Consider the following 72089-nt stretch of genomic DNA (forward strand, 5'->3'; position numbering starts at 1 on the left):
GCCCAAAGAAGAAGATTGGCTACAATTAATAAGAAATAAAAATAGAAGAAAAATATTGTATGGAAAGATTGCCAAAGTTATCTAATATTTGTATATAATTATTCAAGAATATATTACGAATTGTACCCTCCGTAGTGGGTTAAATCTATTGTTTCTTTCCATATATTCGTAGAGATATCTCATTGTTACCCTGTGCTAAGCTGGCAGATGCTCACGTGAGAGGACGTGGCAAAAAGGAGAAGGATGATTTTTAGGCCGTGGAAGAGTGATGGGGTAAATCGAAGTTGTTCCGCTTACGGGTAACATACTGATGGATTTCCCTACGGGAATGCATCTTATCAAACAGGTACTGCGGTTTACCTTCTGTCAGTATGCGGCATATGAAACAGAGATAGTGCAACTTCCTTCTGTTTGCCATGGTAAGAACCTGATTATTATTTAAGAATGGAAGAATATGATCGGATCTTTTGGCTTGAAAAATGTATCGGAAGCACGCATTTTGCAACATTTGTATTTTTTTACTGAGCTTTTGCGAGAGTTGCGGGCCGTAAACATTATCACAATAGTCGAACAATGGGTAGATTAACGCTTGGATGAGACTTAGTTTGCATTCCGCAGGGAGGAAGTCACGGAAACGATTCAGATTCCTAAGTGTTCCATAAGCTTTCTTACATTGCGTCTTTACATGTTCTGTCCAATCAAAAATTTCGTCAAAAATCAGACCAAGATTTTTAGCAGTGTTATTCCTGACAATGGACAAATTGTTTATTTTGAGCTCGATCTTAATATTTTTAATTAACGACCTTGAATAATTAGAACCAATGATCATGAAAGTGGATTTTTCTGGATTTATTTTAAGACCGTTAGATACACACCAGTTACTGACGATGTTCAAGTCAGAATTTAGAGACTGAAGCTTATGTTCCAACGAAGCGTAATGATCTGAGAAATATAACTGGGTATCGTCTGCGTAAAAATGTGGAGTGAAGAATCTTATGACTTGCTGCAAATCTGCAGTGTAAAGGGTGAAGAGGAGGGGGCCTAATATCGATCCTTGCGGCATGCCTGCTTTCAGCATTATAGGTTGAGACACGTGAGATGGTGAATTATGTAATACGACCCTTTGACGTCTGTTAAATAGATATGTTTGAAACCAGTTTAATGTTGAAGGAGAAAACTTGTAATATTTAAGTTTGGCTAATAATAAATCATGCTGCACAGTGTCAAAAGCCTTACTGAGATCCAGAAGTACTAAAATAGTGACTTGCTGTTTATCAATGACATAGAGAATATCATCCACAACTTTAGCAAGAGCAGTGGATGTGCTGTGTTTCTCACGAAATCCGGATTGCAGCGGGGGCATTAAATTATTCGTGTTAACGTTGTTTAACGTCTGCGAATGCACTATTTTCTCGAGTACTTTAGATAGCACAGGCAAAAGACTGATAGGCCTAAAGTCATTGAAAGAAGTGGCGATCTGCTTTTTCTGAAGTGGCAGGATTCGTGCTTCTTTCCACATTTCAGGAAAGACGCCACTTGAAAGAGAGGAGTTAATGACATGCGTTAGCGGAGATAAAACATAAGGCAAAGAAATTTTGAGCATTTTAGTGCTCATACCATCTACTCCAAAACTATTTGAACGTATGCTATAAATAGTTTTATGTACATCTTTTTCAGTTACCTCAGTAAAGCTAAAATATTGTTCAGCGGTGGAACAGGTTTTGTTCTCGAAATGCTTTATTTGCTGAGCCTTAAGTGGAGGAGGAATTTCAGATTCATTGCAAATTTTACCAAAATGGTCATTAACAGCATCTAAATCTTCAGTGGTACTTATGAGCGAGAATGTATTATCGTGAGACTTTTTGTTGTTAACAATACCCAATTGTTTCAACTCATTCCATGTTTCTCTCCGGTTTAAATTTTTCCCGTCAAATTTAAAGGTAAGGTAACATTTCTTTTCTTGTCTTATGACAGTTGTTGTAAAGTTCCAGAGTTCTTTATATTGTTGCCAGTCGCTTGGATTGTTTGAACGTTTGAACTTTCGTAGCGCGTTATCTCTGATTCGCATCAACAATTTTACATTACTGGTGATCCACGGTGCATTTTTCTTATTGTGTTTTACGATTTTTAGAGGTGCGTGCGTGTCAAAAACATTTTGTATATTTGAGGTCAAAAACTCCAATTTATAATTAACATCATCAAGTGAGTAAAGCTTTGACCAATCTACATCAGTTATATCTTTTACAAAAATTTCTTCGTTGAAGGTATTAAAATTTCTACAGTTCCGGTTTCTGCAACAAGAAATCAGCGTATGCAAATGCAGTGATCTGAATTACCGATTGGGACAGTGACGTCAGTTTTAAACAGTAATTATGTATTGTCGACGGCTATGATGTCAAGCAGCGTTTTACTTTTTTCGGTGATACGGGTTGGTTTATTAACTATTTGCGTGAGACCAAACGAATCAAAAATCGATCTTAAAAACCGTGTTTCTGGTTTACTCGGGGTGAGATAATCGCAGTTTACATCTCCTAACAGGAAGAGATTATCAACTAGTGGATATATTTCGGATATTAATTCTTCAAACAATGTAAGTTTTCTGTATGGGACATTGGGCGGTCTGTATATGGAACATACACCAAACTGTTTATTCATGTACTTCAGAATCAAAGTTAATGTTTAGATGCCGTCAGTATTTACTTTCGTCTCTATTGTTTGAACAGTTAAGTTAGATTTATGAAAAACTACAATTCCGCCACAGTTTTTCTTGGTTCTATTTTTTGTTAGCGTTTCATAACCCTGTATACTAATTAGAGATAGTGGTGTTCCGTCCTTTATCCAGCTTTCTGTAATGACAATCAAATCGAAGCCTCCCTCTTTTACAACAAGCCGCAGTTCGTCCATTTTCGGGACTAGCGATCTGACATTCGCGAGAGCGACACGGAAAAATGAGTCATTGCTTGGCCTTCCCCTTCCCAGCAGCTGGTCATTACCCGGGGGGTTAATGGGAACCATCCTCACATTTGAGCCCTTGCAAGGAATGCAGTGAAAATCTTTGGATGTTTTCAGGCTTACCAACTACTGAATACTTGCTATTAAAGAGAAAAGGCTTACCTTGTCTCATGGAACAAATGACAGGTCGGGCAGGTTGATATTTGGACACTGAGGTAACACGATTACACACATTTTCTTCATTACGTCACTCTTAATAAGACAAGGAAAAAAAAATATATATATATATATAAAGAAAGAATATGTTGAATATATATGCGAAAAAATGAAGCAAATAAAAAGAGCGCACACAATCACATACACTATTGTTGCTAAATCAGATTCAATAATAATAATACGGTATAGTGAAGAACTTAAAGTACGTGTTATTATGCGGCAACGGATTAGATAAGCACAATATTTAGTTCAGGTGAATGCAGTCCTTGTGTATTTGATCTTGGGTCACTTCGGGGAGGAGGGGAGACTACGACAACAGCTGTTCCAGATCTCTCATGCGGGTGACGGTACGTTTCCTGCCATTCTCCGTGCGTACGATGATACGCCCATCCTCTGTGTAGCAAGAGCGCCGGCCAAATCTGTCTTTAGCCACTCGCAGGATCTCTTGGCGAGTGGCCGTGAGGGACTCCGTGATGAAATAGGGACACCCGGCATCCCTTAGCATCGTTTCCGAAGACCAAACCAGGTGGCGTATTTTGTAAGTGGAGAATTTCTCAATATTACAACGTCTTCCCTCTCGTAAGGCGTCGGCCACGGAGCGATTCTGTTTATGTCCAGCCGATGACAGCGGGCAATTTCCTCGCTACGAACGTTCAGATTCAGTGTCTTGTTCAGCACATCCAGCACTTTATCCTCCATGTTTTCCTTTATGGTTTCTTGAACGCCGTGGATAAGTAGGCACTCCCTACGCGAGTACTGCTCCATGTCATCGAGCTTCTCTTCTTGGGCCTCCATTTTAGACAGCAGGGAGAGGAACTCTTCTCGTTGGTGTTTGAACTTTTCTTCCATTTTGGCCTCCAGCTTGGTAAGTTCAACCTGGAGCTTCAATATGGCTTCCGAGTTAGGAGAAGCACTGGTGATGTTACCTCTTATTTCGCTTTCAAGTGCATCCTTGAAAGAAGAAAGTTCGCTTCGCACTTCTTGTTCAAAGGTTTCGAGGCGATCGTTAAGTTCTTTCGCTGGAGCGCGTGGCATCTTCAGTTGGTACGCCTGAGCCAGGACTGATGAAGCGAAGATCTCTGAACACAAACTGCTGCTTTTTTTGAAACACATCTTTTTACAACGTATGTACAATGCTCTCACTGATGCACACACGTTCACTTCACTTATAAGCTTGTAGCCCAAAGTCCAGCAAACCCAATATCCAGCACAGAAAGAGTTTTATCCAGAGCCGATTCCAACACGTCTAACAACCTGTCGCCATCTTGTGTTTTATTTCTCATTGTTCACAGAAATAAAAAAACAATACATGTTTAATGAACATTGTTGCAGCTGAGATACAAAACAACATTTTTTCTCTCTTAAATCATAGTTGCCAATGCCCTCACATTTTATTTTCAATAAAATGTGTTTATTTTCAAGACATTCATCATGAAAGACGAATGTATTTGGAAAGCTGTATTTTTCTCTGTGCTGCATGGGAATAATAATTCAAATAATAATAATAATTATTATTATTATTAATAGTAGTAGTAGTAGTACTATTGTCACAGATCTTTGACTGTGATAAATTGGCCATTTTATTTTTATTCCACAGCATTTTTCATATTTCAAAAGCTCAAGGGGAGTTTGAACCCTGTAACCCCCCCCCTCCTTGCATATGCCACTGCTGTCAGCCATTTTGAAACAACTGCCTGTGCTCACGCTATCGTTACTTATCAATAATTAAGTTACACTACCTTAACGTGTTTAGTAAAGCCTATATTTTGCGATGATTCACTTCGTATTCACTAATGATTAACAAATGTAATTTTTTCTCTAGAAATTCATAACAACTGTAATGTAAATAAAACAATTGTAATATAATTTAGTACTATATTACTCCAGGTAACTATCAAACAGCCTAAAAAATTCCAACAAGGACATGGTAGATAACTACCAATCACCACATCAATTGTAGATGATTTGTACAGTCATCGACATTGAAAGTTAATGGAATTGTTATAACCCAGAAGTGTCTGTGACTGTACATAATAAAGAGTTCAAAACATGGCCCTTTCTCTACTCTACCTACTTGTAACACTCAGTATATCAAACTGAAGTACAGTTTGTTCACAACAAATTTCAAACCCAACTTCTCTATTTCTGGAAAATTTCTTATTGTTACAGAATGAAAAATTAAAAATGACCAAACTATTTGGACTGAAAAAGGAAGGTTTTGAAGTAAACAAAATCCAGTATATTCTGTAAGGTTCAAACCCTCATTGGATGAATAACCCTTGCTCTAGTGAACTGATCCATTGTTTACTTACTTTTAAGGCGAGGAGATACAATTATGCACCAATTGTGCATTTATTTCAGTATCGCCCCAATGGCACTGCTACTAAAACAAACCCTGGGTGTATCCAAGAGTATGAATTTCTCTCCATGTTGCAAGTGCAAATATTTTGTTATGTTGATTATTAAGCTGGACACGATGTTTGAAAAATATGATGAATAATAATTTTCGGAATCCCATGTATTCCTTATGGGGAATCAACTTCAACATCAAGTTACGGCTAATCAAATGGAAGTTTAGACTTTTCCGCTGGTGAAATTAATCTTCAAACTGCCCTCTTCCCGTTGACATCTCTTTCTATTCCATCGGAAGTTTTATATTCACAAGAGAATGAATCAAATCATACTCCCATATGATCAATGCTTTTTTTCCTTGCCTCCTGGCAGTGTTGCCAAACCTGATGGGCATAAAAGAACTAAATTTCACCTTAAATGGAGTTAAAACTGACTCTCATGGAGCTAGATTTACGATGGCTGGATAAAGTGCCTTCTAGGGTAATGTTAGTTGTCAAACGGGTGGGGCACTGCTATTATCGTTAACTCTAAATTGATGACAATTTATTCTTAGTTTTCAACATCTAGATCCGGCGGCATCGCCCATCTCAATAATCCACCGATGGTGGTATGAAATCGAAAGTAAAGAATTCCCTGATGACAATATTATGTCAATTTTACGTCTAACATTGCGCTATAAAGAAGTAGCTGGGGAGATAAGAGAGAGTGGGGCGACTCAGCCAATGTAACAATATCACATCACGTGCAAAATGTATAATTATGTCGAAAGGTGGTCTATGTGGATCGGAACCAGAGATGGCATCATAGTGGGACACGGGTGGTGGGCATCTCAGTTCACAGCCGAACGAGTGCACGAAAGATTGATTGATTGATTTAGTTTATTTTACTTCGCGTCTTGTGCCTCTTGGCTAATTTTTGAAGATGGTGTTGAGTGATGAAATTGATGAATGGACATTCGCAAACAACCAAGCCCGAGCAGGATTCGAACCCGGGACCCTTGGCGTCGCAGTGCCATATGCTAACCGGCTAGAGTGCACGAAAGAGCCAGATCTGGTTCTAAGAGAGCTAAGTTGGCACACTGCCATGGACGGAAGGGCTTGGGAAGACTCCCGTGGAAATTGTATTGCATGCCCTTAAGCATTCTCTATTATGAGAGTTGTTTTCTTTTTCTTTTTTTTTTTAAAAAAAAGAGTTAATTTCCTGACTTTTCCAGGTTTTTCTGGACTGGTAGACACCTTGTGGAGTCCAAAATATTTCTGAAGTAGCATTGTACAGAGTGCTTCACTTGTTCTCGGCTCCGAACTTTCATAAAAATCAGACTATTGGTCATAATGCAATGAAATTTGCTACTGACGTGCCTTGGTATATGAGAAGCATAGTGACATCACAGTGTGTGTTAAAAGTGGTCACCATTAACATCAATGCATGCCTGCACATGTCTCTCCATGTTACATAAGGTAGCCATCAGAAGTTGCGGCATCGATTTCCAGCCAAATGCTGTCTTGCAGTTCTATGATAGTTCATGGCTTGTTGCGATAGACCTTTTCCTTCAGCATGTTTCACAGGAAGAAATCTGGTGGGGTAAGGTCTGAGTACAGACTCATACTGTACTGTTTTGTTACTGTAATCACGAACCACTGACTGTAAGCTTGAACTTTCAACTGAACCCAAACAAGCAGGGTGAAGAACTCAGACTGAAAGCACACATTTGAACGATTGGCAGTTAACGTCAGAATCACCCATACGCACGCACATGCAAGGACTAGAGACAATGTGGCGCCATCTCCAATGATATTACTATGATTCTCATACACCAAGGTATGTCCATAGCAAGTTTAATTACATTACGACCAATAGTTTGATATTAATAAGCAAAAGTCAGGGGCCAGTGAAGCAGCCTGTAATTGACTAGGCAGACAAGTGGATTATTCAAGACCATTTGTGCACCACTAACTCATTTTACACATGTTTGTGATCAGTATCATTCTCCATCCACTTTCACCTTTTACAGCTACATTCAGTTGTTGGATGAACCTTATAGCTGCTTCAACTAGGCAATGCAACTAAAAATGCCTCACAGGGATCCTACTCATATCATTATCCAATGCTTCCTAAACTGATGCAAAATATTAGTAAAATATAATAAAACAATTAAAACATTTCATGTTTTTATTTAACTAATCCCATATGGGGTTATTGCAGTTTTGAGAATCGGAAATCAGCTTTAATGAAAATGGTTGGTTGCGGTGAGGACAAAGTTATTGCATTCAAAACAGAAGCATTGTAATTTTATTTTCCTGCAGGGCATGGCTTGGGCCAACTTCTATCAAGACCTGGGCATGCATATTCATGTGATGGAAGACGGGTTGGGCAAGGAAGTGTTGTTTCTTCGAAGTGCTGATTCGTGTCACATGGCTGAGCGATAGGACACGGTCGCCCTTCTCCAATATCGAAAACATCGCAAGGTTCCAAGGGGTACACCGGGCACGGAGAACTTTGTTTCAAGGGCACACCATCGTAGGCTGGACAGTTGGGAACTTCCTCGTAGTTAGGGCAAGGCGAAACTTCCTGAGCTTTGTATCCAGGGCAGGATGAATACTCCATGGCTTTGTTTATTGGAGGGGAAACCTCTTCTTTGAAATCATACACGGGGCAGGGACGTACTGGTTGGATTTCGATGGAGGGATTAGGAGGTCCTCGGAAGGCTGGGCATTTTTTGGATTGAGCCTGTCGGGTGTAATATGTCGGACAGGTGGCGGTATTTTCATTTCCCAGATATTTCTTTGCATTTTTGGTTTCCTTTCCGTATGTCTTTCCAAACTGCTTCTGCTGACCTGGAACATGTCCCGCATAACGTGGAACCATCCCCTGCTCCTTCAGGTATCTCTCTCCAAAGTTAGGATAGTACGTTGGAGGTCCACCATGTCCTTTCTTGCCACCTTCACAGTCACACAGTTTTTGTTCTTTTTGTGAGTTACTATTGAAGTTTGTTTTTGTGTAATCTGAAACAAAGGAAAAGTTTCACTTTATTTTCACAGTACATTTAGAATACAGCAAAATGAGGCAGTGCAATATTTCAGCAACTTTCTAATACAGAGGGTTCTTTCCAAACTCTGCAAGCACAATCAGAATGTTATTGCCTATCCACATTTTTGGTCACAAGGTCAATAATCTAATAACACACATTAACACATGTCTAGCTGCAATGATGCTCACCCAAATTTAGCTCTTTTGCGATAGCTAAATCATTTACCCAATGTACACCCCCTATATGCCTTCATGGCGTGGTGCTAAGCACAGGGGAGCACTTTTACTTTACCAAATAAGGCTACTCTGATTCTTCATGCAAGAAACAAAATTATGCATAGCTAAGAAATAAATTGTTCTGCACCGTGGCCGTGCAGTTTAAGGCACCATGCTTTTGGCTACGGGACGTGTGCAGGTCAAGGAAATTGGGAAGCTATGAATGAGTAGCATAACCTGGTAATGGAAACCTACAACAACGACTGGAGGTTCGTTGTGCTGACCACATGTCACCCCATAACTGGATGATGTCCCGCCTTCGCAGGTGGAGGTGGGAGTGAGGCCCCCTGGCCCTCACGGGCTGTTGTGTCACAGGGTCAGAAAGAAATTAACTCTGTGTTCAACAAGACAGAAAATATCCACTTGGGATGAATTCCAAAGGTTAGAAGCAAGCAAACCCATGGAGTGCTATCACCCATACTCCAATAAAGTCAAAGCCCAAAGCATCAATCCAGTCAGACAAAGAACCATTCAACATACTCTAGAAACATCTGTAATGGCTGTTTTGTCACATTTTTTTAATGTCACATGAATAGCAGTGAACAGCATGAGAAACATATGGTGGATAGATGGAAATGCATGACATCTTTAAAATAAATCCCTTTCTAATTCTTATGTGCATTTACTTGTATTGTAGTAAAGTAAATGATCTGTCTGCTCAACGAGCAAAGATCTTGCTCAGCAAGCATCGCTCAGATACTCGACATGCCCCTTATCAAAGTGGCTGCAACAAACGCAATTGATTTATTACCATTGTAATTTTCCCTTTTACAATTACATTGTAAGGGATGAAAACTATTTTCAAAACTGCTACTTTAAATTCAAGGAAAGTTTTTGTGGAATTCATAATTATTGCAGGATACAGCTATAAAAGTTATAATAATGAATTTTTGAGTCTTTGGAATCCTGAATAAGGGTATTCGAACCAAATGTCTTTGCACTGTCTAGGGACTTCGGAAAGTATGTGAGGAGGGGTGGCAACATGTCTGAGCAGCAGAAAAGCATTCTCCATGTTTATAGCTCTTGCTGCAATTAAAGGCTATCAAATGCAGCATGATCACTCTTAAAGACAGAGTTTTCTCCATCGTAAGACAATAATAAACCAGGGGTAAATCATTGCATTATGCCATGAATGCACATAGGAGGGTGTGAAAGCAAATGATGTGATCAGCCCTACACACTGGCTGTCTATATCCCTCATGGTTGTTCCCCAGGTAGCAACTGTTTACAGACTGGATGCAGGGACATAATCGGAAAAATTTCTCAGCTGAGTCTTTCATGTGTGTGAGTGTGAGTTTTTGTTTCAAGACCTCTTTATGCACAGAAAGGCTAATCGAGATTGGACCTACAGTTTAAAGTGTGATCTGAACCACTATGTGCCTCCACCAGGTATAAAAGCTGAGACCCCTTGATTACAAGGAGATGACGCTACCACTGGGGAGACCCTCTGAATTTTTCATATGGTAGTTGCATGACCTAACGATTGGGCATCATTACCATCATTGGAATTTGTTTCCAGAGATTGAAAACGACCCTTCATACACATGAGACTAGCAAATACATCAATTTCACTATTTGTTTCATCTTAGAACTCTTAATTTTCTCTTTACTGATAAATATTCAATTGTGTTCGAAGTTCGAGACCTGTCTGGGTATGGGTGTTTCTATGTGACTGTCACTGCATCCATTTCATCTATCATCACTCATCCTCATTGTCACAATTAACCAAAAGTGGCAAAAAAACGAAGTTAAATGACAAAAATACTAAAGACTAACATTATTTTTATTAATTTATAAAAAAAACATTATATATGTATAAACTCTTACAGACAGCTAGAACAGCAGTAATCCCAGCACTGTAAAAGCTGAAAATGAGGATGGCTGGGATAACACTGGTCCCAGTACCGAATCGCAGCAATGAATACATTATTTATGGAAAACCAGAGATGATATTTCACGGTTTTTCTTCTTCTTCTATACCTACGAAGGTATGACATGCTCAAATTCCAATGCAACACAAGTATTGAAATTTTGTCAAAAGTTGATATAGTTTTTCTTTGTTAAGATTTTTAAAGAGTGGGCTTTTCAAATACAAGGAAATGATTTTAAAAATTCGTAGAATGAGAACTATTCATCAGCGTTGAACCATGTTTTATTTTGGATGGAATGGCTGAGGCTTTCACAGGAAGTATAATGTTGATGTTCCACCTTTATACATGTGCAATTAGAATAATAAGACAAAAAACGGGATTGTGTATTTTACAAATCCCTGTGGCCCCCACAAATAGAAAAGATCCAAAATGCTGCATTGCTATGTATAGTTGAAAATTATCCCACAGTTTCATAGAAAGGTATGCACTTCATTTCAGTGTTTTAACTCAAATACGAAATATGGAAGAAACACAATTGAAAATTGACCATTATGCTCAAAAGAAAATTACGTGACAAATATTTGCTTGTAATAAATGCATACGTGACGATGAAAATTTCAGTTATTTTTTTAAGAATACCATAATTTGATCATTACTATTGAAATGTACAGAAAAGTAACTGTACAAGTAACTATTATTTTCATTACTTGTTGTCTGAAAAAGTAGCCGAGTTATAGTATACATTTCATAAAGTACCTAGGTACAGTTACTGTTACTAAAAAAAAATAACTCTTTACTTCCAAACACCGGTTCCAACCACAAAAGTACTTTCTCTAAAACTTCACGCGCCGGTGGCCATTTCATTGCATAACTTCCATGCATAAATTAAATCAAGGAGCATTGACATAGTCATGCAGTGTGTGTGTGGCAGCTGCTGGACAATCATGAAATGTTTCATAAATAAATGGCTATTCAATATAGTCTGTGCTATTTTGGTTGATAATTGACGGAACACATGATGAAAATATGCTCCTCACAAAAAGTTTGGAATATTGTTACGTTAGACAATAGGTGACAGACACAGCCTTGGAATGAAACAACACATGGTATCTGTCTGGTGGACGTTCTCGTCTTTTCTCCAATATATGCCTCCGTGCCTATCAGCTATTGTGGCTCAGAAATATTTTCGTTTTTAAAACTATTAAAATAAATACATATTTTTTTTTGTATAAAGATAAATTTATTACCAAAAGAAAGCTTAAACATTAAATTTTTATTTGTGGAAAAGAGTATTGGACAAATGGTGACTGTTCATGTTTTCACATTCAATTATTCTTGAACTAAAGTTTGCGATCACTCACCGAAGCATTGCACGAGGAATAGCATTGATTTCATCTGTAATTCTTTGCTTCAATTCTCTCAAATTTTGTGGCATTGGGGTGTATACCTTACTCTTAAGGTAACCCCATAAGAAAAAAATCTGCTGGTGTCAAATCAGGACTTCTTGGAGGCCAGTTAATGTTCCCTCTGCGACTGATGACCCTTTCTGGGAATAACTGATGAAGAGCATTCAGTGATTCATTGGGGACGTGAGAAGTGGCACCATCTTGCTGGAAAAACGTGTTTCTGTTGTAGCCACCTGGTTCTGAATTGCAGAAGTTAAAAAAGTCCTAATCATTTGGCAGTAGTGCCAGGTTATAATGATAACAGTACAAACGACGCACAACAACATAAGAATCATTATTTTTATAAAATGCACGAACAGAAAAAGCACGTTGCTTCCCCGTAAAGCGCTCCATGGCAACTAAATATTAACAAGGTTGCCAAGCGTTTGCAATCTACCTCATTTCTCCGTAATGTACGAATTGCCCCAGAGGGCAGATTCAAAAATGAAAATATTTCTGAGACACCTCTTATAACAATATTCCATGTATTGATATATATTTCTTGAGCAATCGCAAAGTCAGGGTTTCTCTCCATAATTTCGTCAATACATATTCTCTGATTTTTCCAAGTTTTCCAGACCATTCTGTCATATTTTTATTTACTCTAACATGGTTTAATTATAATTTCAGATTGTTTTTCTAATTTATGGCTATTACTTTGTAAACTCCACGGTGCAACAGCCCTTGAAGGACCAAGGGCTGCCAAAGAGACACATGGTAAGCATATTGAGTCCCTCTGCCACTGTTAACCGTTACTATTACAGTATTTCTTCAAATATAAGGTGCACATTTTTTTCAGGTTTTGGATGTTGAAAATTTAAGTGCACCTTCATGGCATTTTGGATTCGAGTATATATGCATAAATATAGCACAGTATTAGTGCAATAGTGTGTAATGTGCTCTTATTGTTCAAATAGAAAATGTAAATGCTAATGGCAATGGCAGTATTGTGAACGGTAAATGTAATAGTAATGTAAATGGAACAGTATGGTATTGTTATAATGTACATCTGTGCACCTTAAATTGGAACATTTTTTTTTCCTACCAATATCTGAAATAATATTTAAAGTGTGCCTTACACTATTACACTCAATGGCATCTTACTGAAAAATTATGTAAAAACTGTGCAAGAGAAAATTCCATCATAAAATTCTAAATGACACTGAAACATGGTGATAAATTGTGCATGAAACAACTCTGGCATCCAAGAAAAAATTATGGAGACATTACACAATTCTAAAAGAGCAAATAAAAAATGTGTGCGACATACCTATTTGATGAGAATTGGCTCGTTTATTAACTGAATCTTCATATGCAGCCTGTGGACCAAGAGACTGGAATTATACAAAAATATAAGAGTAGTAACATTCTTAATATCTTCTTTTATACATTTAAATTCTTAACACTAACAAAGCAAAGAATTGAATAAATAGTACTTACAAGATGGTTCAATATTATGCACTTATAATTAAAATTCTGTCAACGAAACAACAATGAAAGCGGTTTAGTTGCTTACCTTACATACTCTTACAACAATTTCAATTTTTATTACTCCTAGAAGTCAGCTGAGACAGATGTGTTTTGATCCAATGTTTAATAGTTATTAATATATTTCTAGAAATGCAGAATGCAGTCAGATTGTGAGCGGAACAGCTTGGGGAAAACTTCCCATATCAAGTTCATTAACATGTGCCAGTTACACAGAAAAATGAATGTCAACAATACACCAATGCATTCATGTAATATGTATTACAGTCTACTTTGGTTAGTTTACAACTATGAGCATGAATGATGGCCTGATTAAATGGATGATGGGACAAACACATCCATTTAACTCAGGGTTTAAAAATGGGGGGTCGCTTCAAAGCACTTTACGCTGACCACTGCTCCATAGAGGTCAGTAATGATGAGCTATTAACAAATTCTTACTTCAATTAAGAAAGGATATACTCATACTGCCCTTCTTTACTTTCCTAATATTTTTAGTGCACGCTTAGGAGAGTATTTCATGTCGTATTGAGGTTGCGTTCAACATTGAGGTGCACCTCTGTCACTCGATTTTTGTAGGCACATTGGCATAATCGGAGTGAAATCCATTGACAAATTGTCGAGGTGTATAGTGACAATGTGAATGCAATCAATCTTGCCAACCGCAATGTGAGAATTAAAGAATTGCAAGTGAACTGAACATATTGTACAATAGTATGTCTATGCTGATTCATGATCAGTTGGGTTATCGAAAGATGTGATCTCACGGTCTCCATGCTTGTTAACCAATGAGCACAAAAATCAAGTCAATTGAAATTGGACAAAATTTTTACATACAAGGAATCGGAAAACTAGTCACACAATTCAAAAAGTGCTCAGAATACCTTGGTGACTATGCTGAAAAAAGTTAAATGTTCATACGTTTTTGTCCAATGTTTTTTTTTTTGTTTGTTTTACAGGGGGTAACTTACTTTTTGATTTACCCTCGTACAAGGACTTGAACAGGACCATTTTGAGGAAGGGCGAGGCAGCCTACCAAATTAATTGTATGCAATAAAGTTACTCTGTTATGTAACATTTTATTCTATTCACATAAAACATTTTTTTCAACTAATTAAGTTTTTAGAACATACTGCTGGAACGTGAAACATTCTTTTGCTTTAATTCTGATAATAATTAAACAGTAATTTCAGGCTCTCTTTCTATTACAAAGTGGTTGTGCAAGCTGCATGCATGCATATATTGATCAGGGTTGAACTGATATTCAGTGCATCACGTGCAGTTCACATATGGGTGTTCACAATAAAATTTTTATACTCAATGGAGATTTGCTCCTCTCCGTTGTAACTTCATCTTCAATTGAAAAAAAATAAGAATAACAGTTCAACTCATTTTCAACAATTTCCCCCAAAAATCACGCCATATTTGAAGTAATACAAGATTATTTTTTCAATTAACACCCTTTTAATTGCACTAGCCATTACTAATTGTAAATTACGTAAACTAATTAGTATAACATGCAATCTCAGGTATGTATAACGTAAGACTACCATACTTTGCAATCTACTTTCTATTACACTGACCATACGTTAACCAACGACATTCATTCAGCATTGAAAGCATGTGCATTGTTAGCAGGACAGAGGGGAGGACGGGAGATAGTTGGGTATTATACAGAATGTCCCCACCCACAAAAACTCTGTTGCGATGCTTATGATTGAAGTGTCAGTCAATGTAACATTGCTCATATTCCTTCTTCCCTTGTGTTTCGTATTTTTCCTCCTAGCATAATTTTGCCATGGTACAGAGAGATTGATTTTTGACCATGTAACACAAGGGTTCCCAAACTTCTTTGCTTCACAGCACCCTTAATGTTTCAAGATTTTTCCATGGCACCCAGAATGTAGCCCCCCTCTAATACTTGCAATGCTCAGTTACTTGTAAGATTGCATGCCTTAAGTTAAAAATTAAACACGTATTTCAAATTCAGAAACAATTCATATGTAAAAATGTATTAAATAAGCACATATTTGAAACATGCATAGCATTGACTAACAATTCAGTGAAAATATTGGAACATTTCGCAGCGCCCCTGTAAGTCAACCAGTGCCCCTGTAAGTCAATCACGGTGCCCCACGATGCTGCAGCACACACTTTGGGAACCACTGATGTAAAGCGTATAGTAACATCTGTTCATTGTCGTCATTAACATGTTTACCCATCCTTGCCTTGTAATCGAGGGGTCCCTGGACAACACCCGGTGGAGGCACATAGTGATTCAGATCCCACTTAAAACTTGATTGGTTTGATTTGGTGTTTTTAAGTCCACTTTATGCACAGTAAGGCTAATCGGGACTGGACCTACAGTTTAAAGTGGGATCCGAACCACTTGTGCCTCCACCAGGTATCGAACCCGGGACCCCTTGATTACAAGGCAATGACGCTACCACTGCGCCATGGGGGAGGCCCTCCCACTTAAAACTGTAGGTCCAGTCCCGATTAGTCTTACTGTGCATAAAGAGGACTTAAAACAACAAATCAATCAATCAAACATATTTACCATCCTTGATCTTATGCTTTGCATGAAACGAATCGTTCCAGAAGCAGTTTTTTGGAAGCGAGTCGCTTGCATATGTGCAAATGGTAACAAACACCCAGGATGTGTCCTTGAAACCATCCATGCATTCGAGTGAATTGATCAATTACAAGAACTGTCCGATGAAAAAAAGAATAACAATTCTCTTTTAGATATATTTATATATTTTTTAAATGTATCTATTGCAAACAAGACTACTTACCGATTTGCCTGAATAACTGGCTAAAGAAATTGAATGTTTAGTGTGTGTTCTTTAGCCACTTATTCGGGCAAATCAGTAAGTAGTCTTGTTTGCAATAGATACATTTGCACACGAACTCACTCCTGAAGGATGACCGGCCGGCTGAAGCCTATAATTGAGCTCTAGATATTACACAGAAAATAAAATTCTCACTGTGGGTCAAGTAATTGAATGCTACACACTGACGCACAATGCACTTAATAACAACAACAAGAGAAATAATTAAAATAAAATTCTACATTATGCAACTATGTAGTGCAGACCGTCTCGAGTCCCCTTAGACATGCCTTGTATAGTATATGCTGCACTCTGGTGCCAAATGCAAGAAGTATTGCTGCTTGCATCAGGGCTCACACCACCGTGTTCGCACAGCGCAGTGAACATTTTCGGGGTATAGTGGCCAACAGCCCCTTAGTTGCCAGTTTGATGCAACATGTACAGCCATTGTGTTCAACACAATCTGTGGAACACCGTGGGAGTCAGTGTTACCAACTATTTAAAAAAAAGTTATCAGACTCGAAAGACGTCGTGTCAGAGTAAATTGTGTGTATATACTCGAACATCAAAGAAGGATTTTTTCAAATAAATATATGTGTGTGCATTTAATATGTACGTAATTTAAAACATATACATGAGTGTTCATGTGCTCATGTGAACATTATCAGGCGACGTGCCTGCTGATATTGATGCTAATACTCTTACTGATTCTCAATGATACCATTAACAAGACTTCAACATTGTAAAAATCTTTAACGCTATTCAGGATATTTGTAACTGTTAATATGAAAGCATTCCTTTGGAAATACACAGAATACATCAATCAAAATATTAAAATAGCTGTTATACCACAAAATCCATCTTTTTCACATAATACTGGTGCAAAATAAATGTCAATTACAAATTTTGCATAACTTCCAGGATATTGAAACTACAAAATGTTGAATGGCATTCTAAAGACTCCACAAGATGTTCTGACTATGGAAAAAGTATTAGCCAGTGTCAAGGACATAAATAGAAATTGATCAGTACCAATACATTGGTGTGTCACTTAACCAATCACAGAGAGATCATCATTTTATCATTATAATATTTTCATTTTACCATTCATAGGTTATACAGAGCCAAAACTGTTATGCTACAATATGATAAAAGCACATGCTGCTGCAAGAAACACGAATCATTAATCCTGTAGCTTCCTGATATTTCATGATGAACTTGGAACTGTGGTAGCTCAGTTGGTAGAGCATGTGGCTACCATGCAGAAGACCTGTGTTTGAATCCCAGCACAAGTGATCTGGACAGGAATTTTTCCAGTCATTTCCCTGTTTCTACCTGGCTCTGAGTCCCACCCAGTCTGATAAATGGGTACCTGGGGGGAACCTTGGAGGGTAAAGGTGGCCGGGCATGATGCTGATCACATCATCCCAATTACGGCCGAGATCAACAATATGTGGACCTCTATACCTATACATCACCTCATATACCTTTATGGCATGACTTCACCTTTACCTTACCTGGAACCAAGGTGGATTGGTTTCAATCCCAATATAGATCAGGTGATTTTCTTCAAATAAATAATTTATAGACTTATGTATAATACATAAGGATTTTGTAGATATCAGAATAACTTTTGGTGAAAGTACATTAATCTCGTAACCATTTAATGGTATTTGTTAGGCTCAAAGAAAGGAAAACAAAGGAAACTAAATATATGTACTGATGGGGTGAAGCTCATATGAAAGGAAATGTAGTGTGTAAACTGTAAACACACTTAAATCCACTTCATTTAAAATTCAATAATTTTTATAGGTAAAAATATCAAATACTTTTTGTAGAAAAATATACAAAATACTATTCATGTTAAACCATAACTAGTGCCATTATAATTAAACTGTACATAAACATGGCAGCTAATATTTTGCAAACTATCATTTAAAAAAATTGCCAAAATTCAGCTACAAACACTTTAAAAAATATTTTAAGTTACAATAATAGAGCACATCCAGAATGTTTTATTTTCACCGAAGGAGAAGTCACTGGAATTGCATATCATAGGTTCTTTAACACATTCAACAAACATTTCCGTAGTAGATTAATATATATGTAGTATCAGAAGCAGAAGAAAGTATATTTGCATATAATTTCTTATTTGCTTTAATCAAACTGTTCAAATATTTTACAGAGCCATTTACTAGAAAAAGCCTTTCCATATAAAAAAAAACTTATCTATATCTATGGTGCCAATAAACATACCAGCAATTTTAAGAGTGTTTTTTAAAAATTAAAAAATCGATTTAAATAAAAATCATGATTTTTGTCCACCCTGCCTGGAACCGAAAGAGGTCAAAGATCAAAGGACATGCACACACAGAGAGAGAGATAAAGAGAGAGATGGAAGGAGGGAAAGAGAGGGAGAGGAATGGAAAGAGAAAGCAGAGAGATGGGGAGGGAAGGGGTAATGAAACCATACCAAACTGCAATTATGTTAGTTACAATGAAAAATATTCACAACCTATTTCTGTTACAGAAATTGAACTGGTATGCATGCAATAGAACTTGATGAAATCTCTAGATAAATTAGAAGGATGAAGTATATACGGACTACTTTATTCTGATTATTAACGTGCCACTTTTAAATATAAATGGAATGGAGCATTTGTACTTTACTCAATGTTTAAACAGTACCATTATGTATAAGCTTCCTATTGATATTTCTTGACTGTATTTGTCCTCATAAACTATTGTTCTTTGTGGGAAATGGCAGCGAGGCAGAGGTAGATATTCTGTTTCATGAATGACTAATTGTCAGGAATTATAGACCTAAATAAAACCAAATTGAAAAACAACATTAGCATCATCTGCTCATGTAACTTATGAAGATCATTTAAAAAACTACATAATATGAATTTGATATTATTTTGTTAAGTTAGTAACTAAAAAGACCAAAGTGAAAGATCTTAAATAGAAAAATCATGTTCCACTGAAATGTAAAAAAAATCAATCAAGTGTGCTATGTGATAATTGTTTAACTTTGACTTACTATAAAAGCTGAGAGAATAAAGTAATGCGGGGAAGATGAAACTGAAATCAAATTCTCCAATTTTGGATAGAGGTGTAGTGTTACATGATACCAAATTAACTAATGATTACAAGGTTGTTAAAAATTATATCTCAAAACAGCACAACAAAAAGGTACTCAAATAATAGCTGCAATATTAAAGAACGTAGTGTAGTACATGTTAAACATAAATAAATTCTTCAATTCATCATACTAGTGTTGACATCATATGCATGCTCCAGCCTCATCAAAATATATAAATCCAAGTTTAAAAGGCGATAAAAGAACACTATTGAGATTAGTAAACAGCATCTGGTATCCAATACCTGAATAAAACATGACCACATAAGTAACACATGGGCTCATTTTCATAACAATGCAGAACTTCTGATGTTGTTACAAGACACACACAAAAAAGTTGTGTGTACTTAGTGGTTGTAGAATGGGAGATGGGGGGGGGGGCATTGTCCCCCCCTATCAAGACAGGTGAGATAAGATATACTTGTCCTCCCCCACCCCCTCCATATCAATCATAGAAACTGGGCTTTTGTTTCTTGATTTTGGAGAAACGTACAATTCAGAATCAAATGCATCTTCACACAGTCTTGAGAAAACTTTCAACAACACAAACAATAACCAATTGCCGAAGCATGCTACAAGGATGCTCACCAAATGAAAAGAAGAGTATGGGGAGAGGGAGCATCATATAATCCTTTCCTGGAAAGAAGGTCAATATCCTTTTGGTCAAATAATTACAGGCTGCAGGGACAGATATATTGGAAGTGAAATCTGCTGCATTTTATGTGATGTTGTACACTATGAGTACAGCGCATAGAATAACGTAGTGTGGAAATCGGCATGCTTCTGCGCTCTCAGGCTGGTTCCACTCGAAAATGATCCGCTAGAGGCGCTGGTGTTGACACCGGTGCTTGGTGTTCGACTGCTTATAATGGAAGTAAATGGAGTTTTCGCTGCAACGTCTGATTCTTTTACATGAAGCATTTCCATGAATATGATAATTTCTATGATATTTGGTACAGTGGTCGCGAAGATATTAACGAACATTCTAGACAGTCGACCACGTCCTGTTAGCGTCATACTTTCGTCAATAATACGGGAGAAAAAATATGCGTGGAATGTTCTTGGCAACTAAATTTTTGTGTATGAATTACGTTCTTTATTATCATCATCATCATCATCATTTCTTTTAATGATATACACACTGAAGCATTTGTATTTTGGATATTTACTGTCTCTTTTCTTCCGCTTTAAACTAATCGCGGCGATGATGATAATGATGATTGCATGAAACGACAAGGGGAACCCCACAAAACTTTCTTAGTGCCATCGACATGAGTGTAAGGCAACTTTCAAACCAATGGGACAAGCGACACAGGATGTTCACACTGTCACACTAGTGACACTCACTTCCAGACTGTAAAATAGCATTCATTGCACATGAGGGTCCAAACAGCAAACGACACGTTCATATGGCGTATTCGCGTGCTACTTGTTACTTCGGTCGAAAAGCTCATTAAAGGAAGGGTGCTGAGACCGAAGCGACGCGCTACAGGGGGAGTTCCCAACTAAGTGACAAGTGACATGGTGCCTTCAGTCTATTAGCAAGCGTTGCTTGCAAACAACAGATAGGCGACACGATAAACCGCACAATACAACAACAGATCTAGGCGACACGATAAGCCACACGTGTCACTTTGTCGCTTGTGCGTCGCTCAAACTGGGCCATTTCCTCAATAGCTTGCAACATGTTGCCGTGGTTTGTTGTTCGCGCATGCATTGAGTGTCTTGCTTTAGTGAGATTGCGCACCAAAGCGACAAGCGGCACGCGACACTTATCGCTTCAGGATTTCACCAACCGAACGCTGGCCTGTGCTTCCCGTCATGCCGCTACGATGTGAAATGTTGCTCTTGATTGGCTCCTTTCCAAGCAACATGTGTCACTTCGGTATGAAAGTTGCCTTGGACCGAATGACCAGTGTCGCTTTGGTGTGAAATCCTCGTATCGTTTGTCGCGTGTCGCTTTGGTGTAAAATCTCCTTGAGGAAACGGTGCAGTCAGAGCTTTTGTCCCTATGGTTCGAAGGGCTGCATTGATTTCCGACTGCTCGCTTTCAAGCGACATTTGTGGTTTGTCGCCTCGGTATGAAATATCTCTCAGGATACTATTTATATTCTAATAACATAGAAAAATAAACTCTAATACACAGTCCAAGACCTGACGTCCGGAATCACATTACGATGTTTCTTCTTGTGTTACGCATACTATTTATTTATTAATTTTATTTTACTTTTCTTTCCAAATTAATGCCATTTCGTGACTGCAAATCACTCCACAAATATAACTGTTTCCATCAATTCACTTACCGCCTTTCTAGAGAAACAAATCTACACAATATATTCCAAAAACTAACTAACCCGCATTACTTTCACAACAAAATTAGCACCTGGGTCGATCGCACTGCCATCTACTTGTCATCGTCTCGGGCAACCAGTTTCTTGGGTCGTTTTCCACACTACGTTATTCAAGGCGCTGTACTATGAGGGTCTCCCCAATGGTGCAGTGGTAGCATTGTTGCCTTGTAATCAAAGGGCCCTGGGTTCGATACCCGGTGAAAGCACATAGTGGTTCAGATCAAACTTTAAACTGTAGGTCCAGTCCCAATTAGCCTTACTATGCATACAGTGTACTTAAAACACCAAATCAATGAATCAATCAATCGTACACTACGGAAGGGAGGACAAACAGTACAATTCAGTTGCTAGATCAGTTGCAATCACATTAATTTTTCCATATTTATAACACTGTCTCCCACCGTGGCCATGCGGTCTAAGGCATCAGGCTTTGGACTCGGCAAAACGGGATGCACAAAGGTTCGAGACTCCTGGGGAAAAGAGTAACAACTCCAGAGATTTTGGCCAGTGTATGAGACTGGTGGCCACCCACCATTGTGAGGAAATTGGGGAGCTACAAATGAGTAGCGTAATTGGGTCATGGAAACCTACAACAATAACTTGAGGGTTCATCGTGCTGACCCCATAACTGGTTTGATGATCGCCCACATCTGCTGAGGCATGTGGGAGTGAAGCTGACAGGTTATGTTATCAGATCTTTGAGGCCTGTATGAAAATTTCAACACCTACAGGTATGCAAATATGCAATTTTCCTACTTTACTGCTTTTACAAATTTTCATTCAATCTTACATCACATTGTGGGGTTCCGAACAAAGATCAACTATAGGACCACTCATATCAAAGACTATGCACAACTCTCAAATTTCATATTCATGTTTCTTTATTTGGCCTGTGGTTCTTCTACATTATAAGCAGTACAACACACACATATCTTACATGTTTGTGTGATGTTGGCCAGCCTTAGTGTTAAGACTCCTAGTGTAATTTAGAGCCAGTGGAATGACTTGGCAAGTCAGGCAAATGTATATGCCTCGATGACCAAATTGTACACAACCAACATAAGAACAACATTTTCAATATATTAGGTGGATCAAATGAAAACGGAACAGTTGATGTGTTGGGTTATATTTATGTGTGTGTGTGGCGACAACCCTGTGTAGAGGTAGAGTGGGAGGTAAGGGAAACCCCTACTGCGTAATGGACTCATCCTAGATAGTCACGCGTGAGGACGTGATATGAGTAGGTGGTCGGGCATTAGTATTGTCAGAGCCTGTTGTCATCTGGAGTGGTTTTGCTGCATGACGCGCAGCCACATTTGTCAGCTGTTACAAAGAACACTTTGGTGACGTTTGGGTGGACAATGTTGGAACACCCACTGTATAGCCCTGATCTATTGCCATGCGACTTCCATATCTTTGGCCCATTGAAAAAGGCATTGAAGGGTCGGGGGTCCCGGGTTCAATACCCATTGGAGCCACATAATGGTTTGGATCCCACTTTAAACTGTAGGTCCGGTCCCAATTAGCCCTTCTGTGCATAAGTGGACTTAAAACAACAATCCAATCAATCAAGGGTCGGCACTTCCACTCGGACAATGAAGTCATGGACAATGTTCGCAACTGGTTCCGATCTCAGCAAAAGGAGTGCTACGAGCAAGGTATTCACAGCTTAGGTGAAACAGTGGGACAAGTGCATGTGTAATTTTGGAAATTACGTTTGAAATAAACCTTGTTGATTTCATTCTGTGGCCCCTGTTCCATTTTCATTTGATCCACCCTAAGGCAATCATAATTGCCTTATTTGCTATGAACAACATGTATTGGCTGACATATTCTATTTACGATGTGTGTCAGGCTCAAGTTTAAAATGATCATTGAAACGCTTGTCAAGAGGATGCAAAAAGCATTGCATTTTATATCAACCTTTTAAAATCCCTTGTACGAGGGTCATACCAAAAGTAATGAGCATTTATTTTCTGCAGGCAAATCTTTAACAGCAAAAGAACGAGTATTGTGTGGTAGGTGGCACCATATGTTGTGTATCCTTAAGTGTCATAAGAGAACATATGAGCAGTATTACTCCAAAGAAAATGATGGAAGTCTATATTTCTTTTCATCAGTGTGCTGTTATTGAATTTCTCATTAAAGATAAAATTCACCAGAAACTTCAGCATGCCTATGGGAATGTGTAGATGGGTAGTAGCAGTGTTAGAAGATCGGTGAAACATTTCAAAGATGGCAGCACGAGCATCCAAGATCAGCCTCTCAGAGGTTGCCTTTGAACAGCATCAACTGAATGCAACAAGAAGAGAGTTGAACATAGGGAAATCATTAATGCTACTTGTTATGTCCAGACAATGTACCACTCTGGCATGCATTGCGCGATAAATGTACTGGAAGAAAGATCATCCTTCAGCATGACAATGATCGGCCCCATTCTTCTCACTTCACATCAGAAGAAATTGACAAAATAGGGTAGGAAGATCTTCCACACCTGATTTGGCATCATCAGATTACCATCTGCTTGGATTTATGAAAGATCAGATGCGAGGCCAACTCTATGAGACAATGGAAGCAATGCAAAAAGCAGTGTGTTACTGTCTTTGGCAGGCTGAAACGGAGTACTACAGCAGGGGTATACTAAAAACTTCCAAAACGATGGGGAAAATGTGTACACAGAAGCAGAGATTATGTGGAAAAGTAAATAAAAGACTGTAGATTAATACAACATGGTAATTTAGAAAGAATTGATGCTCATTAATTTTGGTATGTCCCTAGTAAAATACTGTATTTACGCGTGTATAATGCACATGCTTGTATAATGCACACCAAGGTTTTAGATAGGGAAACTGACAAACAATTATATCTAGTATATAATGCACAGTATAATTCAGGTGCAAGAAATGGCTTTCTTAGTTCTAGGAGGTGCATGCATGAATTCCAGCAGAACGGACTGCTTCTGTTGGTGTAGCAGAACATTATATTACAATGTGAAAAATTGTAGGATATGACCTTTCGACTTTTATATGCAGTTTTGTTTGTTACCTCTTTACTTTAAAAAAAAAAAAAAACTCAAAATACAAACTTTTTCTATGACTAACGTAACATATATAGGAGGTGCATTCAGGACCTTCAAATTAGCAGTTAGCAGCAAAGATTTCTTCCATTAAGGTATTTACACACTCCAAATATGTCATATTATTTGGTCAGTAATGCATTTTAATTATTATTTGCATTTTCCTTATCTTTTCGTTCATCCAAAGTACCATAAAAATCAGAATGTTCCTTCATTTTCTGACGAGTTCATTTCAACCGCATTGCACGTTAGTGTCACCATCTTGAATGGAATACTGTTACCATATTCAGAAACTACAGATTTTAAGCTTTACAACAATATATAACATGATAGGGTTCCGTAAACACAAAAAATCAATGCAGATGTCACAAAATCATGGAATGACCCTGTACGGTTTCATGTTGGCTGTCCAAATTATTCCATGCATAATACGCACCACAGTTTTTGGTGACAAAAATTTTGGAAAAAGTGCACAATATACATGAACAAATATGGTAAAATCTACCATTTAGTGAAATGTGGATGTAGTCATACAGAACAGTCTAGAAGGCAGATGAGAGTAGATGTATTGAACACGCATCACCCAGGAGTGCCCAAAGAAAATTCTGGCAGCCTAGGCCAATGTTGATTTTGGGGTTCACCAGTACATGTTATACAGACCCCTTTAACGACTTTCAACTCTTTCAAGGATCATTACTCCATTTCACTAGTTTATGTTTTCATTTCAATTAAGGAAGATCACAGACATCAGAATCTTCGGAAACTTCAGGCTGATCTCAGTATGGAAACTAATTTGAATAAGTGTAAAGTTTTAAGATGTACAAGGAAAGTTCATTATATAGTATTAGTGGGGCAGCTTAACGTAGAATTTCGCATTAATGTGGACACACCGGACAAAAGCACCAAATTTTTTCCAGGTACTACTTAGGTGCTTAGCTTTCAATTTTTGATAGGAACCAACTCCTCCATCGGCCATCTTGGATTTTATAGCGGCCATTTTAAAATATAGGTATATTATCAATATCTCGGCTTCTAAGTAACTTAGGACCACAAACTTGGTGTCTAAGTATACATATTTGGGGTCAGGAAATACAACTACACAATTTTTAAATGTATCAGACTATATATTTATTCACATGTACCAAGTACAAACTATTCACCTTTTCTATGAGATGGCAGCTACGGCCTCCATGATGAACCACGGGATGAATGTCGTGAGTTGGGCTACAGAATATCTAAACTCTGGACAGATACCCGTTTTGGCAGTTGATGCACCATTGTATGCCCTAGCCAAGTTCACACAGTGGAAGTGGCCTCATACTCATGGAGAGGAAACGTCCATAGTAATGACGGGTGGCTTGCATATTGAGATGGCGATGTGGAAAATGTTTGGTGACTACTTGGAGGGATCAGGATGGACTTGCGCATTGGCTGAAGCTGGTATTGCTTCATCAGGCACAACCAACTCTTTCCTTTCGGCCTCGCATGTGATTAGAACAAGACATTCTCACCAAGTGACAGCATTGGCTTTGGAAAAACTGCAGGAGGATGCTTTCTTACTCACTGAAGAACAACACGATGATGAAACCAAGGTTTCATGGAGAAAAGCAATGGTAGAAAAGAGTCCTACATTCCAGTCCTGGGGCACGATTCTTAACATGGAGCTCATGGGCCTCATTTTCATCAGATCGCAGGGTGAGGGGAATTTTAATCTGTATGTGGAAAGCCTCAAGGCCCTGGCACCTTGGTTCTTCGCTCTCGACCATCAGAATTATGCACAATGGATCTCAATACACATCCGAGATTTGGAGAATCTTCCACTTTCCATTCTTGAGGAGTTTGAGCAGCAGGGTCACTGGATAATCCACAAAACCAAGAACCGATTCTCAAGTATACCAATCGACCAAGCACATGAGCAAAATAATAAGGTCGTCAAGGGTTCAGGAGGTGCTGTTGGTCTGATCGAAAATCCTTCAGCCTTCAGAAAATGGATGGTCTCAGGGCCTCAACAAGCTACGTTATTGAAGGAGTTTCAAATAACTACATCCCTAATCAAGACAAAAGTTATCATAATCATGAAGAGGGATTTGCCACACAGAAAACATTTAAGGAACAATCAATGAGTTTATATACAGTCATGAAAGACTTTGGAAATCCCTTTATGGATGACAATGACGAGTTATTGACTCTTGACACACAAAATGTTTTAGATGAAAGTGTAGTAAATACAGTGCGGACAGTTCAGAGTGTAAGCCAGGATCAGTATGACAAGTATTGCAAATCAGTTATCAGTGATTGTACTCGTTCCATTCATGAACCAATAAAAAAAAAACACTTCCTTTATTCAGAACTCCTATACAAAAGATAAAGACAAAAGATAAGAGAAACATATCATTACTTAAGACTGATGTTTGTCTGTTCTCTCAACTGTACATAGTGATGCAGCATAGGGAGAGTGACATGACTACATTCTTCAGCCATGAGAATCATAATTTTCCACCTTCACTATCTGACGATGGAAGTCTGTGCTTCGGAGAGAAGTCCGATCTTATGAATATTCTGAACAAGGATTCCCAAAATGATCCTCTTGATTATGTTGATGTGAAACTTCTCGATGGAGCCGCTGTTGTGCATTTCCTCCCCCCAACTACCAACATTGTCACATGTGATGATTATGCTGATCACGTATTCATTCCACACATCAATAAACAATTAGAAAGCTGCAAACGAGTTGATGTAGTGTGGGACAAATACATTCCGACAAGCCTCAAAGAAGACACTAGAGAAAATCGAGGTAAGGGTGTTAGGAGAAAGTGTGAATAAAGGAACAAGCTCCCAATTAAGTGGACAGATTTCTTAAAAGACCCCACCAACAAACAGGAACTTTTTGCATTCCTTTCAAACAAATTGACAAATGTTGAATGTGCCAAAAGCAAGGTAATTGTCGTCACATGTGATGCCGAAGTTATTCTCCGAGGAACTGATAGGTCCATGCCATCATGTGACCATGAGGAAGTGGACACCAGACTGATTATCCACTTACAGGATGCACTTTTGAATGGCTGTAGTAACTGTATGGTTCGTACTGTTGACACGGACGTAGTGGTGATCCTCATTGGCAAGTTCCATCACCTGATGACCTTGTGTGCAGATTTGAAGTTTTATGTTGCTTTTGGTATAGGCAACACATTTACTTATATTGACATTAATGCTATCTACGAGAAGCTGGGTGTAGAGAAATCCTTGGCCCTCCCTGTATTCCACCGTTTCACTGGATGTGATACCACATCATCATTTTTTGGACGAGACAAGAAATCTGCATCGGAGGCATGGAATTGTTATCCTCAAGTGACACATGCTTTTACCTACATGGCACTCCACCCTTACACAGAACTTGATATTGATAATGAAAATTTTAAACTACTAGAACACTTCACCGTGATATTGTATAATAGGAACTGTGATTTAGACAATGTGAATGAAGCCAGGAACGAGCTGTTTTGTCAGAAGAGTAAGTCAATGGAGAAACTTCCACCAATGAAGGATGCACTACTCCAACACTCCAAGCGGGCTGTATATCAGGCAGGACTATGGTGTACCAGTGAGCACAGTCAACAGCATGCTCCTAATCCGGAAGGCTGCGCTGGACTCAGAAAGTAGACAGTGTATCATGGGTTCCTGTATGAAACACATTACCTATTGCTTCAAAGGCATGTACTGAATTGGTTAAATGTAATTGTAAGAGTCAAAGAGATTGCACTGGTAGGCATGCTTGCAAAACTGCTCGTTGGAATTGTACTGAACTGTGCAAATGTCAATGTTTGAATACGACATAAGAAATACATATAATGGCAATCCTTCATACAGGGTCCGGCAGAATGAATAATAGGATATAAAAAGGACAGAACGTCGAAACAAATCAAATAATTTATTGAAACACACATTGAAAACAAAGAATAATAGATGCCATTACATACCATATATGCCATTTTACTTGGTTTTGAAGATAACGCCCGACAGATGGTCGCCATCACGTTCAGCGCATTCTTCCAGGCGGCGAACGAAAGCTTGCACCACCTGCTCCAGCATGTCCAATGGGATCGCTTCCACAGCTGTACGTATCCTTGCCTTCAGTTCAGCCACGGTATGAGGACGTGTAGCGTACACTTGACTTTTCAGGTAGCCCCACAAGAAGAAGTCAGGGGCATACAAATAGGGCGACCGTGATGGCCAATGAATGTCCCCAAATCGGGAAATCAATCGACGAGGAAAATGACGCCGCAAGACAGTCATGGACTGGCGGGCAGTGTGGGCTGTTGCCCCGTCCTCTTGGAACCATATGTCGTTGTTCACCCTTGGAAGGAGGAAGTCATGTAACATTTGGACATAGCGATCGCTATTAACCGTTACCGCACATCCATGAAGATCCTCAAAAAAATATGGACCGATGATGCCAAACGATTCCACACCGCACCACACCGTCACACGTTCACTGTCCAGGGGTTGCTCATGCAGCCAACGAGGATTGAATGGTGCCCAGTATCTGTAATTATGTTTATTGACACCACCGTGCAGATCAAAATGAGCCTCATCCGACATCAGTATGTTGTTTTGCATCTGCGGCTCGGCTGCTAAAAGTTCAAAGAAACGCAACGCAAAGGTTCGTCGGGCATGTTTATCTTGTTCGGTTAGTTCCTGTGCGACCTGCATTTTGTAGGGGTGGAAGTGGAGGTCTTCATGGATGATGCGCTGCAGGGAACGATCTGACATTCCTAGCGTCAAGGTATGTCTGGCAGCAGAACAGCGAGGACTTCGGATCAGTGCTCGACGGGCCTCCTCCACTCGCTCCTGGGTCCGTGTGTCTTTGGTCGCCCCAGGGTTTTCTTTTTTGCACAAGATGCAGTAGTCCTGAACTGTTGAGTCCACTGTACAATCGTCCTGTGATCCGGGATGTTCTGATGACGGCCCACCTGGAAATGGCGACGAAAGAGTCTCTGCATGGTGATTGGAGACTCGTTATTTTTTAAATACGCCTCAACGGTGAATGCTCGATGTTCCGAACTCCACAAGGCCATACTTACAAATCGCAATCCTTCCTCAATGCAGCACGTACACACGTCGTTGCGCAGGCGCAACAGCGACACCGTACTACGTGACTCAAATCAGGCTATTCATTGCGCCGGACCCTGTATAATTCAACATCTTTCATATACGATTTATTGTATTTTAATTGTATAATTATGTATTTTATGTCATTTTTCATGTATTATTTGAATTGGTGAATAGTTTGTAAATGGTAGAATATCATTAGTACGAGGGTCACTATTTATATTTTGAGCCTAACAATGAAAAAACAGGAATTTGGCATTGAAAACTGCTTTATTGTTTTTCGAAGTATTCTCCTTTATGGTCAATACACTTTTACATTCGCTCAAACCATTTGTCAAAGCAGTTTTTCCAATCTTCTTGAGACACCTCCATTATATGGTTCTTTAAAGCATCAACGGCATCTTCCGCCAACGAAAATCGTTGTCCACGCAATTTATTCTTGACATTCGGGAACAAAAAGAAGTCATTGGGTGCCAAATCAAGACTGTACGGTGGATGACCCATCAATTCGATTTTTTGACTGTTCATAAAGTAGGTTGTTAGACGAGAGGTGTGGTAGCTGACATTGTCTTGATTAAGAATGATCCGACGACGTTTGTTTGTTTTCCGTATTTGACCGAAGACCTCTGGCAAACAAATTCAGAGTTGACCGTTCTACGTTCCTCTAAAGGCACAGTTGCCACATGACCAGTTTTCCCGAAAAAACAGGCGACCATTTGTTTTGATGTGCTTCGAGCGTGAACAACTTTTGTTGGATTGGGTTCATCTTGAAACAGCCATACAGTCGACTGCTGTTTACGTTCCAGCTCATACGCATATATCCATGATTCGTCACGTGTTACAATCCTATATACGTCTTTTGAAGCACCACGATTGTATTTATTGAGCATTTGTTTGCACCAATTGACGCGAGCCTCTTTTTGAGTTTTTGTCAAATTGTGTGGGATCCAACGAGAACATACCTTTCTCACAGCTAAATGATCATGTAATATTTTATATATGCTGGTGGAACTAATGCCTATGGTTGCCTCAATCTCACAGTATGTCACATGACGATCTTGCAGTATTAGGTTTTGCACAGCATCAATGTTTTCTTGAACAACAACTGATTTTGGACGACATTCGCGAATCTCGTCGGTGAGCGAATGGTGGCCACGATTAAATTTGTTATACCAGCATTTCACAGTGGCGAAGGATGGGGCTTCATCGCCAAATGTGGAAGTAAGTTGATCGATGCACTCTTGTCTTGATAATCCACGTCGAAAATCGTAAAAACTCATCGCACGAAAATGTTCACGAGTTAATTCCATTTTATTGTTGTCGCGCAATCTCCAAGGCAACATAAACAACACAAATGAAGCTATTGACAAAACATTTGAAGTACGTTATGGTCAATAATGCCAGACGATTCCGTGCAAACGTCAAATCGCGCCTAACTTCAATCAGTGTTGCCAAGGCTCAAAATATAAATAGTGACCCTCGTAATATGTGTAGTGAATACCGCATTTACACTTTTTTTGATACGATTGTATAAATTTGTTAATTTTCCAAACTGTTAATCGGTGAATAGTTTGTAGCTAATTGGTACATATATTAGTGAATAAATATATAGTCTGATACATTTAGAAATTGTGTAGTTGTATTCCCTGACCCCAAATATGTATACTTAGACACCAAGTTTGTGGTCCTAAGTGACTTAGAAGCCGAGATATTGATAATATACCTATATTTCAAAATAAAATCCAAGATGGCCGATGGAGGAGTTGGTTCCTATCAAAAATTGAAAGCTAAGCACCTAAGTAGTACCTGGAAAAAATTTGGTGCTTTTGTCCGGTGTGTCCACATTTTCATGATAAGCTGCTCTACTATATCTAATAACTACTTTAATCAAATTATAATTCAAGTGTGCCCTAACTATAAGACTTGAAAATTTTAATAGAGTACTTGCTTTTATTTCATGAACATATTTCAGAAATTTGCAAAGGAGCAAAGAAGATATTTTTATGTGCTCCATCATTTCCACTGTGAATGTGATATTGTGTAGAATCCAACCAGTGTCATCTGTTGGTCTTTAGTGTAACAACGAAAAACACTGGACATTTTCACATTGACATGAACAACGTTTTAAATCCATTAATTTTACGAATAATGACACAAACATGAGATGTGCAAAATATCTCAGCGATATTCATTTTGGTTCTCGAGAAACACGCCTTCAAACACCGCTGAAATTCACCTACTACGTCACGGACTTGAAAACGTCCTCTCCACAGACAGGAGGTCCTCTGACGTCATCACTTACAAATGCGTGCAGGCAGGGCTTCTGCTCGTCCCGTGAACTTGGCATGAGCCGTGAAAGCGACAGCACAGTCACTTCTTACTGTGTAAAACAAATATCTTGTAACTTCCAGTGCAAAAATGTGTGCTCCATTTCTTGGAGATGAATTATGTCCTAAAAGTATAGCAGTATTTACTATAATTCAGCCACTCGGTAGAGGGTTTTCCCATTAGGCTGACAAAGCAAAACTTGTAACAGTCAATGTCTGAACACGTGAACACTACTTGTGCATTGCTAAAACATAGGTTGGTTCTGACTGGCAAGACCTTATTATTATAGGAATACCTTTACTGGAATTACAATTATTTTCGTCATATTATTTTCCTCGCAAATTTTAAATTAACAATACGTTTAGAACACTCTAGTTTACACGCCGATTTCTGCAATATAAGAGATGATACGATATAAAAAAGGAACAGGGAGTTTTTAAATTTCCTGCAGTAAACAACAGTTTTCTTCAGTTAATATATATATTGCAAATTTTTGTATTTATCCTACTTTTACGTTGCTTTTCCGTCACTTTGTTTAACCGCAACGATGAGAACGCATGGTCAATTTAGAATGTATCTTCTCTAACATCAAATTTCTTCCCACTTTTGACTAATCGCAGCAGAATGACTACAAGCAGTATTCGAAGTCAGGGTGCAGGAGAACCCCCCCTTCACACACACACACACACTACCACCACCACCAACCAGCACAATCTAAATATCACACAACCTGACACGATACAAGACGTACTTATTGGTCTGTCCCATCTCATTTCGAAAACATTCGTTTGTCCCGTCTCCTTTTATGAGATGAGACGGGAAATGCCTCGTCTCGTAAGCAACACTAACGTTAATAATAAAAGCATCCCCCTAGATGTTCCCAAAGTCTCGAGCAAACATCCCCCATGTAACAATTTCTAGTTCAATGAAATGTCACTCACAAGGAAACAGTCATACCCAGGTTGAGAGTCAAACCTGGAACATGCGACTTATTCAGATAAATCATGAATTTTGTGTATAATAATTACAGCGCCAGTTCATTCGTGGTAATTCTGAATCTGTGGTTTGGTTTGCATATATAACCAGGATAATATCCAGTTTTCGAGGGCTCGTAGCATCGAAATGAGGAGTCAAACAAACAAAAAAAGATCATTAAGAAAAGTTTTCTTTGGATTTATAATATGTATGCACTATGAAAGTTTGCACGATAAGCCTTTGCATACGTTAATTCTATATTTTTCGAGACTTGAGACGAGAACGAGAATTGCCCTCCGAAACCGAGATGGATGTTTATAAATGGAGACGAGACTGTAAATGAGACATTTAAATAAACACGAGACAGAGATTTAGAACTCTCAACGAGAATGAGACCAAGGCTGCCATTTCTCGTCTCGATTGGATCCTCAGTAGTGAGGTTGTAAACCAACCAATTAATGCGTTCGGGGTAAAGAGAATTGACGGCTTTTTTCGCAGTAGAAAATTCAAAATATATCGTACTATTTCAGTATGGGATATAATGTTATACACATGGGCGTATATATAGTTCACGTAAGGGGGGATTCAACTTTTGGTATGATTAGGGTTGCTTTATTTCGTAAGTGAAAATCCAGGACACTGCTGGCCGGAAGCTTGTTGAAGATGACTCGAGGAGGAATAAATAACTGATTTGACAGTCTCAATGCTGTTTCTTATCGCAGGAATTCCGAAACTATTAGGAAATTGCAGACATTTGATCTGCAGTCCCATCTGGTGTGTGGAATTACATAATTTCCTACCCATCCGTATCCCGTCCTATATATATCTCTAATTTAAGAGAATGAAATAAGTCTGAAGAAATCTTATGAACAAGCAGAGAGAACAGGTAATGTGGTAACTTTACTGAACCAAAAGAAGAAGGGACCCATTAAACCCCCTTAAATATGCCCATGGTTATACACATTATTTCCTTGTAATAATTATACATAAACTAAGTATTGATACGAGGGTGATTTTTTAAATGATAATTTATAAAACATCAGCTGCCATGTTCATTTACAGTTTAATGATAATGACACTCTTTACGGTTTAACATGATTAACATTTTGTATATTACGAGGGTCACTATTTATATTTTGAGCCTTGGCAACACTGATTGAAGTTAGGCGCGATTTGACGTTTGCACGGAATCGTCTGGCATTATTGACCATAACGTACTTCAAATGTTTTGTCAACAGCTTCATTTGTGTTGTTTATGTTGTCTTGGAGATTGCACGACAACAATAAAATGGAATTAACTCGTGAACATTTTCGTGCGATGATTTTTTACTATTTTCGACGTGGATTATCAAGACAAGAGTGCATCGATCAACTTACTTCCACATTTGGCGATGAAGCCCCATCCTTTGCCACTGTGAAACGCTGGTATAATGAATTTAATGGTGGCCGCCATTGGCTCACCAACGAGATTCGCGAAGGTCGTCCAAAATCAGTTGTTGTTCAAGAAAACATTGATGCTGTGCAAAACCTAATACTGCAAGATCGTCATGTGACATACTGTGAGATTGAGGCAACCATAGGCATTAGTTCCACCAGCATATATAAAATATTACATGATCATTTAACTGTGAGAAAGGTATGTTCTCGTTGGATCCCACACAATTTGACAAAAACTCAAAAAGATGCTCGCGTCAATTGGTGCAAACAAATGCTCAATAAATACAATCGTGGTGCTTCAAAAGACGTATATAAGATTGTAACACGTGACGAATCATGGATATATGCATATGAGCCGGAATGTAAACAGCAGTCGACTGTATGGGTGTTTCAAGATGAACCCAATCCAACAAAAGTTGTTCACGCTCGAAGCACATCGAAACAAATGGTTGCCTGTTTTTTCGGGAAAACTGGTCTTGTGGCAACTGTGCCTTTAGAGGAACGTAGAACGGTCAACTCTGAATTTGTTTGCCTGAGGTCTTCGGTCAAATACGGAAAACAAACAAACGTCGTCGGATCATTCTTAATCAAGACAATGTCAGCTGTCACACATCTCGTCTAACAACAGACTTTATGAACAGTCAAATAATCGAATTGATGGGTCATCTGCCGTACAGTCTTGATTTGGCATCCAATGACTTCTTCTTGTTCCCGAATGTCAAGAATAAATTGCGTGGACAACAATTTTCGTCGGCGGAAGATGCCGTTGATGCGTTCAAAAACCATATTATGGAGGTGTCTCAAGAAGATTGGAAAAACTGCTTTGACAAATGGTTCGAACGAATGCAAAAGTGTATTGACCATAAAGGAGAATACATCGAAAAACAATAAAGCAGTTTTCAATGCCAAATTCCTGTTTTTTCATTGTTAGGCTCAAAATATAAATAGTGACCCTCGTATATCTGTACAAGACAGTAGTTCATCCAGTAATATGGTAATGAATTATGGCTTTTGACAGCCAAGAATCATTCTGAAAACGTTGAGTCGATCCAGGAACTTTTTATGAGGTTACTATATGCAAAGTATCAAAAAAATTGCTACGAATGGCACTATTCTGAATGTCTACCTTACGAGAAAGAAGAAACTGAAAAGAACAATTCTGTACAGAAGATATTGTCTTTCCAAATAGATAGTGAATATTTTTTTAATAATATATCTTATAAAATTCCAATATGGAATATGAGGAAATAACTAACACTAATGTCCCTCAATAAGGTCAGCGGTTTAGTAGCAGATCTAGCAGAAAATTACAATCTGAAATATGGTAAGTATAAGATTTTTGTGTCTTTTGTATAATAGTTAATTCTGTAATCCTGTATCTCCATATCTTGATACAGTGCTGTACTTGGTTTTTATACCATGCTCACCACTTAAATAAATATTATTATTATTTTAGTTTCATTTCAATATGAAAAAAAATTGCCATTGAATATACAGAGAAACTTGTGAGCAATATCACGGACAGGAGTCCTCATGCATATTCACTTGTTTGTAGCTTCACTTTCCTCAAGAAATAGACATTTCCCGAGATAAACTTCTACAAATGGAAGCTTAATTTTTAATATACTACAACTATACAACAATGTTCTGTGGACAGGATGAATAAATGTCTACAATTAGAATAAAATGATGTTAAAATGTTTTTGATGTTCTAGAATAAGGTGCAAAGTGATGTTCAATTTTATACTGAAAAGTATATTAATGTTAGATAAAATGTAATACACTAGACTCTCGCTAATCCGGCTATTCCTTGCACGTATGGGTGCCGGATTCGCGGAAGTGGCAGATTATTGAGAGGGTTGGAAATTACGTAGTTTAAACACATAGGGACTATACAGGCTGTACTTTACATGTTTCCTTTTAGAAGCCATAGTATGTACTGAATTTTACTGTAAGAAAGTCACAATTTCAAATACTGTACGTACGTATAGCATTGTTTAACATTTTTAACTAACAACATTGTTGAACACGATAATTCATTGTTGTGCGCGTCATTTCTGCTTGAGTGACTACAGGCCGGATGTGGGCCGGACTACTGAGAGGGCGGACTATTGAGGGCCGGATTAGCGAGAGTCTAGTGTATTTACTATGGTGCTAATATTATTGGGCTCCCACATAGTCAAGTGGTTAGTACTTTCGCCTTTGGTGCGAGCAGTCCCAGGTTCGTTTCCCAATGGGTATCCCCAAATTTCAGCATTGACCCAGCGTCATGAGAACAATTAGGAAGCTACTTGAAAAGAAGTAGTGCAATCCGGTCACTAAAGCTAGAAAACAGTGCCGATGGGATCCGATCACTGACCTGATGCAATCTGACCATGCATGACCCAATGAAAAAGTCACTCTGGCAGGCCCTGGTTCTTTGAGTGCTGTTGCGCCACAGAGTTTAGTTTAGTTATTATTATTATTTTACACTATATTTTGACAAGTGGCTGTATCTGACAAGCAGGCAGTTCATGTACTCACAACTTCATCACCAATATTATTATCAATGGAAATAGTTATACCTCAGAAGATTTATTCTGGTGCCGCTGTCGCCAGTCAGTGGTCTGTCGTCTGCTGGTAGATCTTGGAAGCCATCAAGTAAGTGCTTCCATCCACTAAGAGGAATGCTGGAGACAGCACATGTTTTGTTCTCTGTCAGCAACAGCTTGCGGTTCCCTTTGAGAGGGTAATTTGAACACACTGTTGCCACATTCACATCGGAGGGGAGGGAAAGGCAATCACGCACAGGCAACACGTATTTCAGATGGCAAGCAGAAGAGACTTTGCACTCTAAGGACTTGAGGAGCTTACTGGTATTAGTTGCTTGCCTCTTTTGAATGACTTGTGCAACAGCATGGTCAGTCACCATCGTTGCATGAAATATACCTTTGGCAACAAGGGCTTGCAGATGACAGATCATTCCTTGGTGGGAGTAGTACTAGTATAAACCTTCTGGTCTTTAGGTAGGAAATGTTTCTTGAGCCTCGGTGCTGGTGTAATTTTCCTACCATCAAAATGCAAACTGACACATGCTCACCACTTCAGACACCAATGTTGACAGCTGTTTTCCTGTACCTCTTTTGAATGAGGTGTGGAATGGAGAAACACAATTTCTTCATCTCTTGTCTCAAACTGTATAAAATACCATTAGGCTAATTGTGATGATGTGAATGATGATTAGATTAAATTAATGGAAGTGATATTTACAAAGGGCCAGGACTTGAACTTGGATCCTTGGTGGTAAGATCACGAGTCCATCACTCAACATGCTCAGCCACCAAAGTCACACAATTGAAAACAAAAAGCACAAATGAAATGTACGTTTTAGTGCTTATACAGGCTGGTGCAATAGTAGGTTACAGTTTACAGTTGACATATGCCGAGTAGGTTTAGCGATGTTGTTTATTACAGCAGTGACATTATGTAAATGCATGGACGTAATGTCTGGGGATCATGGGGGGCCGCTCAATGTAAAGTATAAAAGAAAGACTGTCAACCTACTTTTCCACCACCCTGTATAAAAATTTGAATCCACATGATGAAACATTAAATATTCACCTGGCGGCCATGTGCTTTCTCAACTGCTCTTTGATGTTGATCCCTTTCGAAGTCCACAATTCCTTTGTTAGTTTCTGCAGCATAACGCTGACCAAACAGGCCAGCAGCATAGGGAACATGACCTGGAAAAGGTGATTGTTGCAAATACTCATTCATCTTCAACAAGCAAAAGAATAGAGGCAGGGAAAGAAGGAACAGTCAAAAATGTAAATATATATATAATAATAATAATAATAATAAATTAAAAAACATGCACTGGGCATTTTGTTCCAGAAAGATCCATTTAGTTAAGAAAAATATGAAAAAAACAGCAATATCAAATTGTCTGTACATGCAAACTTAATAAATAATACTTTATTCAATGTTTAAATGGATATATAAGTGCTTCAAGTCCTGCATACATAGAAAAATTCATATAAACTGAGAATTAATAAAATAATCAATTAAAGTAATTCAATGCTGAGACAGAAATGTATCCTTGCAGATCTATATTTGTGCTAAAATAACTTTAAACAAAACAAAGAACAATAAAAGCTGAATCGCAAGAAATCAAAACATGTGAGTTAGTAGTTAGAAAAATAATTATTTCAGACAAGTGAAGAATCAACCTAGTTACTTGAATGCTCATTTCCAAACTATCTGAACATTTGGGCTCAAAAATCTCTAAAATTGAAAGCAAAAAGTATAGTAAAGTCATCAGCCTTCAAAGCTTGCTCAACACTCTAATGAGTTATAATGTTAAATATAATTCTAAAAGGGTACAATAACTACCCAAATGTCTAAAGAGTAAATTCATTTTATTAATGCTAAGAACTTAAATTTATTTCTCTACATTAACAAAATGTGTTATGATTTTTTGGAAACAGTTTTGCATGTCAGCAAGCACCAGTGGTATTTTCTTAAAATTTCACCTGATTTACTGCAGCAATTCCTATTTATTGCATATATTTAATATACAGGGTGAGGCAAAAGTTCAGCACCACCCTTTTAATTTGAAAATGGCTTGACGGAAGATGATGAAATTTCGGATATGAGTAATAGGGGTGGGGAACATCAGATAGGGCCAGTAATCATCATGGTGGCCATCTTGAATTAACTCCAGATTTTCAAATGGGAAGGGGGTCATGTGGCACATCATTTAAGACGTACGTTTTCTCAGAAATAAGAATATGCAGATATTTTCCCCCTAACTTTATTTGGTGAGGATATTTTGACAGTTGAAGTTCACATATGGCATAATGTAATGGGTTGATATTTATTCGTTCCAGGTTACGTAACATGGCGCTAACCCTCCAAGAACGAATTGAAATTGTTGTGATAAGTGGGGAGTGTAGTGCCAGGGTTGTCACAGAGGATTTCCATACCCGGCACCCAGAGATAAAAAACATCTCACATACCACAGTGTTGAGTGTGTTGCAGAAGTTTAGAGTGACAGGATCCGTGCACAACAGAGAACAGCGAGGAAGCAGCAACAGCAATCGTGTGGCATCCTTAGTCAAGAGCACGAAATGCGGTACCCGACGTTGGCATCAGCGTCAGGAGTCAGTCAGAGATCCAAACTCGTGATGGTGCATTCAAACAAGTAGCACCCCTAAAAAATTCAAATGCAGCAGAACCCACTGAGTGGCCACCTAGTTCACTGGACCTTATGCTCCCTAAAGACTTTCAACTTTGAAGCCATCTTAAAGCCATGGTTTATCAAGATAAATGACAATGATCTCCGACATCTTCCAGCACCAGATCCAGAAAACGTGTGACTCTGTGGACCCTGCAGTGTTATTGCGTATTCATGAGGAAATGTCTTGCATTTTGTGTGGCACAGAATGGGCAACACATAGAGCACATCTTATAGGATGCCCAATGCAAACTTCAAAAGTCAAATATCCTCACCAAAGTTAAGGGGAAAATAACTGCATATTCTTGTTTCTGAGAAATTGCACATCTTAAATGATGTGCCACATGACCCCTTCCCATTTGAAAATCTGGACGTAATTCCAAAATGGTGGCTTTCAAGATAGCCGCCATAATGCATACTGGCCCAATCTGGTGTGACCCCACCCCCATTACCCACATCCAAAGTTTTATCATCCAATGTCAAGCAGTTTTCAAATTAAAAGGGTGGTGCTGGACTTTTGCCTCACCCTGTATATTAATTAGATATAATAGAAATAAAACACCAGTGGAGGCATGCAAGTAAAACAAACATACAAGTCTGACAACTTCAAATTTTCTGGCAATTTCTATAAATATGGAAAAGTTGGTTTACAGGTGGTAAACCAGATGACATGGGAGAATATGCCACTGGCAAGCACCCATGCTTTAACTATTTTTACCCATTAATTCTACTATTTATTCACAAGTAACACATTCTTACATCATTCATGAATTTCTTTTTTCAATCTATTAAATCTGATGGAACTTGCTGTTACTCAAAACATGAATAATATTGACACAAACGACATTTAGCAACTGAAATAAAATATTACTGAATTAAGATTATCGTCATCAATCTAGCTTAACGAAATGGTCAGTAACACATCAAACCAGATATTGTCATGTAAAAATTTAGATAAAAATGCAATCTTCACCAAGACTTGAGCCTGGTTCTAGTACCTTGTTGAGCATGAATGCATGTTTTGTTTCAATTTTCACATACTACATCTCTTGTGTGTGTGTACCAACAAAGCAAATATTTAACAACAAAATTTTTTACCAAGTTTGGCTAATCTCACAATGTTTCTTGGGCATTGTTACATGTACTTCCAGATAAAGTTTAGTTCTGCTTTTCAAATAATTCTAGGTAGCCACTCTAGGACCATGATAAAATTCAAGTACAATTTCTGATTTTAAAAAGCGAACGTTCAAAAATTCAAGGGTTCAAGCAGATGTTTTCTCTATTTCAAGCTTACATATTATCACCTCTCACCACCGCCAAACACACAAAGGCAAATATATTAACAATACAAAGGGTCTGTGTGATTCCAATGTATCCAAAAATTCTAATTGAGTTCAGTTGAACGGCATATATTTATTTTAAGGTGCGGAGTTTACATTTGCCATTTCGCATACTCACATTACAAGTAGATTTGATTTGATTTGATTTTGATTTTAAAATTTTGGGTGCGTCAGCACTAAGGCTATTTTGCACCCATCACATTATATGGGGTCCAGCCCCTTATCGTTACACATAACAACTCTAACGTTGCATAACTAAAATCATAAAATCTTTTTACTTTCGTGAAAAGCTGAGGCTGTAAAGGAGCACTCAGCACAAACAAGGACAAAACACAGGACAACACAAGCAAAATTATACTGGCCATGGGACCAGTCGCCAGACCCTCGTTAGTCTGCAGTCCAGGGTGTACTACATGGAAGTGAGGTTGACTATTGGGTGCACTAGGTGGAAGGAGCACCCCTTACACCCTGCACTACAAGTAGAAATATATCTATAAACGAAAGACACAATTTTACGGAATATAGTAATGTACAAGAAATTGTTAATTGTATAACAATTTTAAATTTACCTCACTAACTTCAAGGTATTTTATCTTGCAATGATCTTCCCTATGCCAGATAGATTGTTCTGAAAAGAACACTAACAAAGCAAATGAGTTGAGAGAATATATTTTCATTTTCCAAGGAGTTTTCTATTATTTTCCTTCCTCGATAAAAGTAAAAGCTAAACTGTGAAATACTTGCCTCAGAGCATTAATAGATATGTATGAATTCAATGGGATTTGGATTAATAAAAGTTGCAATTTTTCACGTCTACAGAGAAAAATTCAAGCAGAATCCATGCATAATTTAATTCCTGGAATTTAAGGAATTCCCAGTGAGTAGCCACCCTGAATACACATGTACTAAATTATGAAGCTTACCAGTGTAGCCTGGCACCATTGGAGGTTTATAGACAGAGTTGTCATATGGATTCCTTGTGGGAGCCATGTGCATGTATTTCCGTAATGGGCCCTGAAACAGACATCTAATTATTGACACAATAGTTCATTTAGAGGAACATCATCATGTTAGATTGATTTTAAATGCAAATTCAGTATTCTGGAAATATACTACTATCGAATACTACTAAGAATCTCTAGAAATGTTACACCAATTGTAACTTGCTCAATATATATCAGGTTCTATCAGTACCTGCAGAACCGATGGTGAAGTTGTAAAGTGCAATGAAAGATTTTACAAACTAAAGAGATACATTTTCATATTCAGCATATAAATTCTCCTTTTGAAAACTTAATATATAGAGGCATGCATATTTCGTTTTTGACGAAAACACGAAATGTGGAATAACACATTCTAATTTTAATTTTTCATGTTTCTGAAAGATGCGAGGTGCATTTTCCTACACTGTTTTGTCACAAAATAATGTAAAATGAACTGCAAAATGTGAAATAGACTCAAACACGAAATTTGGAGATAAATACCGACATGACACTTTCTGAAGTCAGAATTATCCTGTGAGTTATGCAATTCATGAAAATTTGAGTAATTATGCTGTAAATATTTGAGAAGCAAAAATGGATCCCTTTATGCAGGAATAAACTTAATATTCTGGTAACAACACAAATGTGTTATTAGAAGGGATATGTTTATTTTGTGTAGTAAGTGCAGTTTTTAAATCAAATTTAGGATTATATTCACATTTTTAGAACCAAAATGTCATTTTGATACTACTTTGTCACCACTATAACAGCGAAATTTTATTTTATTTACAGCTTTTGAACCAGAAATTGACTCAGTTTTTGTACCAAAATGTTTTATTTACCAAAAATATGTGCCTCTAATTATGAAACATCATTGACAATCTAATAAAATAACCATTCATTAAGCAAAGGGTACCTATTTGTTTGTTGACTGTCAAACAAATGTTTTTGACCAATAAAGAATATAACTCAAATTTAGCAATGCATGCAATAACCAGTCTAATGTATGTAGTGGTCCAAAGTAGGGTTTGAGACACAGAGTCTGAGACCAATGTAAGGACAACAAAAATTGCTACCTTACAGTTTTTATGAAATCATCACAGTGTACGAAAGATATATTTCATTAATTGTTCTTACATATCATTGGGTCATTCTCATAGTTGAATTTTATTATTTTTTGTGTAAAAACTTACATACTAAACTCTGATGAAAGTTATGAAACCAAATTCATGTGGTCCTTTTCTTTTCAGTTCTGCCAGGGGCAAAGTGGGTAAAGGAGTATCAATACCACTGATTTATATGCTTTTTAACAAAAAATCTTCAGAAGTTTTGTGAATAAAAACTGAAGAACTAAATATCTCAGTTTAATCGCTTAAAGAGGACACAATTAACCCCTTGATGAAAAATTAAAACCCTTAAAATATTTGGACAATTTTAATGTTCTGTAAATAAAAGTAAAACTCGAATTTATATCTATCGTGCATTTAACCTTGCTGTAGTGTTCAAATTTTGCTTATGTTTGTAGTGTTTGGGTCATATTGACCCAACATATTTCTTAATTCTCTAAAGAAATATGGCAACATTTGCTTTTCATAGCTTTCATTTTGTATTGTTTTTATTTTTGTTTCATGTTTTTTCTTGTTTCGTAATTTTATTAGTAATAATAATACATTTATATATATGCATTAAAACCCACTATAAACATGGAGTAGTTTTGTGCAAAAATTAATACAACAATTATAAAGGTAAAGATAAAAGTAAAGTGTTCCCCTGTGCATAGCACCACGCCATGAAGGCGTATAGGGGGTGTGGGGGTAACGCCCCACACTTTCTTGATCCGGTCGTGAGTGAGGGTGATGTGATCAGCATCACGCCCCTGACCGCCTTTACCCCCCAGGGTTTCCCCCAGGTACCCATGTTATTCGACGCTGGGTGGGCGCCGGGGCCACTTCCACCGTTAGAAAAGTTCCCGGATTTGAACCGGCCGGGGATCGAACCCGGGACCTTGAGCATGGTAGTCAGACGCGTTACCGACTGAGCCACCGCGGCCACCAATACAACAATTATATACATATAAAATATATATATAACATATATATACACAACAGCAGGGTTAATTATGTGTATGTATATGTATGTATGTATGTATGTATGTATGTGTGTGTGTATATATATATATATATATATATATATATATATATATATATATATATATATATATATATATATATATATATATAGGATAAAAGCAAGGAGGGCCATATATATATATATATATATATATATATATATATATATATATATATATATATATATATATATATATATATATATATATATATATATACATAAAAATATACATAAAATACATAAAAAAGAGCTTCAGAACATGAATTTTAAATAATTCAGAGAAAAAAAAATGGGTTTGTACCAGAGGGGTTGGTGCAAAATTTCAGACCAACTTATATACATATATATATATTATATATATATATATAATTTTATGCTGCTTTTCTGGCACTTTTGGCTAATCCCAATGACGATAATGAGAAATAATTGTTAGGCAAAATTAATGAAGGAACACTCACCAATGCCCATACCAGGACTGAATTTTTTTTTAAAAAAAATGGGCATAAATGGGTTACATTTAGTTTTCATTATACATGACTCTAATGGCAAAGTAATTCATTACTTTTGGAAGGAAAGTAACTTGTAGCATTACATTTTTTAGCAGGTTTTCCAACTCTGGTCTAATCTGTCCTTTGTGAATAAAAATGAAATTTCAAAGTAATGAAAGATCACAAAATATTGATAATATCAACCAACTTACCCTGTAATAGGCCCTTGTTGGATCGTAACATACTCGACCTCCTGGTACTACAATTGTTTGAGTGGGAGATTGATGATGACCACTACTTCCTCCGTGAGCCTCCCCGCTGCATGCACAACCTCTGTGTAAAAAAAAAAACACATAATCAATCATTTACTACATTTGCAACATAATCATTTCACTTATCACAAAACTTAGAAAGTGTAGGACATACCAGGTGCAGTAGAATATGACACCAATTATAAAATTCTGAATTAGCCAAAGATATTAACAAGTGGCTCAGGTGTAAAACTTGCAAAGCCCCAAACTGCAGTGTAGCTTATGGATTGACCTAATGAGTCTGTATGGTTCTACCTGTTGCCGGCTACTGAATGGGCTTTGTTCAAGGTTGTGCAACAACAGTACACTATGAAGCAACCTTCGGACCCTCATCCCAAGAAGGAGAATGTTCTGAGAATTAACTTAACACTAGAAATGAAACAGTTAGGAGAGTGTTGAGTGCAAATCGATTTGAAGAAATTCTATGAAATAATCTAAGAAAAACACAACAACTTGGTAACAGTTTCATACATCGGAGACACATTTCTTCATTTTTACAGAAGAAACTACTTAAGGAAATCAGTTTCTCTAAGGTTTCCAACGTTAGTCAAGGTATTTTCTTTCATCATGGAATCTATTTGACCGGGAAATCATGTATTTTTCAATAGAAATATCTCACCGACGCACAATTGCCATTGCTTTCCTACGTGAACCAGATGCTCCATACGTTGGATGATGTAACACCCTGTCAGTGTTTCCAACCCACCTTTTTTTAACTATGCTTGCCTAACCTAACCAAACCTAACCTTATCGGAATGGTTCGTGGGGCTATCCGTCAGCTACCCATGCATAATGTACAATTTGCATACGTGACGAACACGATAGTAGGTATTTTTTCAGTGAAGAAGGTTGGAAACACTGATATTCGAAAACAAAAGAAGCGATATAATTTGCAAAGTAAGGGATATCGCACCATTATGTGTGTTCAGTAGAACTTAGAAAAATGAGTTATTTTAGTAGAAAAAGTGTTTGTTTTCGTGTAAAAAGCATAATGGCACCTTGAATTATGTTCTGCAATACACAATTGGTAAGTACGAACCATGCGAAACACAAAATATCCGATTTTAATGTGTCTCCGATCTATGAAACTGGTACCAAAAAACTTAACTGTTATCTCGGAATTTACTGAGAGAGAGAAATTTAAAAAATTATATTCCTAAGACCAATCCATGATTCCATGCTATTCATTATGCCAGTGGCGAAGATATAGTACAAGCAATGCAAGTACTGCTTGCGCTCTTAAAATATTATATAATGCACTTAATGTTGAGTGCCTTATTTAATTTCTATCGCACTTGATTTTGCGAAATTTTACAGGCTCCACAAACTCTCTCGGCAGCCCTTTTAAAATGCCATTTATTTCCTAGAAAAACTAGGCCAATGGGCTGCATAATTTATTTACCCCCTCCCCTTTTTGGAGTAGCTAGCCTAGCTAGTTGCTAGCCTTCTTCTTACCACACTACGCCTCTGATTAATGCTGTAGTTGCAAACAGTTTTTGAGGGAAAAGTCCATTTGTTTCAGTTACACAGCATGGTGATTGAACCTAAAATTTGACTATTTGACTGATTTCAGCATTTATCAGGGATCAACTAGTGAATAAGCTCAACAGGTCAGTATTGGTGTTGGGGGATCTGTAGTGAAAGTGTCTTTCTACAAATTTCCTAAAGCCATAAATAGAGATGTTTTGCCTTATCACATAGTATTTGTAATAAACCTTTCCATGTCCTTACATTTGCTGGAAGAGTTGAAAGAACTAAGTGTTAAGTGTACAGGAATTGTTCCATTGATTTCCAGAAGAATGCTGAATGTTGGAAGTTTATACAGGGTGTCCGGCTTAAAAGTATAATAAAAGAAAAAATAATAACTTGAGAAGTAATTGAGATATTTATTGGCGGTTTTCTTCTACAAGTATGCTAACTCAAAATGTTTTTTACATACCTAATACACCTCGATATGTGCACCATTAGTGGGGCGACAGACATCTAATCTGTATTCCACTTCTCTCCAAGTGTTTTGCAGCATTGCAGGCGTAACATTAGCGATAGCTGCATGAATGCGATGGTGTAGATCTCGTAGATCACAAACTGGTGTCTGGTACACTTGATTCTTGATAAACCCCCACAGAAAAAAATCAAGTGGCGTAATGTCTGGGCTTCTAGGGGGCCAAGCAATCCATGGACTACCTCTCCCAATCCAGCGATCTGGGAACTCATGATCCACGAAATCCCTCACAATGTTCGCAAAATGGCATGGTGCGCCATCTTGTTGAAAGATCACTTCACGAGGAAGTTGTGGCACAACATACAGCTCCAACATGTCGATGTACGTTCTTGCATTAACTGTAGGCTCCGCGAAGAAGAATGGGCCTATAACCCTGTCCTTCAACAATCCACACCACACAGTCACTTTCGGAGAGTCACGTTCCCACTCCATCACTACGTGGGGGGGTTCACTTCCCCATATGCGGCAATTGTGCGTGTTTACCTTGCCGGAAGTGTGAAATGTAGCCTCGTCCGAGAAACAGATGAAATCGAGGAATGCCTCGTTTTCATCAATTTTTGCCAGAATTGTTTCCGCGAAGTTCTTCCATCGTGGCCTGTCCTCGGGCTTGATTTTGTGACGAAGCTGCATTTTGTACGCCCGTAGGTGCAACCTTTTATGGACGACATCGTGTACTGTCGAACGAGGTAACTGTAACTGCCTACTTGCTTGTCGGATTGACTTACGAGGGCTCTGCTGGAAGGAGGCTCGGATTAATTCAACAGTAGCCTCTGGAACTGCGTGCTTGGCATGGCGGCCCGACATCGAAAGCAAACTTCCAGTTTCACGAAGCTGCTTGTCCCACTTCTTGATTGAAATGTAACTAGAAACATCGTCGGTTGGTCGCAGTCCATATTCAAGCCGAAAACGACGTTGCACCAGTGTAACAGACTTTAATTCCACGAGAGAAAGCACACAGAACACCTTCTGCTGTGGAGTCCACATGGCTACTGACGCGCGCGTTTACGTGAACAAAGCAGTTACGTGCAGTTACGCGCATGCGCACGCGGTACCAACTGCCACAAGCATACGTAAAAAAAACATTTTGAGTTAACATACTTGTAGAAGGAAACCGCCAATAAATATCTCAATTACGTCTCAAGTTATTAATTTTTATTTTATTATACTTTTAAGCCGGACACGTTGTATTTTCTGTTGGAAAGGAATATGTCATTGTGTGCCAATGGAATGACAATAAAGTTGTTACCCTTGCATCCAATTCTTCTCCTGCTCACCCTGTATAAAATGCAAACTGATGGTCTCTGAAGGAGAAAAAGAAAATTACTTACTATTACGGTTGAGCCGATACCAGTGGTTGATTGATTTTCTTTATTTTACTTCGCTTCTTGTGCCACTTTTGTCTAATTTGCAAAGATGGGGATAAGTGATGATATGATGAAACTGATGAATGGACATTCACAAACATCCATGCCCCAGCCAGGATTTGAATCCGGGACCCCTGGAGTCATAGCACAATGTGTTAACCACTCTGCCATGGGGGCCGGCAATTTACAACGTGTGATTGTGTTTGTGAGTAAAGTCTGAATCACACGGAACTGGATTTTCAGTAGATGATGCTGGACTGGCTACAGATCTCCTAGTTTTCGCCTCACACAATACTTGTTACCATACTTGTCGTGTTGGTATTGAAAAGTACCTGTTAGATTTTATTTACCGATACCTTTTTGGCATTTGGATCTCTCGCAGGATCTAATTATCATGGAAGTTATGTAAAATTCAAGGTTTCCATTGATTTTACACCAATATTGCAATAGTCCCGCACCATTGCCGTTCGGTGTAAGGTGCAAGCTTTGGCCTCTGCCTACAGGATGTGTGCAGGTTCGAGTCTCCTGGCAGAAGCGTAACAACTTTCCTTGAGATTTCAACCTGTATATTCGACCGGTGGCCATACTATCGTGGGTGGAAACCTACAAATGAGTAGTGTAATCTGGTCATGGAAAACTACAACAATCGCTGACCACACATCACCCCATAACTGGTTAGATGATCACCAACCTTAGATGGGAGTGAGGCTGGCAGTTGATAGGTAGGCACTGGCCCTCATGGGGTGTTACATCACAGAAATTTAATTATGTGAAAAATTTTCATTTTAATATTTTGAGGTAATTTTGGAATGTTTTAAAGAAAAAAAATGCTGATAATATTAATTATCATGAACAACTATTATAGTTGTTAATACCTTCAAGCATCGGTATTGGTATCAGTGGCAATCGGGAAGAGTATTGGTATTGGTTCACAGTGGTACGGGCTTAGCCCCACTACAACAAATGTGTGGGTGTAATACAAGGTGGACCAGAACATAGTGCAACACAGAGAAGAAATGGTGATGTTCAAGTTTGAAATAAGTTTGCATAACTCATGGCAGCTTCACAAGGCTGGGCACGGAAACTTAGGCCATGTTAGTTTCATTTGTGGAGTGGACTTTACATGCAGTGCACAATTCAAGAGACATGCATTACCAAGATATTTTTCTCATCAGACATGAAGATGATGTGCATTATGCCACTCAAATACAAATAAGAAGTGCAACACAGGTAATGTTGATATACATAACAAATGTTTCATTCCTTCATTCTGAGTAAAGAAACTTTGTAAATTGTGAACATACTTGTAGAAATATTTTGCTATTTCGAATATTTAGCCTATAATATAGCAGACTGCATAACAATACAAAAAGCAGTAAATAGTTATCTCCCAAATGTAATACAACATGTGTCAGCCGAGTTGCATTCTTCTTTGTTACCAAGAATGCAAGTAAAATGTAGTTTCACCTCAGCCAATAACATACATCACTAAACTCAATATACTTTTACTTTAAATGTTTTGTATTACATTCAATAAAACAAGTTTCAAAGGAGCATTCTAAATATGAAGTTTGTTAGATAGGTACCAAATAAATAAAATTAAGAGTGACTGGAATGAGTTCCATGATCAAAATACCATGAGTTTCTTTGTTTGTACAAAATAAACTCATCTTTGTCCACTGGTTAGATTTTGCACCATGCCATATTTGTACAACTGATACGTTGTGGTTAGAAATACTTGAGATCGTTCTACAAATGTTTCATATACATTATGCACTGTAAGGATTTCCAAAATTTAAACAAAAAAAACTGGGCATACATGAGTTACATGTTATGTTTTTTCTTATAACTAAACATTTCTAGACTCATCTCTTGGGTTAAAGTTCAATTATATAATTCTGAATTAATCATTGTAGACAGGCATTTTATGTTTGGTAACACATACTTCAGTTTTAGTGTGTTTTTTGTAGAAGGATTTTCCCTTCTGTATATTCTTATGTGGTTCTTTGATTGCGAGCAGTCATTCGTTTATCATCTTCATCTTGGATATGGTCTGCTGCTGCCATTTACGTGGGGTCGAAGAGATAGTACATCATAAAATGCTTTTGTTGTTAGGGTAGGCAGGTGAGGGCTCTTAACATTAATACATCATGTCTAAATGATGGAGAGGTTGTCTTGGGATATCAATCAGGTGATTTCCGAATAGGCTTCCAAGAGCTAACACAACTCTCATCTTCATACACTGAAAACCTCTCCGCAGTCATCAGCCGCATTCTTTTGAAGCACAACATTAAGACTACCCACAAACTGCCACCAAAAGTCAGAAGCAGACCTCAAAATCCTAAAGACGACCTAGGACAGAAGACACCCGGGGTTTACCATATCAACTGTTCCTGCGGTAAAGCCTACATTGGACAAACGATGAGGACAATCGAACAACGCTGCAAAGAACATGCCAGCTACATCAATCATTTTCACCTCAAAAGATCAGGATTAGTAGAATATTCCATCCAGGAGGGTCACAGAATCGACTTCAAGATCAACGAATCATCCAATTACTGGGACTGAATCATCAAAGAAGCACTTCCCATACAAATGGAAAAGAAAAACCTGAACAGGGACACAGGACCGTCTGGTTAGCAATAGTCAACAGGGAGCTTGGATGTCATAAAGACGGCACCTGATTGGCCCGCCACCTACACCTGACCACTTCCACACCAAATACATACATATAACCTTACCCTGACATCTCTCTGCACTTCAATACTTGAAAATGAGAGTGACTTTAGCCTCGAAAGCTCGGAAGACTTTCTGGAAATCAGCTGGTTGATATCCCGAGAAAACCACTTCATCATTTGCTGCCAGGAAAGCTTCAAGAATTATTTCATGTCCAAATGCTCTAATTGTTATGTTAGGTTGGTCAGGTTTACGGCATTCCAGCACCGCGTACGTGACATTCACACATAAAATTTAAGGATCTAGAGATTTGATTGAATTGAAACATTCATAATTTGATAGAATGTGTAGCCTGAATGCATGAAAAGAATTAATGAAAATGTGTTACACGTGATGCTTGAACAATGAAGCAAAGTTTGACTTCATTTGCCTTATGCTAATATGGTGAAATATGCAAATTATATGCATCCACAAACATTTAAACCCTAATACAATTTACAAAAATGTTGATTTCCAGATTAATTGATTTTGTTAATTTATATATGGAATATGACCACTTTCCATGGAACGTCCCTTTAGAGCTCTTAGCATTAAAATAACGGAGTGACTATTTTACCAGATTTTAAACTACATGTGCATGATCTACAACCTGGCCTGCTACATGGAGATGTGTGTATTCTTTAGTTGCTGATGTGTACAAAACTTACGTCGGTGTGCAATTATTTTCGTGCAGCAGACAAGTACTTTCTCTCTGTATGCCATGGAGTTGGGAAAATACCACACAGTGTTCTGATATGAACTGGTGCTGCTAATATGTCACATGAGTATGAAGGGGTATTACGTTCTTCAATACTTTAATTGCTAGGTTTGGCAGGTCAGGTTTAGGGCTATTCTATTAGCATTAAAATTACTTCGGTAAATACTTCCCAATGCCTGATCGTCATTTCCAGTCTTCAGCACTTTCTACTATTCTCACTACCTGGTGAGAGTAGTAGTCACAATCATCTTTAATTTAAAATAACTTCTTAACAGTAAGTTCAACACTGCCAATGAATATACAAATCAGATGAAAAGCAATGTTATGGTATGATTCATTAACTATTTTGCTAGTTAAAATAGCCACATACGCTCTTCTTAGCACCTGGTGAAAATAGCCCCACATACTAGTTTGAGCTATTTTCACCACCTAGTGAAAATAGCCATAATGCTATTCTCGATAAGACTCTACTTTACATCCTTTTCCTAAGGAATAAGTGTCATAGGCTATATCGTTAGAAAGGTTATTGTATAAGGAATTCAACAACGTAAATCCCAAAGCGAGGAAAAATTACCTGGAGGAGGAAATCGATAAAAACCGATGTTGTCCGGAGATGCGTAATTGAACGTACTGAGGAAATGTTTCGATCATGAAGCACCTATTTAGGGGTGAAATGAGTGTTACTGGAACCTAACCTAACAGGTCTAACCTAACCTCGTCCCCGTGAATGGTTCGTGGGGCTACCCGTGCACAGTTTTTGGAGCTGACGTGAATGATTTGTGGGGCTACCCGTGCATGGTTTTTGGAGCTAACGTGTATGGTTTTTGGGGCTATCGTGAACAGAAAGTGTAAAAAGAAAAAGATACTTACCCCAAGAGATGCCGGCTGCCTGCAAGCACGGTTTTGAATGATGCATTAAATTATTACTAGGGATAAACGTATTTTACACTATCTACAAGTTTTTGGAACCTGTTCTTCTACATGCACAACGCACCGCGAACGCAAAGAAGCAATCACCACGCAGAACGCAAATGAGCAAAGCACACACATTCACAACATGGACACAAAGACGAGCCCGCAGTGTTGTTAACTCCCATCGGTTACCACCAAAAGGCAATAAGGACGTAAAGTAGAGTCTAGCAATATTCTCACCACCTGGTGAAAATAGTCATGGCCTTAAAATAATATCCCTAAGTGCTCACAACACCTGATCGAATAATATCTGGTCTCGAGCAAAAAAAAAAAATGTATCACTTTCTTCTTTTGTATCTATCATCTCGAATGTACCTCATAAAATCTTGGTACAATATTCTGACATGTTTTCTCTGATTTCTTCTCAATTCCCAGAAATGTGCAATCTTTCACTTTTCTACTAAATCATACAACATTCAGAACTCAAGCCCTTTCATTTAACTCTCATGTAAAACCTACCAATAATCATTTACAAGCGTGGCTAAATACCTTACAGACACGTTAGGGTTCTATCACAAAATAATAAATTTATTGAACATGGACGCTTGAAACTCTCCAAATGAAAAAAAAATTAAACACAAATACTGCTTGTTAAAAATAGCATTGTTTCAATATTTTTTTTCTCCTACAGACTTATGTATGCAGAGGTTGGCAATGCATAGATGCAGAATAAATCAATCATTCTTTCATGAATTAAAAATTGAGCCTACTAACATGCATTTTTGATCACGCTTTTCTGAAAAATAACTTGAAACAATTTTTTTGCAATTGCATTGGTTTGGTAGCACCAGCCAGCATAGGACGCAAAGAAATGAATCCAGGTTATCTTACACCATAAAGTTTGAGAAATTATATTAAAGATGATTCCATTATAAGTAAACTCTTGTTATTTCTTTTAGTTCCAGAATGGAAGTGAACGAACAAAAATAATCATAATAACTTGCCATTCACATAATGTTTGGGTGTTATCATCGTTAATTATTCGGTATGTATGTGCAACGATACGTTTCAAACTTTTAATTAAAACTGAGGGCTATCACTTTCGATACATGAATAATAACTATATTTTCGAACTTACTTTGTTGCATCATACCGTGTCGAGATGGACTCGTATTAAATTACAAATTTATCATCGTTAATTATTCGGTATGTATGTGCAACGATATGTTTCAAACTTTTAATTAAAACTGAGAGCTATCACTTTCGATACATGAATAATAACTATATTTTCGAACTTACTTTGTTGCATCATACCGTGTAGAGATGGACTCGTATTAAATTACAAATTTAATTTAAAACTCACCTGCCTGCGCTACCCATGGTTTCTCAGTTGGTTTTTAAAAGAAAATTTGGAGCCGAAATTGGAAGGGAATTAAATAAATTTAAAAAATCATTAAAGAATTTGAACCAAAAAGGGAAATAGCTGCAATTTGCAGCCAAAGTTAGAGCCAGGCCATGAAATGTTATAGTTGCTAGGCAACTAATTCGTCATTTGTTACCCGTTGGTAGTACCGTAATCGCTTGTTTATACAGCATTTTTCGTCCAAGAACATGGGCGTCTGGAAAATGAATGTGAACCTAAACATTATACAGGGTGTTTCTAAAGGTCGTTTACAACGCTTGGGAGGTGATTCCTCACACGAAAACAAGCAAAAAGTGTGAGTTCCATTTTTATGACTAAAGCCCCTATCACACGGAACTGGATTTCTAGTTGGAATGCCCTAGTTGGCGATGAACTGACTTTCTGGCACACGGAACTGGATTTCTAGTAGGAACGCTCTAGTTGACGCTGGACTGGCTACCCATTTGCTAGTTTTCGCCTCACACGGTACTTGTTACACCGTACTTGTCGATAGTCTTTCGTTCCCATAATGGCGGCCGCGCGAGATGTAAACAACGTATAACTTCACACTTTTAAAATACGATAACTATTCAACCGAGATGAATATCGCTTCGTATTAAATGGTTTTAGGTAGAGAAGAACGGCGCTGATAAAATACATACTTTACAACGTTTACTATACAAGTATGGAAGAATATTTTAGCTTTTTCAATTGTAAACATGCCTTTCGTGCTGTATGCACTCGGAAACCACAGACAAAAAAGGCTACTTCGCAAACTCACAGATTATCTTTACATGGCGAAACTTTGCTCTGATTGGCTGTTCCACAGAATCTAGTCGAAGAAGTTAGTAGCAATTAGAACATGTCCTATTCCTCAAAACCAGTCAAGCAGTCAGCCAGGCGGCCATAATTTCTATCTAGAAAGTCAGTTCATCGCCAACTAGGGCATTCCAACTAGAAATCCAGTTCCGTGTGATAGGGGCTTTAATCATGGCCGCCTGGCTGACTGCTTGACTGGTTTTGAAGAATAGGACATGTTCTAATTGCTACTAACTTCTTCGACTAGATTCTGTGGAACAGCCAATCAGAGCAAAGTTTGACCATGTGAAGATATTCTGAGAGTTTGTAAAGTAGCCTTTTTTTGTCTGTGGCTTCCGAGTGCATACAACACGAAAGGCATGTTTACAATTGAAAAAGCTAAAATATTCTTCCATACGTGTATAGTAAACGTTGTAAAGTATGTATTTTATCAGCGCCGTTCTTCTCTACTAAAACCATTTAATGAGATGCGATATTCCTCTCGGTTGAATAGTTATCGTATTTTAAAAGTGTGAAGTGATACGTTGTTTACATTTCGCGCGGCCGCCATTATGGGAACAAAAGACTATCGACAAGTACGGTATAACAAGTACCGTGTGAGGCGAAAACTAGCAAATGAGTAGCTAGTCCAGCGTCAACTAGAGCATTCCAACTAGAAATCTAGTTCCGTGTGATAGGGGCTTTAGGCTGCGTTACATACCCTTTCCATGCATTGTTCTTGCTGGAAATCCCCAATTCCTTTGAGGACTCCATTGCGCATGCGTGCAGTGAACTTTTCATAGTGACTTTCGGACTGAGCACATACGATTCCTTCATGATTCCCTTGAAACCGCCTCTCTATCTGTGATAGTATTCGTCCCAGTTAGGTCTGACGTTCACTTTGTCACCTTTTGCGAGGCTTCTATCTCGGAAACGAAGCCTCAGTCGTAAAAATGGAAGTCTCACTTTTTGCTTGTTTTCGTGTGAGGAAACACCTCCCAAGCTTTGTAAACGACCGTTAGAAACACCCTGTATATTTCACACATAATTTTATTTCAATCACAGTAATTTATGTTAATTATTATAAATTCGTTGAAGAAACATGATAATTTCAGACTGAAATAGTGTTTTTTGAGAGGGCATCACTATTTTGGAGGAAAATATATGTCCTTTGCCCCCCCCCTGGAAAAAAAATACCTTGCTTGCCCCTCCCTGGAAAAAATCCTGCAAACGTCCATGTCCAAGAGACTGTACGATTGACATTCAATTGACATCTGGCGGCGCCAGATCTAGTGGTGCTGAGGGACGAGGAATAAAACTTTGTGGGGTGCGATGTTGAAAATAAAGGAAACATCAAACATGTATGCATGCTTTAGCCATTACATCAAATACCAATCAACTTTAATAGGTTTCTATGAAAATATGACAGTGAAACTGAAGACTACTGATGACTTGCTTCATTAAAATGTAGTGAAGAAAAAATGAAGTATTTTAAGATCGATGGGGGCGGGGGTTGCATATCCTATTTAATTGAATTATCTCACTTCGTTCTTTGCGGTACCTCTATGTGGTTGCAGATAAATTGCTCATGCATTCAAAATTAATAAATTATGTGCAGTAGTTTTGAATCTGATGTAAGAAGTCATGTTCGTATGTAACAGTCTCTGAACCACAAAAAGGGGAAGGAAAGGGTGGAAGGAGAACATGGTGCCATGGAAGTTGTAATTCTTCTAATATTGTCAATCACAGTGGTGGCTGCTGGTCTGGCTCTTCTTCTAAACAGCTCTGTAAGCAGCGTACGAAATCCCCGGGGATAGGGAGAATCCCCCCAGCAAAGACCTTGTCCTGAAATTCCTTCCCCCCATCAAACTTTTCCGGAGGGAGAGTTTTTGTTCTAACAACAAACATAAACAATTAGTTTGGGGGCCGAATATATTTTACTGGAATAATATCGAAACATACACAAAGAACGGACAACAAAGAGTTTCATCTCTAATGACACTGAACCCAGCAATCTCCAGAACACAGAAATTATTCCGATTTGTTATCTCTTCTCAATTTCTCATCGCCTTTTGTCAGCTACTGCAAAGTAGCTATATAAATATGTTAATAAACATGTATTAGCATTAGATGTGCATTTTATGTAGGAAACTATTATATCTTAATGTCTCTTAATATTTTACCCCTTCCCCTTAGTCACGCAAATCATTGTTCATAACATTAGTACTTAGTATTATAGTATATTCAAATCTTCAATTTGTAATGAAATTATGAATGAAGGACAGACGATGTAATATGTTGTACGATTTTATAATATAATTTGATTATTTAATAATTGACATATGTTATTTAAGGGTATATATTCGCGATTAAAATTATCCGATGTGCCATCTGGTGAGATTTTCAGGAACACACAACACAATGGCTTCGCCGTGTTGAAGCCATTCAATGCATGGGGAAGATGCAAAAAAGTAGCGAATACTGTTCAGTTTTTTTGCTCTAAATCGTTTTGTGGTTCAGGACAAGTGAAAAGCCTACATGTGTTTCCACCCCGTGGAATCAACAAAATGAAATGTTTAAATAAATCAGAGAAAACAGAACTGATTGACAAGATTGGCATAACTGAAATGCGGCAAGGAAATTACGAAGAATGTACGAGTCTGTTCACTCTATTTTCCGAAATAATATTTCGGAAAAATGATTTTATTGCCATGAAAGTAAGTTTTAAATTGTTCTTTATGAATATAACATTATTTTTCGAAAACAATGTATTATGTATGTAATTTGGAACAGGTGCAAGTCCATTAACTGCAAAGATGAAAATAGTTTGAGAATTAATTAATGTCCGTAATCATAAAGGTAAGTCAGGAAAACATAGTTGACATGCTAATGTTGCTGTTTCATTCAGTATGGCAATTTTCAGTGAAGACTGAAAATAGCCTCAATGAAATTGTTGTTATTGTTATTATTATTATCATTATCCGGTATTGTTATTAAACCAGCCTGCCTCTTTGGGGAAAAAACTGCAACAGCATGTTTTCATTTATTTCCTCCCAAGCTTTGCAATACAGGTGAATTGCTTTATTTTCAAATCATTTCTGAGAGCCCCAGTTAGGCAGTTACAACCGAGGTGCAGTGCAGATGAAACAGCACCGCTCTGAAAAACCAATGCGTATACATTAGTTTCGTGTGCGTTTCCCGTGTTATTTTTATTATCATAATTAAATGCTTCACTATCAACACAGCTTCACCTTCGTTATAGTTCCTGGAATTGACATCGCATTCGCAATATTTAAATATAACGCGTAATTTAAACATTTCTTGCATACCAGCAATGACAGCACGCTGCTATTCGCGATTAAAATTAACCGATATGCCATCTGCCGGGATTTTCAGGAAGTACCCTAAGTAGGATACGTTGTGTTGAAGTCGTTTAAATCATGGGGAGGGAATGTGCGAGAGAGTAAGGTCTACTGTTCAGGTTTTTTTTTGCTCTAAATCGTTTTATGGGTCAGAACAAATTAAAAGTTTTCATGTGTTTCCAACCCTTGGAATCAACAAAATGAAATTTGTTAATAAATCAGGGAAAACGTAATTGACAGAAGATTGGTATGGGGGATATAACACTGTCAGTCGGCAAGGAAATAACGAAGAATGCACGAGTTTGCTTACTTTATTTTTCGAGAGGTAAATATATATTACCATGAGAGTAAAGTTTTAAATTGTACTTTAAAAATTAAGCTTTTTTTTTTCGAAAAATCATGAAGCGTCTTGCCCAATGCGTCCATGTATTATCGGTATTACGTATGTGTGAAATTTGGAAAAGGTGCAAGTCGATTAAGAGAGATGAAAATAGTTTGAGAATGAATTAATGTCAAATGTAAGCAGAAAAAAAATTGACATGCTAATGTTACTGTTTCATTCAGTACGATGTCCTTTGTCAGTGAGTATAGCCTGGTCATGAAATCGTGAATATTATTATTAAACCATCCTTTCTCTTTCGAGAAAGAACTGCAACGATATGTTCGCAATTTTCTCCTGTCCCAGCTTTTCAAGTACAGGTCAATTTCAATTCCTTTATTTTCAAATAATTTCCGAGAACCCCAGTTACAACAAACATGACGTGCAGATGATACAGCACTGCTTTGGCAGGCGCGTATAGAGACCTGCACAAGACCCGGAAAAAAACCGTCTCCGAGGAGGCGCGCCTACAATAATATGCAACACGCACGTCAAGCCCAGGTGTTCGAAATCGCGCAAGCGAGCTTCACGTCACAGTTGTGCACAGGCATCGATGCCTGCCAGGTTTTTGCATTACCCGTGAGACTCGATGTACACAGATTAGAAATAGGCTCGATGTAGTTCTTGCAGGTAGACGGCCGAGCACTACTGTCAGTGTTGCCAACGGCCATTATATTTCACTACGCATGGAAATATTTAAATTATTGCTAGCCGCAGGTGCCTTGAGGTTGTATAACCATTGGCGTAGCAAGAGGTGGGCGAAGTGGGCGACCACCCTGGGCCTCGCGCATCTAGGGGCCTCGCGTCCTATGAGGTTGATACGAAAAACGTAATAAATGGAAATGAGAAAGATAGAAAATGCTAATTTTTGTAGGCAATAAAATTAAAACATTTTTTTTATCTGGCTTTATATTCTAGTTTAACGTTATAATTTGAATGAATACGTCAAATCAGAGGCGGGCGGGAGCTCTAAGCCCAAGGGGTCCCAAAAAGTCAAAACAATTCTCATTTCTCATGTGAAACATTAACGCAAAAATTGCTTGGACAATTTTATACAATTATTATTTTCTTGAATAGAAACCGCTTTCTCTTGGCTTTTCTTCTGTCTCGTGACCTTGCATAGCCTACACGATTTTAATATGTTAATGGTAAAGCACCTCAAACTGCCACGGAGCAAAGTATGGGGCATTTAAATGCTTCCGGTGTTTTAAACTGAGGAAGGGTATGGATAATATTAGCAGTTCTTCCTTCGTTCCTACAACTTCAGATGCAGCTATTGCCCTCTGTAAAGGGCACGAAGATGATTTATCTTCAGAATATCCTGATAAAGTTTTAGGTTTTAGGAATGTGCTTAAATCTGAAATCAAGTGCTTTGGCACCCAAATTTACCAGACTCAGTAATCTCATTCTTGAACGAGAAAGGGCAAGATCTAATGTAAAAGTGTCATTCGCTGCCCAGAAGCCAGCTTTCTGATAAGCAAGGTGGTTTGATTTAAATCAAAATTTAAATTGGGGAATTCTATTTTAAAAAAAAATCACTTATTGAAATCACTTTAAATAACATTACAGAATAATATACACAAGAAATTTGTAGATATCAGAATCACTTTTTGTGAAAGTATATTAATCTCGTATTCATTTAATGGTGTTTATTATGCTCTAAGAAAGGAAATAAAGAAAACAAAATATATGTCCTGATGGGGTGAAGCTCATACGAAAATAAATGTAATATGTCATCTGAAAAAAAAAAAACACTTAAATTTCCCTTGATTTAAAATTCAATAATTTTTATAAGCAACAATAGCACATTTTTTAAATAGAATAATATACAAAATAAAAGTTGGCAACGGTGACTGCGTGACTCATGTATCTGGAGACGGTGCAAAACCGGAATGAGCGTTCGTTGAAGATAAGTGAGCTTCGTCTTGCAAGGCCTTCCAGTTACCCGTGGGCTTTCGATGCTTGACGGGTCAAAACCCAGGTCTATAGTTTTACTCGCCCGCCCGACCAGCCATGCGGGCCTAGTAAGCGAATCTGACCGATATGCAGCCCTCTGGGCGCGTACTGGTGACATTCCAAAACACTGTTTCCTGTTCATATTGCTCTATACGTTTTACTACTTTATCTTTCGACCACTACATATTGTCCACAAAACAAACACTCACGTACAACTACTCAACCAACTACAACAACTACACTCAAATAACAGGACGTTGTGTAGTGACGCCGCTTCAGTCTGAACAGCGAACACGTGGTTGTCGTTGCGTCGTCTGCTTCTACTCTAGTGCGCATGCCCGTGCCCCAGGAACTTGCTGCAGGCTGTTTACATTGTCCGCGGCGCATGTTGTGCGTCAAAATCGTTCGGGACAATTTTGTCCCCGGCACTTGGGCCGCGGCATGTTGCAAAGAGTTTCCGACTTCTAAATTTGGGGCCACATGAAAGATTTAGTTTACAACACACCGATAAACTCGCAAGAAGAGCTCAGGGAGAGGATCTTAACAGCTGGTCAACACATCAAGGACACCATCACATCACGAGTTACGAGACCAAATGTCCGTAAAAACCTGCGTGCCTGCATTCGTAACGGAGGTACCCACTTTGAGCAAGATGTGTAATGTTATTTAATTGTATTGTTCATTGATTCCATTCACATGAAGATGAATGAAGTATTATTTCTTGTACACAAATGTGAATGTTAGCAACATTTGTACCTTGTTGGATAGCTGATGACTCAAGGAAGTAATTCAAGTAATTTGTACCCTTCGTGTCATACCATTTTTGTTATTAATACGTTGCCTAGTAAACTAAGAGTTTATTTTTTATCACCACTTGTAAGTTTAGACTCACCCGTTACTTACATGTGATATTTTTTTTAGAAAAAAAAACATTTTTTTAAAACGAACCACTTATTTGTTAGCTATCAGAAAACGCTGAAATATGTGCCATACAATGAGCAGTTATTTCTCAATTCATCTTTTTATGTGGAAAATTGTATTTTTTAAAAAAAACAATAGAAATTAGATTATCTCGAAAACTACTAATTTTCGGACGGAGTATCATATAGTCAAATTTATTGCAAATTGCCTCTACTTAAACCCCTTTCAGGATACATCTAATTACAGGTCACCCTGTATATATATATGTATATTATATATACTCATACAGGCTATATGTATATTAGCAGGTAACAATATGTTATAAACACATTTTTACTTTCCAAAGAAGCGCTCATGTGGGATGGCCAAACGGATCCGGATCCGGAGCCGAAAAAAAATAGGATCCGGAACCAACTGGATCCCGATTTCGGATCCGACAGGATCCGGATCTGGCCATCCCTACTCTGGAGCACACTGAAGGAATCCGAATAAACGAGGACTCTCTGCGAAGTGTGAAATTCAGCAAAGTACAACACCTTTAGTATTGCACAGAGTTCTGCCATGTGGATGGAACAAGCAGAATGTAAGGCAACGCTATAACTGTGAGGAGTTGACAACAAGGCACGACCCATTGATTCAACCGATAAGTACCCATCCATATAACAGCCAATAAAATTGTATTGTGATCGAAGCTGTAAAACCCATAGGTGTCTCTGTCTTTAGGAGAGCAGTTAGAGACAGGTTATTGGGAAGAGACTGCAAACGTGGAGGGACGTCAAGCAGATCGCTATCAACACCAAGTTCTGATGATCTCTTAAGCACGATCACAGAGTGGCCTTGTGGCACAGGGACGTAGGCGATACACAGAATCCTTCTCTCGTCAGAGACTGTGGTAAGATGGATGGGATGTCATCGAGCGCAGATAGTGGCAATGATGAAGAATAAGTAGTCTTTGCAGAGATAACAGGGGGCTCCGATACTTCCATAAACAAGTAGACGATTGGATCGGTACGAAATGTACCTGATCAGAGACGAATAGCAGCACGACAAACAGCGTTGAGGATGCGAAGTTGAGAAGGAAGAGCATAGGATCGCACAACGCATGAACAATCAAGCTTTGACATAATGAGAGAACAATAAATTCCAAAGAGAACAAATGTGATCAGCACCCCAAGATCTGTGACATAACATACAGAGGAGGTTGAAAAGTTGTAGACAAGTTTACTTGAGCTAGCAGAGATGAGATTGCAAGGAACCGAAATCCACAGAAGGCTTGCGTCACAAGTGTGTGGGATCGGATGAGAAGTTCAAAAACGGTCGGACAAGTGTTAAGCAAGAAGGAGCAGCAGAATGGCAATTCACATCCAGTACTGCCATGATTCTGACCAAAGAGCAACTATCGACGAAATAGAAAGTCATCTGCTCATTAGTCCTCTATGTATGCAAGCCTTCGGTAGATTTCTGTCCCTAATACACCTTCAGACCACAAAAGAGAGGTTACTGATCGCTTTTTTTTCTTATATACAAATAAGGAGTGATAAATGCACACTCCAGTTACATGCACGCACAAAAATCAGAGTAAAAAAATACATCAAATGTGCAGATAATTATTGACCGACACTCGTATATAGAATGACTTCCACAAGCTTGCGTCATTTGGCATTTTGGATTTGAATTATTCTAACATTGTGGAACATTCCTATCAAGTGTATTTTCTGTAGTATTTAATTCCGGGTCGGAGCAAAATTTTACTGGTCGATGTTCTTCTTTGGTAGAAATGTAGGGTGGCGCGGCCATTTTTACCCTGAAAAAAAAACAACACCAAGAAAAGAAAACCTGATTTTGAAGGTGAAAGATACACTAAATCAATGACAAATGCGTACTCCATTCACATGTCCTCGCTGAAAGCAGTGTCGCCACCTCAAAGACAATTACTGCAAGTGCACATACTTATTGATCGGCCTTCGTATGTAGAAAGATTTGGGCAAGCTTCCATCATTTGGCATTTTGGATTTCAATTGTTGAAACATGGAGGAACATAAAAACGTATGTGGGGTAACGCCCCACACTTTCTTGATCCGTTCGTGAGTGGAGGTGATGTGATCAGCATCAAGCCCCTGACCGCCTTTACATCCCAGGGTTTCCCCCAGGTACCTTTGTCATTCGATGCTGGGTGGGCGCCGGGGCCGGAAATGTTCCCGGATTTGAACCGGCCGGAGATCGAACCCGGGACCTATAGCATGGTAGTCAGACGCGTTACCGACTGAGTCACCGCGGCCACTATGAACATTCCTACTAAAAATCTTTCTCTAGTATTTAATTCTGGTTTGAATCCAAATTTTAGCTAACTTCACCCTACTGTATCAGCAATGCTTGACAACAATGCTAATTACGCAACAAAGAACGAAAAGGTTTCCAGGGTGGCGAATATATAGAAGTAAGTAGACGTTCAATCTTTTCCACGACACATATATTATTATATAATGAATGTAGTTCTCAATAAAAATATGAAAGAGTATCTAAAATGTAATGCTATGAGTTCGTGACACATTGCCGGTCTCGGTCTGGCAAATGCCAAAAGGGGTGGTTCTGTAAAGGCAAATATTGCGCTGTCGTGTAGATAGATCATAACAAGGGTGGTATATGAAGAGAGAATGAGGGTGAATTCCCTTCTCTAAATCATGTATCCCTCTTGATGCAAACTTGTGGCTCTTGAGTAGGGTGTTTTGTATAAGTTGTATTGCCTTGTGTGCGTTCCATTGCTTCAAGAGCAATGACTAATCATGGCTAAGAAGCGTACGTGTAGAAAGACGTTGAAAAGGAAAGCCAACACAAATGTGAAAAAAATTCACCAAACCTACTCAAGAGGAACAGATACATTTGTGCTCTAGGTAAGATAAATTAAATTATAATCAAAATCACTACTAATATTTACATATGGATGGATTGCATGGGAGGAAAAGTAAAGAGGTAAAATGGAGTAGTTGTTAATATCAATGTTATTCCTCTAGCCCTTTGAAAAGAAGCTCACGGAGACAAGCAAAGCATAAGGCATTGTAGCAGGCAGATACACTTCGATTGGCAGCGAGCAGACTCAAGAAAGAAGCGAAAGGAATAAAAGGCATCAGAAACAATTCCCAACCAACGATTTGCTATTGAGGAAAGCAAAGACCCGAATCGAAAGAAGAAGCTGATAAAGCTGCACGGAAACAGAAAAGAAGTAAGTGTTATTGCTTGCTAACACTATACACTTAAATTTGTTTGTGAAGTTTTTGCGAGTGCTGAGGGATGTTATGGAAGGAGGAGCTCACTCCAAGCTCTTGCGGATTGCGGAAGCCCTCTTTACTTAATTTGGTTACACACTTTTAGTTCTTGAGTTTTATGCACAGCTAAGACAATCGAGCCTGGACCTACAGTTTTTGGTGGGACAGGAACCGCTATGAGTATCGAACCCGGAACCACTTGATTACTAGATGACGACGTTTCCACTACGTTATCTGGGAAGCTAGACAGGTTCAAGAGGTTTAGTAATTTCGTAAGGAGTTGTCGGTTTCCACTCCCGTCTCTCCGTTTGTCTCAGTAGCTAAGACGACACAAGGAAGGGGAAAGATAGCTCACGGAATTGTCTTCACAGCAAAAGATGAAATTCCTGGTTGCAAATGTCTCCCTCAGTTGACACGACAACTATCAGTGCCTCAGAAATTGCAAATGGAATTTCTTTGGAGGGTCCATCCTGTGGTAAATAGCTGGGATGCGAGTCACATGGCAAACTTGATAGTTTTCATGGACGAACGGAGTGTTTAAATCTCTGGAGAAGTTCTTGGGAACCAAACTACGTATTTGTAAGAATGCAATTGAATATACAGATATCCTCTTTGAGTGCCTGCATTCTTGTTAGTCGCCATGGGTGAGTGACGGACTTATTCATCAGAGTAATAGCAATTGATACATGTATCAATCAAGGGTCTCCATGGGAGATTGGCTATTACAGTGAGGTCACATGTAAGAATCCTGTTTTGGGCATAGGAGTTCTTTGTGAGTGTCCCGTCATCAATTTCATCATACTATCCCTCACTCTCATCTTCTGCCAAAAGTGGCAGAAAAGCGAAGTAAAATCAACCAAAACAATGAATCAATCAATAAGTTTGGAATCATACAGAGGCCATTGACAGAGACCGATTCAGAGGTCGACAGTTTTGGAGACGAAAACCGTGACTGTACAACGAGACTAGGAGAGACTTTCTAGTTCTAATTGGAGACTTTGGTATGATATCCAAGATATTTACAAAATCCACATTTACTTTGCCATGCAACTCTTTGAGACAAAAGAAAGCGGATCTTGTAAGTTGTTTTGTTTATCGTAATTGCTTAGCCACTGTGGCAACTGTGAAACTGTTCAGCATGGTTGCATACATTCAAGATAAAACGTAAGTTTGTTCCGGGGTCCTCAATGCAGAAACAGAGCGAGAAACACATTAACTTTAAGAAGAAAAGTTAATGCCTTCGTGACCTCTATAGGCCTTGACAGCATGTGTGGTGTCGCAATGTATGTGTTGCTTATACTATTTAACTGGAGACTTAAGACGAGACTGCGATTTGCCCTTCGAGAGACCGAGACGAGACGAGAACGACAGCAACTTCCTTAGACACGAGACGAGACGAGACACTGCCAAGCCTCGTCTGGCTACTATCAATATCTCGCCGTGGATAACCGAAGTCCACCAGGAGACCAGAAATAACTTTAGTCTATAAAGCCTCAAGAAGGGGGAGGGTCACATCACAAAGAGACTAGGCCAACAATCTCTGCACCAAAAGGTTCTGTGTTCGAGTTTTGGCCTGTGCATAGTTATCTTTTACGAGTGTTTCTTCGTCAATCTATTTTAATCATCATCGTCACTCATCTTCATTATGACGATTAGAACAAAAGTACAAAAGAAACAAAAACTAATACAAAAGTATTCTCTTGCAAACACGTTTACTGTTCTAAACGATATTCAGTGTTGCTACGTGGGTTGTAAATAAAGTATTGGCAACACTGTCAGGTAAAGGTAATGACACCGTGCATGTGCTATCAGGTAGTGAGCAATGTCAGTTTGGAGCCATGCTGATGTGTGGAGTGTCACGGGTGCCCACAGGGGGGGGGGGGGGTATTATGGCGCAGACTACGTCATCGAGATTTTTGGGGAGATTTTCTTTACCTTCAAATAATATAATATTCAACATCTATAGCTATATTTTTCTAAAATATATGTAAAACTTTTACACCTTAAATCCACCATAGTGAATCCATTAGATGAAGAAAATAAAGTATATAGGGGTAGGGGTGCCCACAGGTGGGTTTCTGGACGCATGCTGTGGCCACTGAACTTTGGAGCTTGGGGGGGGGGTATTTTTATAATTGAAATGTCAATGGTAATTCAAACTTGTGTCCAATGCTACATTGTTCACGTCAATTAACCATTGCTGCTATACCTATGTATAGATATCAATTTGTAGACTTCCAAGGGAATTGTAACGGGTAATATGTTTCTTGAGGGGGGGGGGGGGCAATAACCAAATCTTACATATTAGGCCCTAAATTGACACTTGGATTCTTGAGGGGATTGAGAATTAAATGTTGGGGGGGGGGGGCAATACATCCAACGCTTCAATATCAGCGTTAAGTCTTCGATTATGGCGGGTATTTCAGTTATACCCTGGAGCAAGCGAACGAGAGAAGTCTCTGCGCAAGTAGTGGCCTGAGACGGCTCCACCAATGAACACGTGAGAGTATTGGGATTGCATGGAAGGGGGCGGGGGGAGTTACCAGCCTTCGCTCTGCCCACTCGATTTCCTCCCCTTCTCTGACGCTATGCGCAACCTTGCTCCGGGGATTTCCGGGACAGAGTATAGGAGCAATTCTGCATTAAATTGAGCGGGCATCCAATTCTTTTGTAGTACTCTTGTCTTAGACTCTTGCTGCACCTCTTCGTGTATTTTAGGGTAAGACCCCACGTTATGGGTACAACGTGCTACCCTCCTTCGAGTATGGTACTTAAATGTTATTTACCGCTGCTATAGAGATATCTTAATCTCAGGGAATAGGCTCTTTATTTGAGAATTCCAAATAAGAAAGCGTTTTATAGCCAAAGGGATATGGTTAAATGCGGATCTATATTCTGAAAACTGTACACAACACAGAGAAAAATATATATGGCGAAGCTTGTATGTACATAAACTATATATATATATATATATGTTGATTCAAAAATACATAGGTGGTATTCTTCTTATATATATATATGTATGATTGAGAGAAAATCGTCTTCTTCGTCTTCTTCAATATAGATGAATTATTCTTCCAATAAGAAAGGCTTCTTCTTCTTTTCTTCTCCTAGTTTTGGAAAGGGCTTCTTCTTCTAATTTATTTGCTTTCCTTTTAAAGCATAATCTTATTTATTACACATATGTGTCTACATATATATATGTTTGTGTGTGTGTATATGTATGTATGTATGTATGCATGTATGTATGTATGTATGATCTTTCGTTACATTAATTCGAATAACTTCATCTGGCCTCTTTTTCTTTATGCCTTGTATATCTTTTCTTTCCTTTCGTCGTGGGTCCTTGTCATTACTCCCCTGGCAATTCTCATAACTGCATTTACTACATGATGGTACGTCTATGACCTCTGGATTATAGTTATTTTCTTCTTTTGAAATATCATAGCGTAAGCCCAACGGATCATTACTTCTAACTGCGGGTTGAATAGTTTCCCCACCTTCTTGTCTTCTTCGTTCCAATATACAGGGCTATTCTAAATGATCTTCCCGATTTCAAAGTTTAATATCTCATGTTTATTTAGTCACAATGACATGCAAATTATTTGAAATGAAAGAAAAACTCAAAAAGTTTTAGTGTCTGGCAAAGCTGATGTTTAGTTATGCATTCTGCCGCTAGGGCGACAGTAAATCAAGATGGCTGGAAACGAAGACAGGAGAGCATTTTGTGTCCTGGAATTTCATGTACAACAGTCAGTTATTTGTGTCCAACGAAGTTTTAGGACTAAGTTTGGGTTAGATCCACCAAGCGGTCACTCAAATCGGAAGTGGTATAGACAATTTAAAGAAAGTTGGTGTATCTGCAAGAGGAAATCAACAGGCCGGCCAAGAGTTAGTGATGGAACAGTTTAACGGGTGCGTGCGACTTTCGTCAGAAGCCCCAAAAAATCAACGGTTCGTGCAAGCAGATAATTGAACATTGCCCCCACATTGGCACCGGGATGTCAGGAGGGAACTCAACAGAAGGTTCCCAAATCAATGGATAGGACGAGCTAGTCGTGAGGATCAGGTTCTGCTTCCTTGCCCCCCACCCCCAACTTTTTGTGGGGTTATGTTAAAAACTAAGTGTATGAGCCTCCCCTACCTAACAACTTACCTGAACTTAGAGTACGCATCCAAGAAGCATTTGCGTCCATTGACTCTGAGATGTTGGGAAGAGTGTGGCAAGAATTTGACTATCGGATTGATGTGTGCCGAATTACAAAAGGCACTCATATTGAGCACATGTGACGTGGAACATAACAAGAATGTATGTAAGAAAAAAACTTTTTGAGTTTTTCTTTCATTTAAAATAATTTGCATGTCATTGTGACTAAATAAACGTGAGATATTAAAGTTTGAAATCGGGAAGATCATTTAGAATAGCCCTGTATATTCCTTTACTCTCTTTCCTGCTCGCTTTTCCCGCTTCTTTGGCATTATACAGCACCACAAGCTATACTTAACAGGAGGATTATGGGCGTCTAAACTGACAGTAGCGTCACCTCCTATGTAACGACCAAAAGTTTCTACAATTAACTCTGCTTCTCTTTATACGGTGCGCTGCCATCTATCATAGCTCTCGGGAAACATTTCTTCCTTGCATCTCTCATTGTGTCGTTGGAACTGGCACATGACACTGTTACGCAAATTCTGGTGTGGGGACTGAGAATTATTTGTTTTGGAGGAGGCAATATCCACTCTTCAATATAAACAGTAAATCTAAAATTATCATGGAAATTTTGGTGGGAGGATTGAGTATTACATTTAATGGGGGAGATATGAAGCTCTAGATATAGAGTTAAGTCTTGGATTGTCAAAGGAATTATATAGTGGGGGGGGGGGGGTTCGAATATTATATCACAGACAAACACATTTTCGGCGCCGAACGTTCGAAAAGAGTAATATCGCGGGATCCAAAGAAAGTACTGACACTCCATTAAATAAATATTCTTGAAAGCCTACAAAGAAATGCATGTAAAAATCTTCTTGATCGCTTTCCTCGCAATAATATCTTAGGCGAATTTGTGTTCGACGCTTTGCTCGGGTGAATGTGAAGTTTTATACTATCGCTACATTACAAGACACTGACGATATTCTCGATATTGATTAATAACATCACTTCTTAAAATATAATGCTTATGTTCGTGTTGGTATAAGCAGGTGCATCATTTGGACGGTGTACTTCTATTAGCAATATTATTGTATTATCGATTTCCTGTAAGCTGTAATAGTTGTACTAAGTGTACTTCACATGTTAACACCTTGCACGTTACCCGATAAAACACAAAAATAAATATTTTCAAATTCACATTTCTACCTTCTTGTCACAGGACAATGTTACGTTAACAAGTGAAATTTGCATTGAAGATAAAATCCAGGTAATTATTGCTATGGATTACCAAAATAATTATATTTACCTCAAGCAGAGGGAGCGAGTTCTTTGAAGGAGGAACCGTATTATATACTCGTCCTGAGCTTAGAAATTTCTATCTAAGCCTCGCGACTGGTTAAGTTTGCAGCAAGTTTTATGTATTAATCCACGTGAGAACGGCGCTCAGCATCTCCTGTGTCTATCTTACCTCAACCGTTGAGCTGTTCATGTCACAGGCAGCAGTATTGCAGCGGAACTATATTCTGCGCGCACGTTTGGGTCTACATGTGTGAAATGTTCCTGCAAACTTAACCGGTCGCGGGGCTGCAGAAAGTTATTTGTTTGGCCAAGCTGAATTTTCTATCTTAAGTTGTGTAACAATTTGTGTTAAATGTTTGGATTTTATAAATCTTATTTTCCAATTCGCAAACACTGTTTAAATGTATATTTATATAATTTTATTTGTTACATTTAAACAATCAATGTGCTAGCTTTCCGTTATTTCGAAAAGTGAACCAATAATAAAATATGGACAGTTCAACATGTTATTGCATTCAAATAAACATCAACTTTTAAGTATCATCCAAAATATTGTGGGGGATTTTGATCAATGAATTAGGGTGGGGGGGGGGTAATGCATTCTTGATCTTGGGGTGATGGACATCCCTGTTTAGAGAGGAGTGACAGATAAATTATAGTGTTCAGTAAAACTAAAAAAAAATAGTTGCTGTCAGTAGACACGCTGTCGTAATTAAATGCTTTATAGAGATGATTATAACATAGTTTGAGGGGACGAATGACATGCTTCGGGGCCCGGGGGGACGCATTGTTTGATTTGAGGGGGCACATGACATGATTTGGGGGGACACATGAAAAGATTTGGGGGGCGGATTGCGCTATTGGCCTTGGGGGGATGGGCACCCCTGTGGAGTGTCAAAAGTGGTCGGTGAAGCGCGTGCTGCTGTGTATGTAGGTGGTTGAAATGAATACCACTTTTGGCACACCACACATCGACAGGAGCCAAAACTGACATTACTCACTGCCTGATAGCACATGTACGGTGTTATCACCTTTTCCTGACAGTGTTGCCACTACTTTATTTACAACCCACGTGTTTTGTAGCGTTCCGTGAATGAAATAGTCCAATTGACACATTTATGGATTTATAGAACTGTTGTCATTGTAAGTTAAAAGTTACATAAGGCGAATAAAAAAGTCTTGAGTTCGATGTCGGAAAACTATCAATAAACTTTGAGAAACTCAATTAAGAGTTATGTGTGTAGTGACTTGTCCCAAAGGGATTGTTGGGGATTATAACCCCCCATTTGGCCCAGTATTCCTAGAAAGAAAGAACGTCAAAGGTAGGGAAAGATGGCGAAATGAGGAATGACTACCAGAAAAGTGTACAAACCACTCCGTTTCGAAAATCCTGGGTACGCCACTGTATGTGTGGTCGTTTCTGGATGCTATATTTAACTAAATAGATAGGAAAAGTTCCCCTTGCATTTTGTGTCTCACACATTCTCGAGCTGGGCCAT

The 72089-nt window shown here is 38.4% G+C and overlaps 1 protein-coding gene across 1 annotated transcript; it reads right to left on the minus strand.

Moving 5' to 3' along the window:
* Positions 1 to 7675: 7675 nt before the first annotated feature.
* Positions 7676 to 54609, minus strand: LOC146005193 (uncharacterized). The gene is made up of 6 exons (XM_083144235.1): positions 54421 to 54609; positions 45248 to 45368; positions 42358 to 42448; positions 38480 to 38601; positions 13410 to 13473; positions 7676 to 8522 (listed from the first exon to the last, which is right to left on the minus strand). The coding sequence occupies exons 1-6, from the start codon at positions 54435 to 54437 to the stop codon at positions 7810 to 7812; spliced, it is 1128 nt and encodes a 375-aa protein (XP_083000361.1). The 5' UTR covers positions 54438 to 54609; the 3' UTR covers positions 7676 to 7809.
* Positions 54610 to 72089: the final 17480 nt, after the last annotated feature.

Source organism: Lepisma saccharinum, chromosome 23, assembly GCF_977018435.1.
Source record: "Lepisma saccharinum chromosome 23, izLepSacc3.1, whole genome shotgun sequence".
Taxonomy (NCBI): domain Eukaryota; kingdom Metazoa; phylum Arthropoda; class Insecta; order Zygentoma; family Lepismatidae; genus Lepisma; species Lepisma saccharinum.

Bases quoted from the DNA above. Each gene is read 5' to 3' on its own strand.
- LOC146005193 (XM_083144235.1), bottom strand. The intron at 42,449-45,247 runs GTAAGTTGGTTG...TGTCTGTTTCAG, and splicing joins CAACAAGGGCCTATTACAGG to GGCCCATTACGGAAATACAT. The intron at 8,523-13,409 runs GTATGTCGCACA...CCTTTGTTTCAG, and splicing joins AGCCAATTCTCATCAAATAG to ATTACACAAAAACAAACTTC.